The 67,801-nt window shown below is 45.4% G+C and overlaps 1 protein-coding gene across 1 annotated transcript; it reads right to left on the bottom strand.

The window, feature by feature from the left end:
* Nucleotides 1-39,802: 39,802 nt before the first annotated feature.
* Nucleotides 39,803-64,094, bottom strand: DHRS12 (dehydrogenase/reductase 12). Its single transcript, XM_082248369.1, has 10 exons — nucleotides 63,975-64,094; nucleotides 54,761-54,894; nucleotides 52,818-52,900; nucleotides 51,506-51,598; nucleotides 49,817-49,898; nucleotides 43,636-43,697; nucleotides 43,107-43,211; nucleotides 41,829-41,919; nucleotides 41,476-41,613; nucleotides 39,803-40,196 (listed from the first exon to the last, which is right to left on the bottom strand). Exons 1-10 carry the CDS (start codon nucleotides 64,028-64,030, stop codon nucleotides 40,072-40,074), a joined length of 969 nt encoding a protein of 322 aa, XP_082104495.1. The 5' UTR covers nucleotides 64,031-64,094; the 3' UTR covers nucleotides 39,803-40,071.
* Nucleotides 64,095-67,801: the final 3,707 nt, after the last annotated feature.

Below are 67,801 nucleotides of genomic sequence, written 5' to 3'. Positions count from 1 at the left end.
ATACAGAGCTACCCTCTCCTCCAGCCATGCCACCCGAAGACCTTTAACATGCGGGGAGACCCGAAGGGCCTCTGCCACAGGCTCCATGGCGATGGCAAAAAGGGCCGGGGAGAGAGGGCAGCCCTGCCGCGTACCCCGAGACAGCCGAAACACTGAGGACAGTCGTCCCCCGAGGCGGATGGCAGCCTCGGGGGAGGCATAGATGGTCTGCAGCCATCGAATAAACAGGAGCGGGAAACCCATCCTCCGGAGCACCTCCCACAGGAAGAGCCACTCCACGGAGTCGAACGCCTTCTCGATGTCGAGAGAGGCGACGACTCGGGAGCCAGAGTTGGTATGATTGGCCTGCAAATTCGTAAAAAGCCTACGGAGGTTGATGTCTGTGGATCGGTGGGCCATGAAACCGGTATGGTCCTGGTCGACAATGGAGGGGAGCAAGGGTTGAAGCCTAGCCGCCAGTATCTTCGTGAGGATTTTCAGATCATTGTTAAGCAGGGCAATCGGCCGGTAGGAGGCGCACAATTTAGGGTCTTTAGGTGATTTATGTATCAGGATTATGTGGGCCTGCGCCATGGAGGGGGGGAGAGCCCCCTCCGCCAGACAGTCGTTAAAGAGTGCGGCCAGTAGTGGGGCCAGCAGATCCAGGTGGGCCCGATAAAATTCTATCGGAAGCCCATCCGGGCCCGGAGCCTTCCCCCTGGGGATAGAGCGGACCGCCACTTTCACTTCCTCCTCCGTGATCGGCCGGACCAGACCGGACCGTTCATGATCAGACAACCATCCCAGAGCAATCGGATCGAGAAGAGGGCACAGGTCCCCTGGCAGGGGACTCGGCGGAAGGGTAGTGGTGTACAAGCGGGAATAAAAGTCTCTGAATTCTGCCAGAATCGCCTCGGGAGAGGAGAGGGCCTCCCCCCGCCGAGGAGATGAGCTCGGGCACCAGCGTTAAGGGGGTATCCTGTTGAGAGAGTTGGGCCAACAAGCGAGCATTCCGGTCCCCCTGCTCAAAACAACACTGCCGTGAGCGATATAGGGACAGCCTGGTGAGTTCCGAGAGATGGAGCTGGAGGTCCTGACGGGAGGCCTGGAGCCCCTCAAAGTTCGCTGCCGAGGGGTCCTGCCCATAGCGGACCGAGGCCCTCTCCGCCGCCTCCTCCAGCACCACCGTGTCAGCTGTCAACCGGCTGCGCACCGCCTTAATGGACGAGATATAGTGACCCCTAGTGAATGCTTTGAACGCATCCCACACCACAGCAGGGGAGGACGTGCCAGCATTTATGCGCCAATATTCCCACAACACAGGAGGGGCTTGTTGTGAGACGTCCGGCTGATCTATCCAGTGAGCTCCCAGGCGCCACGTAGAGCCATCGCGAGTCAGTCCAGATCGCAACTGTAGCAGCAAGGGACTGTGATCAGACAGGCCACTCGGGAGATATGCCACCCCCTCCACCTCAGACAGGACTGACGGGCTGGCAAAGGCAAGGTCAATCCTAGAGGAGGTCTTGTGCGTAGCAGAGAAGCAGGAGTACTCCCTCTGCTCAGGGTGCTTCCAGCGCCAGGCCTCCCGGACCCCAGCCCCCTCCGCCCAGTCAAGCAGGTCACGAGAGAATACCTTGGGCGGAACCGGCCTGTCCAGGTCGGGGGAGAGGATGGCATTGAAGTCCCCGACAATCACCAATTTGGCAGGGGCGTAGAGGGAAACCTTATCTAACACATCATATAGTACTTCGGCCCTAAAAGGCGGGGGTACATAAATCCCCACCACAACATACCGCTGCCTCCACAAGGTGAGCACCAGCACGACATACCTGCCCATGGGGTCTGTGTGAACCGCCTCAACCTCATGGGGCAAGGACTTGCGCACCAAGACCGACACCCCCCTAGCATAGGAGGAGTAGGATGCATGAAAGGCCCTTTGGACCCAGGGCTTCTTGAGGGCCTGTAGCTTGCCGCCTACCAGATGTGTCTCCTGTAGCACAAGAATCGAGGGACTGTGGGATTTAACATACTGAAATAATTGTGCCCGCTTAAATTTGTTGTTCAGACCACGGACATTCCACGAAAGGATGGAGAAGCTAGAGGATTTAAGTGACGCCATATCTAGGCATAATAGGCATAAGAGGGCCAACCCGCACACATGCTGGGAGACCCATCTGGTGAGCAACAGCATAGCAGAAAGAAATGCACCAACTAGCAAAACGCGTAACCGAAAAACAAAAAAAGAAAAAACAAGCATGTACATTAAAACATACAACAGTTACCCTAGAGCCGAAACGGCTCACCCTATCGTTCCCCGGGCACCCCATAAAACACAGGGGTGACGGGGGGACGATCTCGACCCAAAAACAGAAAAAATATAGAAGACCGCTAGCCGTGCAGCCTGCCGAGCAGTCTCTCCAGGGGGGGAGAAATCAAAGAGGTACGATGCCCAGACCTCTTTCCGGGCCGGGAAAGCACAGTCTGAACAGTGCAGAGGGAAAAAAAAAAGAAGTCAGCAGACAATGTGATATCAGCAGCACAAGGAGGGGGGCAGCTCCAGTAAGCAGGGACATCCATCCGGGGGGAGAAGGCAACAGAGGGGGGGAAGAGCAGCGGGGCAGGAAGATGTGGATCAGAGATGGGGGGAAGACCGACAGGCAGTCCAGGTGAGGCAAAGTCAGCAATGAGATGGTCCAGGCAAACAAAAAAGAAAAAGGCTCAGAGAGGGGGGGGGGAAGCACTAAGAAGAAAAAGGGCCTTCGGCTGCAGGGGGAGAGGTGCAGGCAATACTTGCGACAGTGCGGAGATTCTCAAGCAGCCGAGCGGTCATCCACGTCAGCGAACATCCAGCCAAGCAGCCGCCGCCTCTGGGGTGTCAAAAAACCGAGCCTGGTCACCGTCTATGACACGCAGGCGACTGGGATAGAGGAGGCTATACTTCAGGCCCCTGTCTCTTAGCCGCTTCCTGATGTCGGTGAACTGGCGTCTCTTGCCCTGAACTTCTGGCGAGTAGTCAGGGAAAAACATCAGCCTGGTGTTTTCAGAGCAGACCTCCTGTTTGGCCCTGGCCGCAGCAAGGATTTGGTCCTGATGCCTGTAATTGAGAAGGCGGAGGAGGAAGGGCCTGGGGGGGTGCCCGGAACTGGGGGTATCGGGGGGACCCTGTGTGCCCGCTCCACCACAAACGTCGGCAGCATGTCAGGGAGGCCTAGCAGCGAAGGGAGGAACGCTTCAGCTTATTCCTCCGGTTTGGAGCCCTCCACCCGCTCCGGCAGGCCCAGGATGCAGACGTTGTTGCGACGGAGACGGTTTTCGGTGTCTACCGCCTTATCTTGCAGTGCCCTAACCTGAAGCTGAAGGGCTCGGAGCTCCGTGGAGTCAACACGAGTGGAGTCTTCCAGCTGGGATATCCTCTCCTCCGCCTCCGTCACGCGAGAGCGGAACTTATCAAGATCGTGGCGGATCAGGCTTATGTCAGTGGCAAGATAGTCCATTTTAGCAGTGAGGGTGTCCTTACAGGCCTTGATTGCTTCCAGAATGTCGGCTGGGGAAGGATCCGGTGGGCCGTCTCGAGCAGGCTGAGCTTCAGCAGACATCTTCTTCGGACATCTTCTTCGGAGGAGGCCTCGTGTCCAAGATGGCCGCCGCGGGACCCGAAGGACGGGACGAACTCCGGGATTTGGCGGACCGCAGCTTCCCCGGTGAGAACGGAGGAATCTGCGAAGTGCCGCCCCGCCTTCAAGACCCCAGGGTGAGTTTTTAGGGGTATAGATGTAAGGGATGGATGCCGATGGAACAGATAGGATTATTGCAGGAGCGGAGCTAGAGCCCTGTGCGTCCGTGCAGTCTCACATCCCGGCCACGCCCCCCAGCTGTACGATGTTTCTTAGTGGACTGCTGCCATAGTGCTGCTGAAGGGGGTTTCCGACAAAGGGATGCCCTCTTGCCAACCAGGGTGTTCCAGAGGAGAGAGGTTGAGATCCATACAGAATCTCTCCAGTTCTTCTGGAAAGCGAAGGGTGGAAGAGCAACCATCGCTAGTGAGACAGGCTGGAAATCCTCATCGATATTATGGCAAAGCTTTTCTGTGAGGGGATGCAAGGCTTGATGTTGGTCCAGTGTCTCTCTGGCTAGGTCAGGAAAAAAAAGGATAAAACAGCCCCATCACATTTGTAGTAGTGTAACCTACAAATCACATCTCTGGGGGTTTCAGAGGAGAGGTTTCGTGGGTAAAAAGCATGATGGACTCTGTCCACCTTAATAGGATCATCAACAGGATTACCCAGTAATTTGTTGAAATTTGTGGGTAGCAGGTCATCTTTTGTCGCCTCAGATAGACACCAGATTCTTATATTATTGCTCCGGTTTCTGTTTTCCTGGTCTTCGATTTTGTACATGGCCATCCTGTGGGTGATTGCCAGACGCTTGGAATGATGCTGGAGAATTTCGAATGTCACGAATACACCAATCGAGGCGTTTTTCAGATTCCTCAACCTGCAACAGAACCTGGGATAAATCCGATCGGACGGCCGACACTTCCTTCTTAATAGCCTTTTCCAGGCTCTGGAGCATCGAGGCCAATTCCGATTTGGTGGGTAATCCACTGACGGGAGCTGCCACTTCAGATCTCTTTGGCGAGCTTCCATCTCTATCAGGGCAGTATGAAGAGGCCAGGGAGCTGCGCCGCAATGGGGCTCTGTATCTTGGGGCGGAGCCACCACCACAAGATGAGCAGCCTAGCTCTCCCGCTTTCCTACAAATCCTCGGGCTCAGTCGCCAAGAACCTCTTAATGGACTCCAAAGAGGGGGTTTTCACCAACAGGGACTTTCCTGTGCGTTTCCCCATTGAGAGATTAATGAATATTGGTAAGGTGAAGGTGCTGGCAGGTCAAAAAGTAGATGCCTCTGGAGGAGCTCACCGAGAAAGCGTCCTCACAACTCCATGCAGAAACCACGCCCCCTGTTTTACTGTATTTTATACTATACTGTAATGTTTTATTGTTACTGTGTTTTATTGTTAACCATTGTTTGCTTTGCAGGTATGGCATTCAGCTGCAGCACTGATTTGTTTATTCTGACAGCAACCGGGTTTGCTCTCACAATACGTAAATCAGTGACTACAGTGCTGTAGGAGGAGATTTCACCAGTTAAAAATACAGTGAGTGAAAAAAGTATTTGATCCCCTGCTGATTTTGTATGTTTGCTGACAAAGAAATGATCAGTCTATATTTTAATGGTAGGTTTATTTTAACAGTGAGATACAGAATATCAACAAAATAATCCAGAAATATGCATTTCAAAAAAGTTATAAATTGATTTGCATTTTGATGAGTGAAAAAAATATTTAATCCCCTATCAATCAGCAAGGTTTCTGGCTGCCAGGTGTCTACTATACAGGTAACAAGATGAGATTAAAAGCACTCTCTTAAAGGGAATGCTCCTATTTTCGGTTTGTTACCTATATAAAAGACACCTGTCCACAGAATCAATAAATTGGATTCAAATCTCTCCTCTATGGCGAAGTCCAAAGAGCTGTACAAGGATGTCAGGGACAAGATTGTAGGCCTACACAGGGCTAGAATGGGCTACAAGACCATCACCAAAAGAATTTTCAATCTTCCTAAGTCTGGGACTCCATGCAAAGTCTCACCTCATGGAGTTTCAATGATCATGAGAGCAGTGAAGAGTCAGCCCAGAACTACACAGGAGAATCTTGGTAATGATCTCAAGGCAGCTGGTACCATAGTCATCAAGAAAACAATTGGTAACACATTACACCATGAAGGACTGAAATCCTGCAGTGCCCGCAAGGTCCCCCTGCTGTACAGGCTCGTCTGAAGTTTGCTAATGAACATCTGAATAATTTAGAGAACTGGGTGAAAGTGTTGTGGTCAGATGAGACCAAAATCAAGCTCTTTGGGATCTACTCAATGCACCGTATTTGGAGAAGGAGGAGTGTTGCCTATGACCCCAAAAATATCCCCACTGTCAAACATGGAGGTGAAAACATTATGCTTTGGGGGTGTTTTTCTGGTAAGGGGACATGACAACTTCATTGCATCAAAGGGACGATGGACGGAGCCATGTATCGTCAAATCTTGGGTGAGAACCTCCTTCCCTCAGCCAGAGCATTGAAAATGGGTCCTGGATGGGTACTCCAGCATGACAATGACCCAAAACACATGGCCAAGACAACAAAGGAGTGGCTCAAGAAGAAACACATTAAAGTGGTTGTATACCCCCATTATGTTTGTACCTATAGGTACTGTATATATCTCCTAAACTTGCACCGTTTAGGAGATCCTTACATTGCATGCAGCCAATGACATAATTGGCGCATGCGCTCTGAAGGAACGGCCGCTCATGCTGTTTCTTCAGAGCACTGTGCCATGACTGGCGGCTCCTGCCCACATGGGGGGGGGGTGTGACATCACGTGGTCCTGGCCAGTAGCACAGCCAGAGTCCGCAGAACCGGAAGGAAGACGTTGCATACTAGCAGATTATGCATTTACTTTGCAGGTAAGCAAAAAGAAAACCACATTTCTAGGCTTTACTTCCTCTTTAACCACTTAAGCCACAGAGGATTTGGCTGTTCAAAGACCAGGGCCTATTTTGTGATTTGGCACTGCGTGACTTTAATGGACAATTGCGCGGTCGTGCGATGCTGTACCTAAACTAAATTGATGTCCTTTTTTCCCACAAACAGAGCTTTCTCTTGGTGGTATTTGACCACCTGTGCGATTTTTATTTTTTGCGCTATAAACAAAAAAAGAGCGACAATTTTGAAAAAATAATATTTCTCAAATTTTTTATATGAAATTCTCCCCAAAAAATGTAAAAATCAAATTATTTTAACATTTTAGGCCAATTTGTTTTCTGCTACATATTTTGGTAAAAAAAAATCGCAATTAGCGTATTTTGATTGGTTTGTGCAAAAGTTATTGCATTTACTAACTAAGGGAAAGATTTATGTCATTTTTATTGTTTTTTTTTTTTTAACTAGTAATGGCGGCAATCTGCAATTTTTTTTTTTTTTTGCCGGACTGCGACATTGTGGCAGACAGATCAGACCCTTGACTGACATTTTTGACACTTTTGGGGGTACCAGTGACATTTACTACAGTAATCAGTACTATAAATATGCACTGTCACTGTCAAAATGACACTGGCAGGGAAGGGGTGAACTTTATTGGTGATCAGTGGGTTAAATGTATCCCTAGGGGCGTGTTTCTAACTGTGGGGGGGGGCGTGGCTAGTGATGTAACCACAGAGACATACGATCCTACATAGCAGGATCATACAGTCTCTGCAGTTACATCAGGGAGAATGACAGATGGCTGTGTTTACATCAGCCGTCTGCCTTTCTCCCTCTCCAGCGGGAGATCGCGATTGGCCGGCGGCCATCGGAGCCACCAGTCACTCGCACGGGGATGCCCCTGAACGAGCGGGGGCACGCCGCTGGCGGCGCGCGCTCGCCCCCTACAGGCTCCTGAGCGAGCGATGTAGATCTACGTTGGATTGCCCAGGAGTGGCTGACTGCCGCAGTAAATATACTGACGGCGGTCGGCAAGTGGTTAAGATTCTGGAGTGTCCTAGCAGTCTCCAGACCTTAATCCCATAGAAGATATGTGGAGGTAGCTGAAGGTTCGAGTTACCAAACGTCAGCCTCAAATCCTTAATGACTTGGAGAGGAAGTGCAAAGAGGAGTGAGACAAAATCCCTCCTGAGATGTGTGCAAACGTGGTAGCAAACTACAAGAAACGTCTGACCTCTGTAATTGCCAAATGGGTTTCGCTACCAAGTACTAAGTCATGTTTTGCAAAGGGGTCAAATATGTTTTTTGTTTTTTTTGTTATTCTGTCTCTCACTGGTAAATAAAAATAATAGACTGATCATTTCTTTTTCAGTGGGCAAACGTACAAAATCAGCAGAGGATCAAATACTTTTTTCCCTCACTGTACAGTGCCTTGCAAAAGTATTCACCCCCTTTTTCGTGTTCTGTTGCCTCACAACCTGGAATTAACATAGATTGTTTGAGGATTTGCATCATTTAATTTACAGAACATGCCCACAACTTTGAGCCCCCATTCACACTAGGGCGACTCACGAGGCGACTTGTGTCGCCCCAGGTCGCCCCAGGTCGCTTGACATGACCAAACCAATGTAAATGAATCAGTGCCGTCTTAATTGCCGCTATTAAGGTCGCTCCGACTTCAGAAAAGGGTCCTGTACTACTTTCAGGCGACCAGTGATCCGACCTGTCCCATATACTTCAATGGGAGTCGCCTCCTTATCTTAATTGAAGCGACCTGTAATCCGACTTGTCATCCGACTTTGCTAAAAAATGGTAGTGAACAAGAAAAGAGCATAATTTTCTTGCAGGCATTAGCGGTCATTTTTTTAGGCAGGCATGTCATTTTTTGGATTTCGTTTCTGGGGGGTCTAAAAAGTGTCCCTGTCAAGTTTCAGCTCTGTAGCATGTCCAGAACCCCTAAAAAAAAATCATTTTTCTTTTAATTTTTTGTAGTGTCTTTACCAGCTGTCTTTTATTCTTGCTGGCATTCATCAGCGGTCATTTTTTTAGGCAGGCATGTCATTTTTTGGATTTCGTTTCTGGGGGGTCTAAAAAGTGTCCCTGTCAAGTTTCAGCTCTGTAGCATGTCCAGAACCCCTAAAAAAAATCATTTTTCTTTTAATTTTTTGTAGTGTCTTTACCAGCTGTCTTTTATTCTTGCTGGCATTCATGAGTGGTCATTTTTTTAGGCAGGCATGTCATTTTTTGGATTTCGTTTCTGGGGGGTCTAAAAAGTGTCTCTGTCAAGTTTCAGCTCTGTAGCATGTCCAGAACCCCTAAAAAAAAATAATTTTTCTTTTAATTTTTTGTAGTGTCTTACCAGCTGTCTTTTTTTCTTGCAGGCATTTAGCGGGCATTTTTTTTAGGCAGGCATGTCATTTTTTGGATTTCGTTTCTGGGGGGTCTAAAAAGTGTCCCTGTCAAGTTTCAGCTCTGTAGCATGTCCAGAACCCCTAAAAAAAAACATTTTTCTTTTAATTTTTTGTAGTGTTTTACCAGCTGTCTTTTATTCTTGCAGGCATTTAGCGGGCATTTTTTTAGGCAGGCATGTCATTTTTTTGTATTTAGTGTCTGGGGGGTCTAAAAAGTGTACCTGTCAATTTTCAGCTCTGTAGCATGTCCAGAACCCCTAAAAAACATCATTTTTACTATATTTTCAGGGATACGGCTTCTCTGCGGCTGGCTTTTTTTCTTGCAGGCATTTAGCGGGCATTTTTTTAGGCAGGCATGTCATTTTCTGGATTTAGTGTCTGGGGGGTCAAAAAAGTGTCCCTGTCAAGTTTCAGCTATGTAGCATGTCCAGAACCCCTAAAAAAAATCATTTTTCTTTTAATTTTTTGTAGTGTTTTACCAGCTGTCTTTTATTCTTGCAGGCATTTAGCGGGCATTTTTTTAGGCAGGCATGTCATTTTTTTGTATTTAGTGTCTGGGGGGTCTAAAAAGTGTACCTGTCAATTTTCAGCTCTGTAGCATGTCCAGAACCCCTAAAAAACATCATTTTTACTATATTTTCAGGGATACGGCTTCTCTGCGGCTGGCTTTTTTTCTTGCAGGCATTTAGCGGGCATTTTTTTAGGCAGGCATGTCATTTTCTGGATTTAGTGTCTGGGGGGTCAAAAAAGTGTCCCTGTCAAGTTTCAGCTATGTAGCATGTCCAGAACCCCTAAAAAAAATCATTTTTCTTTTAATTTTTTGTAGTGTTTTACCAGCTGTCTTTTATTCTTGCAGGCATTTAGCGGGCATTTTTTTAGGCAGGCATGTCATTTTTTTGTATTTAGTGTCTGGGGGGTCTAAAAAGTGTACCTGTCAATTTTCAGCTCTGTAGCATGTCCAGAACCCCTAAAAAACAGCATTTTTACTATATTTTCAGGGATACGGCTTCTCTGCGGCTGGCTTTTTTTCTTGCAGGCATTTAGCGGGCATTTTTTTAGGCAGGCATATCATTTTCTGGATTTAGTGTCTGGGGGGTCAAAAAAGTGTCCCTGTCAAGTTTCAGCTATGTAGCATGTCCAGAACCCCTAAAAAAAAATCATTTTTCTTATAATTTTTTGTAGTGTCTTACCAGCTGTCTTTTTTTCTTGCAGGCATTTAGCGGGCATTTTTTTAGGCAGGCATGTCATTTTTTTGTATTTAGTGTCTGGGGGGTCTAAGTGTACCTGTCAATTTTCAGCTCTGTGATTGGCCAAATAAAAAGTTGCCTCGCGATTAGGTCGCGTCAAAGTCGCGCTAAGTCGCGCCAAAGTCGCGTCAAAGTCGCGCCAAAGTCGCGTCAAAATCGCGTCAAAGTCGCGCTGGAAGCGACGCTACTTTAGTGGTAGCGGCAGTGTGAACCAGCACTGAAGGTGTTTTTTTTGTTTGTTTTTTTGTTTGTTTTTTATTGTGAAGCAAATAACAAATAGGAAAAAATGACAGAAAAAAAGTCAATACTTTGTAGAGCCACCTTTTGCGGCAATCACAGCTCCAAGTAGCTTTGGATAAGTCTTTATAAGCTTGCCACATCTTACCACTGGGATTTTTGCCCATTCCTCCTTGCAAAACTGCTCCAGCTCCTTCAAGTTGGACAGTTTGCGCTTGTTAACAGCAATCTTTAAGTCTGACCACAGATTTTCTATTGGATTGAGGTCTGCGCTTTGACTAGGCCATTCCAACACATTTACATGTTTCTCCTTAAACCACTCAAGTGTTACTTTAGCACTGTGTTTGAGGTCATTGTCCTGCTGGAAGGTGAACCTCCGTTCTATCCTCAAATCACGCACAGAATGGTACAGGTTTTGCTCAAGAATATCCCTGTATTTAGCACCATCCACATTTTCCTCAATTCTGACCGGTTTCCCAGTCCCGGCTGCTGAAAAACATCCCCACAGCATGATGCTGCCACCACCTTGTTTCACTGTGGGGATGGTGTTCTTTAGGTGATGTGTTGGGTTTGCGCCAGACATAGCGTTTTCTTTGGCCGAGAAGTTAAATTTTAGTCTCATCAGATGAGAGCACCTTCCTCCATACATTTTGGGAGCCATTTTGTTTTTTGCTGAAAGTAATGGCTTTGTTCTGACCACTCTGCCATAAAGCCCAACTCTATGGAGCGTACGGCTTATTGTCGTCCTATGTAAAGCTACTCCAGTCTCTGCTGTGGAACTCTGCAGCTCCTCCAGGGTTACCCTAGGTCTCTGTGCTGCCTCTCTGATTAATGCCCTCCTTGCCCGGTCCATAAGTTTTGTCAGGTTTGCTGTTGTGCCATGTTCTTTCCATTGGGTTATGATAGATTTGATGGTGCTCCTGGGGATCATCAAAGATTTGGAAATGTTTTTATAACCTAACCCTGACTTTGACTTCTCAACAACATTGTCCCTTACTTGTTTGGAGAGCTCCTTGGTCTTAATGGCAGTGTTTGGTTAGAGGTGCCTCTTGCTTAGGTGTTGCAGCCTCTGGGGCCTTTCAAAAAAGGTGTGTATATGTATTGACACAGGTGGACATCATTTCACTAATTATGTGACTTCTGAAGGTAAGTGGTTGCACCAGAGCTTTTTATGGGCTTCATAACAAAGGGGGTGAATACATACGCACATGCCAATTTTCTGTTTTCTATTTCTAAAAAATTGTTTTATGTATATATTCTTCTCATTTCACTTCACCAACTTAGACTATTGTGTTCTGATCCATCACATAAAATTCAGATTAACAAAAAATTTAACTTAAGGTGGTATTCTAATGGTAGGCATACCACACACTTTTTCTGGTAGAGATTTCTTCATCCACATCAATCGATGTGAATGGAGGAATTTGTTAGGTTCTCTTTTTTCGTTCAGCCCACAGGGCAATATATGCCCAACAAGGACCAGCAATCTACTGGTATGTTTTTGGACTTTGAGTGGTTATACCGGAATGATGCCTGCTGGTTTAGGCATCAGCTTGGTATAGTTTTTTCAGCCGGCAGTCAGCTTTCATGCAAAAGTAATCCTAGCAGTTACATAGCCGCTAAACTGCTTTCTCTATCGTTCATCGACAGACACAGCTCCTTATCTTCATGACTCATAAGCCCCGTACACACGTACGGATCGTCCGCCGACAGAACGTCCTACAAATGTTCGCGGCTGGCGTGTTTGTTGTTTGTCTGTTGAAAAGTGCTCAAAACTTGCCCAGGACATTTGTGTGCCGACAGAAAATGACGTCACTACGTTCCACGCACGTTCGCCGCTACAAAAGAGGAAGTGAGTGTTTGGCCGTGACCCTTCTGGGCATCTCGCGCTGATTTCGGTAGCATTTGTTTGGTTGACGACATTTCGCTATTTTCCGAGACATCGTTCGAGAATTTATTATGGCGACCGTGAATTCGTCCGTTGCTGTCGTTAGTGTTGGAGTTTTGGCTCTGAGACGACGTACGAGCAATAGGAAGAAGAAGCGGACCTCCTGGACGAAAAATTGGTTGCTTAACCGTGATCAATTTTCTCATATGTCCTTGCTGAGGGAGCTCCAGGAAAATAATCCTGATGACTTCAGGAATTATTTGAGGATGACGGATCCCATCTTTTACCGTCTTCTTGCCCTGGTGTCCCCCTATATTCTGAAGCAGGATACTTGTATGCGGCTTGCAATTACTCCTGAGCAAAGGTTAATTGCGACGTTGAGGTATCTTGCAACAGGGAGAAGCCTGCAGGATCTGAAGTTCTCCACAGGCATCTCCCCCCAAGCACTTGGAGTCATCATCCCTGAGACCTGCTCTGCCATCATCAAGGTCTTGCAGAAGGATTATATCAAGGTATGTTTGATTTTTTACATTACATTACATGTATTAGTCGTTTCACCCGAATTATGATGTTTTTGGATGTACAGCAATTGATACAGGCCATTATTTGTAAACTACCCTCTGTCCGCATGCACATAGTAGTAAAGATGTAGATTATCTTTAACCATTTGTAAAATTACCCACTAACCACCCCACCATTCTCTCCTATGTGTCCCTAAACGCATTGCCTGTTAACAGTATGTCGAATTTTTCAAATTTTATTGCTTTCCCTCAAACAATTATTCCTTGGCCAATGTTTTATTACCTAGTTTATGATTTATCTAAAATACATCAGTCCATCCATTCCCACCTATGATTGTTTATGTTTATGTAATGATGTTAAAACCTTCACTGACCACAAGCCCTTATTGATGTATAAATGCCCAGTTTTACTTACCCATCCCCCACCCACATGCTAAATCTCAAAGTCAGCATATACCAAAGCTCAAGCTCAGAGGTCTTCAAACTATGGCCCTCCAGTTGTTCACGAACTACAATTTCCATCATGCCTAGTCATGTCTGTGAATGTCAGAGAATTACAAGGCCTCATGGGATGTGTAGTTCTGCAACAGCTGGAGGGCCGTAGTTTGTAAATCTCAGCTCTAGCTGGTGAGTATAATGGGCCATACACACTATAAGATTGTCAGAACAATTTATCCTTCCGATTTACCAAAACCAAATAATATGAGGTCCAACAAACACTTTCAAATCCTATGCAATCTGGTAGGCCCTTGCACTACATAGAAAAGGTAAATCTGCACGAAAAATTCTTCAGAGAATCTTATAGTGTGTATGGCCCTTTACAATATAAGAACAATAGGAGGTTGAAAATAAATGTATGTAGATGTTACATCCCCAAATCCAAACCTTTGCCTTCCTGTTGTTTATTTTTTTAACAAGTTGCATAAGCATTTAACAGACAACTGTGTGTGTAATTAATAATGTGATGTGCTCAAGCACTAATTATTTTATTTTTATTTTTTCCCCACAGTTTCCTTCAAACGCAGAGCAATGGCTGGAGATTTCTGATCAATTTCTGGAGAAGTGGAATTTTCCCAATTGTGGGGGTGCTATTGATGGGAAGCACGTCCGCATTGTCCCCCCTCCGAATTCCGGCACATTTTTTTATAATTATAAAGGTTTTTTTTAGTATAGTCATGCTAGCCATAGTTAATGCAAACTATGAGTTTATTTTTTTGGATATTGGCAAAAATGGCCGCAATTCGGATGGGGGAGTTATTGATCAGACGGAGTTCGCTCGTCGTCTAAAGAACGGCACTCTGAACCTGCCATCCAGGGAGCAAACTGTTGAGGGTATGAGCTTTGTGTTTATCGCAGATGAGGCTTTTGCGCTTGGGGAGCATCTCATGAAGCCCTACCCTCAGAGGAACCTCACCCCAGACCAAAGGATTTACAACTACCGGTTGTCCAGAGCTCGCAGAGTTGTGGAGAATGCCTTCGGGATAATGGCCAACCGGTTCCGGATATTCCTGACGTCCATAAACCTGGCACTGTACAAAGTGGATAATGTGGTCTTGTGTTGCTGCATTTTGCACAACTTCCTACGCAGGAATGCACAAAATTATGTATTGCAGCAACTGGATATTGACCCTGCTATGCCAGGTACAAGTGGAGAGGCCCAACCTTCTAACCAAGTGGAGTCCATGACGTCAATGGAAGTTGGACGGTCAGCATTGGCATCACACAGGGCCCGTCAGATCCGCCAGGAATATCTGGACTATTTCGTGGGGAGAGGAGCTGTGTCCTGGCAGCAATCACTGTCACACACACATTAATCTTGTTAAAGATTTGACACACAAGATAAATGTCAGAGATATCTTATTTTTCAACACATTAAACCAAAATTGCAATGATTTTGTATTGTGGATTCTAATCATTTGGGCACATATGCCAAACACAATTATTTGGGTTAATCATGTGTTATATATGTGTGACTTTGGAAGGGTTAATACATTCATCAGTGTGTTTCTTTACTGTAGTCTCTCACCAGCTGATCCAAAGTGATGATGGCCATGTGTTATTTTTGAGCCAGTGGTGTAAATACAAGGGCCTTCTGCACCCCACAAAATTTACACAAACCCTGTCACATTGAGAACTAGGTCACACCCAAGGTTCATCTAATGTCACCTTACATTGGTGGTTCTTGTCCAGAAGTTGCCCATACTATATATTTAATATAATACATTAGGGTATTAACAACGTACCTACACCTGTTATGTTGTGTTCATTTATGACATCCTTCTCACTGCCCACCAATGTTAGGATATGTCAGTGTTATGTGAAACTTGATCATTGTTCATCTCAAAGTGTAATATATATAAGTAATGGAAAGTGAACTAGAGCAACGAACAAGCAATACACTATAGATTACACTGATCTCCCTACACTGATTTCTACTGCCAATATCAATGCCATATTGAATCCTAGGACTGCTAGTACCTTGAGTGTTGAGTCACACTTATGCGATGCGGGAAGTCTGCGACTTTGCATCCTTCCTGCATCGCATAAGGGTGACCCGCCACTTACTTTTTCCACAGGATTGTATTACACAAGTCTGAAGAACTGTGCCATCCAATCCTGATACATCAGAAATAAAGGGTCATGTGCGACTTGTGTGCGTGTTCAGTGTGAATGTAGCCATACAAAGTGTATGTCTCAATTCGCACTGCACTCACATGATGCATTTATTCAGCTGCATCAGGATAGGATTGCACAGGCGTTCCCACTTGTATGATCCGATCCTGTATGAAATGTCAGATCGCACTGTGATATGCGTATAAACGGTTGGGATCTTTAACATTTCATTGACACCTCCAGCAACTCGCATATGGCAGTGTCCAAAATGCTTTCATTAACATGTAAATATGGGAATAGGACAGCCATCATACATGTAATGCTTCTTTACACAGCTTTAGATCTCGACCCCCCAACGAAAGTCAAATAAAGAATGGAACACACATTGTTGAATGTACAAAATTTTTTTTAAGAAACATTCACAGGGTTAGGGTTAGGGTGTTTTCAAGTTTTTTTCCCAAACGTGGGTACACTCTTAACAACTGAGTGCCATCAAGATATCATAAAAGATTACAAAACATTTGTAATAAAAGGAACCAATAAAAACATAAAAAATGTATTTAAAACTTTTTAAAATTTGGCAATCATGTCGACAAAATCGCGCATTTTTGATTGCAATGCCGTTGCTGTTTCCTTGATTTGCTCGAGGTCTGAGCAACATTGGAGTGCCTCACGTGTTAATTTTGCTAAAGTGCAAGTAGGTAAATCATGATCTGTAAAAAAATATACAACTGAGTCAATGTGAATCACCTACATGAGGTCATAATAGAGAAACATTTGGTGTCCAGGTTATTTTTAATTACTCTCGAGTTAATACCTACCCTGTTCTTATGCTCTTTTGCCCTAGGCTCTTCTTCTTCCTCCTGTCCTCCTCTGATCCTGTTGCTGATGATTCTGCTGGTCTCCTGAGCTTACTATATATTCATTAGGGGTGTGAACGCATGATGACGTCATTGTGAGGGCATGGTCGTAATGTATATATATTAAGCTACAGAGAACAGAGACGGGCAAAATGCACGGCAACAGCATTGGAGGAGGACAGGAGGAAGAAGAAGAGCCTAGGGCAAAAGAGCAGACAACATAAGAGCAGAAGATTGGACAGCAGAAGAGTGGAGAGGAGCAGATCCAAAGAGCAGAGTGGAGAAGACCGGATGAAGATATGTAAGAACATTTCATAAACGTCTCCTGTCGTTATTCACATACACTTCCATTTATGTGGTTAATGTGTAGGGGTACTATGTACCCCATACCCATTCACACAGTGATTGGTGTCCGGGATCTGGGGGCCACCCTTTGTTGAAGGTTGCTTCCAAAGTCCTAGGAACCCCCTGGCCGCATGACCCCCCAAAACCACCAGACAGGGTTGTGGGGATGAGGCCCTTGTCCTCCTCTACATGGGAGCAAGGTGCTTTTGGGTGTGCGGTGCAGAGGCCCCCTGGCCCAAAGCAACAAAACCCCCCCATGTTGAGGGCATGTGTCCTGCTGTGGTCCAGGGGGTGTTTGGTCCGCTTGCTCGTTCTCTTTCCTGGCCTGACAAGCTGCATGCTTGGATAAGGGTCTGGTAGGGGTTTTGGGGGTAACCCACGCTGTCTTTTTGTTGTGGGCATACCCTCAAACTCAATACCACACACAAAAGGCCGGGTTGTGAACTTGGGGGGACACCCACGGTGGGTTATTCAATTTTTTGGTGTAGTTCCCCCTCAAAAATCTTCACAACGCAAGTGGCCCCGCAAGTCAGAGCATCCTGATCCGACTTACGGTGCGACTTCCATTCAAATAAAGAGGCTCCCATAGGGAACTAGTGTTGTCAATTGGAGGCTAAAAATAACACTGATAAAAATCATTCTGAAAAAACCTACGTGGGCACACAACTGGCTCTCTGACACTTGGTCCGGGATCCTCAACATTTTGGGAAGTGGCTTCCACGCTGCTTGGCAAGTTGCCAGGAGATCTGGGTTCTGAGCTGGCTGGGGATGCCACATCCTGGCATGATGCAACATCTGCAATGTAAATTTGTAAGGGAATACAAGAATATAAGGTTAAACAATCATTGCAAATACACATATTTCTATGATCCCACTACACAAAAATCTGTGACTACCAACCTTCTTGTTGTTCTGGTGTCTGGTCACTTGTTGGCTCCACCAGAATAACCTCAGGCATAATGTCTTCATCTACATAATACAAAACATTGGCCATATCATAAAAGTCACAAGAGGTACATTTGTTAGGACATGGTGCCCTGCTTGATAGCTCTTTTAGTAACAAATATGAAGACATGTACATGGTTATCTACAAAAAATATGGTACATTAATGTTTGACAGTGCATAGGAACCAATTACCTTTAGTCGAATCTGTGCCACCATCTGGGCCCATGTCCTCCTCTTCTTCCGCAACTGCAGATGGAGCTGCCAAACCTCTCCTCCTCCTTTCCCATTGTTTGGCACGGAGTTTACGTTTTTCTCCTATTTAAAGGTTTGAATAATAATCTGTGATTAATAGGAATGTTTGCTGAGAAGATTCGTGCAGGAAAGAACGTTCGTTGCAACACAATACATATATTTTTAACTATGGCTTTCTGACTTTTAATGTCATATACTAAAACATCAACAATAGATCGATCTAATCACGACATGATAACTAAAATGAGTAATCTAACTTTTTACATAGACATTATAATCTAGACATGTTAATACAACATACACCAAATTATAAAAAACATATTGCATGATTAAAAAAATAAATAAAAAATAAAACTTACTTTTTTTCAAAATCCGATGGATTTGGGAAAGCTGATCCTGCTCACGGTGTTTCAGGTCGGACCACCGTTTACGAATCTGATCTTTCGATCGCTCCACACCGATTTTTTTTTTGCAAACAGGCCACCACCTTATCCATGATGCCATCTTTCCTGGCATTGGGCCGGTCGTAATTAGCCAACTTGCCATCATAGTCCATTTTTTCTAAAATGGAGACCATCTCCACCATTTCTGGCTTTGTCATGGGTGTAGCCCTTGATTTTCGGGTGGCCCAATCACTTCGGCCCACACTAATTGAGCTCCCAGATTGTTGAGACATGGTTCGTAATTAAAAAACGATTGTTCCACTGCTTCAGGTGTGAGTGCCGCATGTAGGCCTGATCTTCGGCACGTACACACCCCTGCACAAGCCCGCCACTGGAGGAGGAGTTGACGCCTGCGCTGTATTTAAAGGACGCCGGATCGTTCGGCCGACGATTCGCTAGCGGACATATCGAGGGTTGGAGCACGATCGAGCGGCGAATCACGACTTTTCCCCACAAACAAAGGTACGACTATTTTAATAGAAAGTGTGTGTTTTGGGCCCTATACAGCTTTTATTAGGAATATCTTTATTATGTGCCAAAATACATGCTATTTTAATATGTTTTGTGTTGTGTTGTGTCTTGCAGGCATATACTGTTCTGCAATATGGTGGACAATTACACCACCCACAACTTTCTCATCAGTTTCATTGATGAGTACAGGCAACTGCCGTGTTTGTGGCAAGTGAAGTCCGCGGATTATAAAAATAAAAAACTAAAACAACAGGCCATGGAACATTTGGTGGCCTTCTACAAGCCCGTCTGTCCTGGGGCAAATTTTGATTATGTAAGGCGAAAAATAAACAGTATTCGCAGTGCCTACAGGCGGGAGGTAAAAAAAATAAAAGATTCACCCAGTCTGGAGCAGGTGCACAGAAGAGACATGTACCACGGCTGTGGTACTATGATAACATGCGATTCCTGTCCGACACCTTGGAATCGAGGCCATCCATATCAACACTGCCTTCTACTTCGGCAGAGGGCTCAGTGTCGGTTGATCCAAGCCAGGATGAGGATTTCCTGGAGGAGAGTTTTACTCAGGTATGGCATTTCACAATATATTGTCTGCTAAAATGTAATCATGTAACAAAATTATAAGGTAAACCATAATTGACCCTTTATGTAAACGGGCATAGCAAGGGGTTGGCATGACAGGCAACCGCCAGGGGCGCAGGCCAAGGGGGGTGGGTCACAAAAACATTGGCATTGGTTTATTGTTTTTTTGAACAATCCACTCAGCCTGCACACCCCAGAACCCCCAGTTTGCAGGCGGATTCATGCAGGTGTAAAACATTGAGAGCTGCTTCATGCAGGTGTAAAACATTGAGAGCAGCTGAGCCAAAAAACCAGGAGACTGAGACTGCCTCTTGCTGCATCCCCAGCACACCTCCGGTCTTACAAACAGTGCTGCATCCCCAGCACACCTCTGGTCCTAACAAACACTGCTGGAGCCTCAGCATTCCTCTGGCTCAACCTTTTTTAATACAAAACTAACAGCTCCTGCAAATGATCTATCCATCCTTGCTTCCATGTCTCTGGTCTCTCACTCTGGGTCAGCAAGGCAGGTGGCTCCCTTATTCCTGTTTACCTGCACCGCTTCACCCTCAATGCCCTACATCAAGCACTCTGCAAGTTCAGGCCCCTCTCTCTCTCTGCAACCCCCCTCCTCTCTCTCTCACACCCCCTCTTTCTCTCCCTCTCTCTAGCTCTCAACCCTCTCTTTCTTGTTTTTCACACCTGAGACAATGATTGCCCACTAGAGAGCTCTACACTGGGCAAACAAGGGGCAAATGAGAAACTTTTAATGACCTTTAATTTTTTTTTGGGGGGTGGGTTACATTTTTACATTGATCTTGGGGGGGGGGGGGTTGTTGCCAAATACAGCTCCTCAACAAGGGCACTGGAGACCCTAGATACGCCACTGTATGTAAAGTCTGCTATTTGTTCACAATAATATAACAAACATGCATTTTTATATACACTATAACATTCTAATCAATTGTTCATTTCATCAACAGGGAAGTGTCACTGAGGAGGAGCCAGGTTGCAGCCAGGAGCCTGGGGAGCCTGTGGAGCCTGAGGAGCCTGAGGAGCCTGTGGAACTATTTCCACCACCACCTCCTCCTGCCAAACGGAGGCAAAAGAGGAAACACATCGACGACATCACCGATGAATTTATCCAGGAGGCCACCATAGCCCTCCGTAGGAAACCGGAGGCCAATGAGTCCTTCGGCAACATGACTGCCAAAATTTTGGATAAGGTGGACCTCAGGCAGTGTCAGTATGCCAGAAAAATTATTCTTGATGTGCTGCAAAAGGCTGAAAACGGGATCCTTAATGAGCACAGCCATGCATGCCAGGAGCACCCGTGCCCTCCACCTCCACCTCCACAACACCCACCACCTCGCCAAATGCCACATGGCCAGTGGCAATATGGCCAGCAGGATCCAAACCTGCCCTCATGGCAACCTGATTTCAGTTACCAGCAAATTTAATTTTTGTAACCCCCTATTATTTATTTTACCCCTGTTTGCCAGTTTCTATTTTAATTTTGTCCAAATGGACCTTTTTTATGTTTAGTTTATTATACGGAAAGTATTAATGTTTTCATGTTTTTTTTTCTGAGATACAAAAAATAAAGAAAATTGAAAATAAAAAATGGCCTATCTGAATTTGTTAACATGTTTAATATTGTGCATAACCTGAAAAATATGTTTTAGACATTAATTCAGACAAGAATAAAGGGTCATATCAATAGTTAGATCTTTGCTGTTTAAAAAATAATAATGGTGAAGAGTTCAAATTATTTAATTATACATTTTGATAGAACAGATAGAATAGACAAACATTATCTTCATCATAACAGAACACATGCCTTTTTATTAGAAAAGTATGGCATTATGAGCAGCATCTTCCTTCTTCTCACATTTATCAAGATGAGCATGTGCTCCGCATTTCACCTATTTCTTGGACTGCCGCGAGCCGAAAGTTCTTTCTGAATAAAATGTTGAGTTTACTAGAGAAAATTCTTCCGGGAACTCATTTGGTTTGATCATGCGTGTTGGGATTTGTAGCTGTGTGTCGGCAGAATTCTGTACTGACAGGCGAACAATCGTCCGTTCTGGTGTCCGCAGACAAAAATTTTCATGTTTGCAAGAAAGACTCTTGTCCGCGGATTGTGCGCAGACAGCTGTCGGAGGCACCATACTAACACGCGTACAATCGGCAGATCTTTCGTTCCCGCCGACGTTTGTATGACGACGATCCGTACGTGTGTACGGGGCTATAGGGTTATGCTTCTCCTTCTAGGAATAGGCACTAGGCAGCAAAAATAAATGTAACCATGCCTATGCGAGCTGTCCCTGCAGGCATAACCCCTCAGACTCTATCATGAAACAGTTTTTGTCTGCCTAGTGTTAGGAATAGGACCTAGCTCCCTGCTGGGACTTCGGTCTTAGCTGTAACAGGGAAAGTTTTGTGATTTTTTTAACTAGTTAGTTCCTGAGGACCAAGATCCAGAGGAGCTACAAGCAACAGCCGGCTGCGGTTTCGCACTGGATAATCTAGATCCTTAAGGTCTCACAGCCTGGCCAGCGAGCATGAGCAGGTTATAGTCCAGAACTAGGCCTCGCCACGACAGTGCCCCGATGGATGGGGATGTGCCTGGTAATGGACAGTCTTGTTGGGACGCATTGACCTGGAACTTCCTGAGTCGCAGCTTCCCCTTGGCTGACAGCACCCCCTTCCCAGGTGGGAGGTGATCTGTTTCAGAGTGGCGCCCACCTGGTACCGTGGTATGGTAAGTAAAATTGTCCCCCCAAACTCCCTTGGCGGTTGCGTGGCGGGCGTGGGCCCCTCCCTGGAATGGTCAAACCTTAGGGGCTCCCCCGGTTCCCTGGCACCCCGGAGGACTAATCTGGTGTACCCCTTGGCATTCCCCTACCCCTAGCAGGTTTTAGCTTGCAAGAGGGGGGGCGGTAATAATGCATCCGTTATGGTGCTTACTTGAGGGGGGTGGATTGTGCTGGGTGGGTCTCTGGTAAGGGACCTTTAGATGCCTATTGTTCTGGGACCCCTTTGGGGGGGTCCAGGAGACCGCATGGTGCGCCGTGGGGGCAGCCATTTTGCTGTGGTTCACGAACTGATCCAATTAGGATACAAGATCAAATTCTGGTCTCGTCTGTCGGTCAGGTTCTGCCCGTCCTCATCTTCAATTATCCCCAGTCCGGTTAAGGGACTTGCGCGGGGTGGTACACGACTTGCTGTCGCTAAGAGTGATTATGCTGGTTCCCGCTCAGGAGCGTTTTCAGGGGTTTTATTCAAACCTGTTCACCATGCCCAGAAAAGAAGGCAAGGTGCGTCCCATTCTGGATCTCAAGGCCCTGAACCGATTTTTGCGGGTACAGAGGTTTCGAATGGAGTTCATCCACATGGTAGTAGCGTCTCTGCATCAGGCAGATTTTTTTAGCCTCCATAGATATCAAGGACGCATATCTACATATATAAAACTCAAAAAATCCTGCGCTAATAATAAGTGAAACAAGTGAGCAAAAAGGAATAAATATGAAAGCAGCTGAAAACACTTGACCAATAGTAAGATCAACAATATAAAGCAAAAATAGTGCAGTGCTATCTAGTATGGTGTTAACCCATAAATCAAAGTGAAATATTAAATGACATAAATAACACAGTGAACAAAAAGTCCTTAAAATGTGTTCCAAAAATTAATAGCGAGTGGTGATAAAAAGTCCCAGAGAGGTGTTGATAGACCCGAAGACTTGGAATCAAAAGGTAAAGGCAGGGGTACACCCGTGGGATGTAAGTAGCAAAATGGCAGCTTACCAGAAGATCAGGCCTCCAACTTAATGGAATGGCCACATGCGCTAAAGCAATGATTCCAAATGGATCACCTCCTCCAGAGACCAGGTATCCAGGTGAATTCCTCTATATCACATAGGAACTCCACACATGGTATCCTTTTTTTTCTTTGTGCTTGTTTGTAGTCATAGGGGTGGCGCCATGTGAGATCAAGTTCTCATGGAACACTACGGAGTTGACAGGGATAAAGGAGTGGATGCTGCGCCTGCACAGACACATAGGACAGAAGCACATATCCTGACCATATCCTATAGCCAAGTTTCAGCTTTGGCTATATATTTTCAACGCCAGTTAGCCATGCATGTCCTAATCCGGACTTTTATCCAGGAAGTGAGCCATATGACCCCTCCGAGGCAATCCCAGTTACCTTCGTGGGATCTAAATCTGGTGTTATGGGTTCTTCAAAAGCCTCCTTTTGAGAAAAAATGTGGGAGATTTTGCTGCTTTCTTTGTTTTAGAAGGTTGCCTTCTTGGTGGCAATCACTTCTGCCCGCAGGGTATCTGAATTGGCGGCGTTGTCTTACTGCTCACCTTATCTGGTGGTATACGGGGATAAGGTGGTACTTCAACCTAATCAGTCATTCCTTCCTAGGGTGGTTTCTGATTTTCATCTGAATGAAGACATTGTGTTGCATTCACTTTGCCCTAAACCTTAGCATCCTAAGGAGTATGGCTTGCATTCTTTGGATGTGGTTTGGGCAATGATGGTTTATTTAGAGACCACTGAGTCCTTTAGAAAAATCAGATGCTCTTTTTGGCCTTACTGATGGACCTCGTAAGGGATTGGCTGCGTCTGCTGCGACCATTTCCAGATGTATCAGGCAGACGGGCCTATTCACTGAGGGGTCAGGTTCCTCCTTTCCCAGTGAAGGCTCATTCTACGAGAGTGCTGAGTGCCTCTTGAGCTTTTCCCGTCAGGTCGGTGCTACAAGTTTGCAAGGCGGCAACTTGGTCGTCTGTGCATATGTTCACAGAATTCTACCAGGTAGATGTGTTGGCATCCGTGGATGCTTCTTTTCACGCAAGGTTTTTGTAGGCTGCAGTTTAAAATAGAACTCTGTTTAGTTTCTCTCGGAGGGTTAAATTTTTTTCTGGGTGAGCTCCAGTTGTTCCTGCTTGAGCTACATTTTACCTGGTTGGCTAAGTTTAGCTATTGGGGACTTACGTTTTTGTTTCTGCGTTGTTTCCCACACCTCATGATTATACTGCTTTGGGACATCCCTATGAGTCATAAAGATAAGGAGCTGCATCTGTCGAACGATAGAGAAAACTGGATTTTTGTAAGAACTTACCGTAAAATCCTTTTCTCTGAAGTTCGACAAACGCAGCACCCGCCCCTCTACTTCTGAAGTATGGAGTTTTTTGTCTTCTAAACACTGTTTGCAACTAAACTGTTTGATGATAGCAGGGTCTGAGGGGTTATGCCTGCAGGGACAGCCCCCATAGGCGTGGTTAAGGGAAAGATCAAGTCTCTTTTGTATGTAACTGCGCTTAAAGTTTGTCATGGATAGATCCTCTTTCTTCTCCTCTTCCAGCTCTAATGTATCATAAATTAATTTTAGGAGCTCCTCAGTCTCATCGGAAGGAAAAAGGAATTTCTGAACTTGACTGTCTTTCTCTTCCTCGAGTTTCCCCTTCTCAGGACTAAATTCTCCGCTAGATCCTTCTCCCATCTCCTCCAGCACCCCTGGATCCCCCTTTCCTGCAGGGGTGGGAATGGGAGTTGCTGAGCTAGAACCGGAAGTACTAGGTATAGCAGTATCCAGCGGTCCTGAATCTTGAAGAGAGTTTCTGAAGGATTCAAACATTTTAAAAATTTCAGTCTGCATGGTATCTAGAAACTTCTTGAACATAGAGCTACTTTCTTTCTTGGCTAAGGCATCTTTGCATTCTTGGCATAACCTTTTTTTTTTCCATGAGGATGACAAGTTGTGTTTACACGAGGCACTTCTCTTTTTAGGAATCTCTGCTTCATTCTTGTCTTCGTGCCTCTTCCCCTGGGGAGACACAAACGAAAAAATAAAAAAGGAGCAGATTTAGAGAGTTGCCAGGTGTAAGGAAAAAAAAAAAAGAAGGAAAAAAGAACAACTGTGTCTGACCCCCCCGACCTCTCCAAAAAACAAATAAGTAACTAAAAGACCCCACTCAGTGCCCCCTCCACCGAGTGGCAGGTAAAGATAAGATAATGCACAGTCATCACTTTCTTACCTTAGGGCTTGGATCCTCGTGCATCCCCCGATCCTCTTCCGTTGCAGCAGCCACCTCCATGATGCACATGCAGGGAACAATCAGGGAGATCAGCGCGGGGTCCTTTACCCACTTACGGACCGCCCGCCGCAGTTCTGACGTTAAATACCGGGGTTATGGCAGCAGATTGCTGCCATAACCCCCGTATTTCTTTACAGTGCGGGGGGTCCTCTTTCACATAAAAGCGATCCAAGCGGTGGATTCGCTTTTATGGGTGGTGGGAGAGGTGCCCCTCCTGCCACCACCTGGTTGTTTTCTCCGTTTACCGGAGCCGTCTGTAGCGGGGAAAATGATCTGGTCCTTTCCCCTTCTAGGCGGGAAGTTGAGTGAGGGCAAGCTGGCCCCCACTCGACTATGGCCTTGGAGGACCAGAGCGATGTCATATGCCACTTCCTCCTAACGGACTTAAAGGGTCAATTTTTTTTCATGATGTGAGATCTGAGGTTTTTTTTGACCGCAGATCTCACATTAAAGAGAACCTGTCCTGCTCATTTCTATAACAAGGGATGTTTACATTCCTTGTAATGGGAATAAAAGGGATCAAAAAATGTTTTTAAAAAGGACAGTGTAAAAATAAAAAGTAAAATAAAAAAATGTAAAGCCCCCCCCCCCCCCGTCGTCAGTCCGAGCTCACGCGCAGGAGCGAACGCACATGTAAATGGTGTTCAAACCACACATGTGAGGTATTACTGCGATTGTTAGAGTGAGAGCAATAATTCTAGCCCTAGAACTCCTCTGTAACTCTAAACTGGTACCCTGTAGAAGTTTTTAAAGCGTCGCCTCTGGAGATTTTTTTAGTACCAATTTTTTTTCACCCTTCCACGAGCGAGCGCAATTTTGAAGCATGACATGTTGGGTATCTATTTACTCTGTGTAATCATTTCTTTCACATTATATAAAAAAAAAAAAATTGGGCCAATTTTAGAGTATTTTTTTTAATCAAAAAGGTGTATTTTTTTTTTTCAAATACGGTGTGACAAAGTATTGCAATAATTTCCATTTTATTCTCTAGGGTCTCTGCTTAAAAAAATAAAAATAAAATATATAGTGCAAAAAAAAAAAATGTTTGTCTTACTGTAAAATTATTTTCTCTGATGTTTACTGACTGACACCGCTCCAGCATCTTCTTGACCATTGGGTTATGCTGACCCCTACAGGAGTAGGACACTAGGCAGGAAAAAGCTTTACCCCACCTAGTGGCAATCAGTTTTTTTGCAAGCAGTGTCAGAAGAAATATAACCCAACTCAATAGAGGGGTGGGTGCTGTGTCCGTCAATGAACATCAGAGAAAAGGATTTTACGGTAAGACAAAAATCCAATTTCTCTAGCGCTCATTGACAGACGTAGTCCTCGGTGATACAGCACCTTCGGGTTATGTTGCCTCCACAGGAGCAGGACTAGACAGGAAATTAAAAAGCTCTGGCCACACCCTAGGGGCAGTCCCAGAGGGTATATCCTCTCTCTCTCTGCCTCAGCAAATCAGTTATTTTCTGTCTAGTTAGGAGTAAGGACCTAGATACCTTGCTGGGATCTTAGGTCCTGGCAAGATTTTTTTTTTCTTAAAAGATTTTTTTAGACCGCTTTTTTTCTCCAGTGTTCCTGTGAGATCTTCAGGCAAGAAAGCTGAACTGGGCGACGGGCTGGATGTTGAGATCCGGTGGTCACCCCAGTTCAGCCTACGAGCGCGTGCAGGCCATAGCTCCGCGCTGGGTCGGCCGCGACAAAGTCCCATTAAAGGACTGACCCCGCGAGTTAAACGTCTCGCTGAAACGCCAAAGACCATGAGTCACGGCGTCCATATCGGTCGACAGCCCTCCCGCCCCGGTGGAGAGGGGTACTGTCAGGAGTTGGCGCCCGCCTGGTTCCGGTATGGTGAGTAGTATGTTCCCCCTTTTCCCCTGACGGGTCTTGTGGTGAACGCGGGCCCCTCTCTGTATGGTAAGATAGAGTCCCTCTCTATCCTATAAATGACACAGATCCTCCTACTTTGAGTGTGATTTTATGTGCAAAAAGCCAGGAGGCTTGGTTTGGGAGCTAACAATCTAATTGTATACATGTTAAAGAGATTATAATCTGTGGCATTCTGGGAATCTTACGGTGATAAGAATAAGCTACCTACCAGTCAGAAGCCACGGACATGTAGACTGCCTTCCTAATCGGATCTCCAGCTATTAGCAGGCCTCCCGAATGGCCATGCGGTCCGCCAGGGCCGGTACCGCCAACCACGCCAAATCCCCATGCAGAGAGAGTGTTGTGTGCCCTGCAGCACACCGCTATTCAGTACAGGCCGCCGCCATTTTTTTTTGCTGGATCGCACGAGCCGCCATTTTGGCGTAGCCTCGTGTCTCCAGCATGGGGGCGGCCATGTTTGAGGTGATCCAAACACCTCGCGGAGCTAGGGGAGGCGCCGGAAGGCGTGCAGAGGGGCGGAGCCGCCTCCTTTCTTCCTGGGCAGCCAGCCAAAAGACTTCCTGTTTGTCAAGACAGCGCTGTAACCTGTTGCAGTTAAACTCTGAGCATCAAGTGGTGAGCCTGGGGGTCTATCTCTCTCTCTCTCGATCGATAGGGATCCCTAGCAGGTAACACTAAGGGGCTTTTTGTGGCGCTGGGGGTCTGAAAAAAAAAAAAAAAAGTTTTTTATTTTTGAATTATATTATCCAGGAAGTGACTGGAATTATCATGGACCCTGCCACACATATTCCCCCACCTGTTTCCCTCGAGGGGGCCACGGGACCCGCCGGTGCACAGAGTGTAGAGTCATTTACAGCAATTTTGGAGTCTATGGTGGCTCGGGTGGAGGCGGCCTGTCAGGGACAGGGGTCAAGGAAGCGACCCCCGCCTACCCCTATACTATCTGACACCTCTGACTCAGATTCAGAGATGGTCACTGCAGTTGCAGGTTCCTCTGCAAGGGCTGTTGTCTCAGGTAAAGCCCCCTCAGACAGTGAGGAGGACGTTTCTTCTCCCGCTATAATTCAGGAAGAAGCATTGGTGGACGCACTAGTTGTGGCAGTGCAGGAAACCTTAAAACTTGAGGCTTTACTGGCAGAGGCAACTGAAACAGAGATTCCTTTTGGTACTAATAAGCCCATCAAAACGGTGAAGGTTTTTCCTGTACCCAAGTGTTTCGGTAATCAGATTAAAGGAGAATGGGAGCATTCTAAACGTACCTTTACTATTTCCAAGCGTATTGCTAGACGCTATCCGTTTGAGGAATCCCTCATTAAGAAATGGACGGTACCACCAGTGGTGGATCCACCTATTTCCAGGCTGAATAAAGCCACGGTTATCCCAGTGGAGGACACTTCGTCCTTTAAGGATCCGGTGGATCGAAAGATGGAAGCAGAGTCCCGCACCATCTTCTCTCTGATAGGGTCAGCATTTAGACCAGTAATTGTTATTGGTCTAGTTTCCCAGACACTTACGGAATGGGCGAGATTGGTACGCCAAGACCTTAGGGGAAAAGATATTCCCCAGGAGACATCTGATTTGATGGAACAGATTATACAAGGGCTACAGTTTATCTGTGACGCAGCCTTGGACACTACTCCCTTATTAGGGCATGCATCTATGTCAGCGGTGATCCTCAGACGTGTGCTGTGGTTAAAATGCTGGTCAGCTGACCTAGGTTCCAAAAAGACCTTGACAAATCTCCCTTTTCAGGGGAATCGTCTATTTGGGGCCAACCTAGATGAAATCATTAAGGATGCCACTGGGGGCAAGAGCACTTTTTTTCCACAGGCTGCTAAAGCTAAGGGACCTCGCAACAAGCGAGGACCTTTCTTTACCGCCCATAAAGGGCGCCCGGCTGGTACAAGCGGGAAAGGCAAGACTCCTCCAGGAGGGTTCAAGAAGGGCTGGTCGGACAAGCAGAGGACCAACCCAGCCAAACCCGAAGCAAAGGAGTACACAGCCTGAAGGTGCGCCCCCACTCGGTTTCAGGGTGGGGGGACGTTTTCACCGGTATTCAGGACATTAGATCGAGCATCAACCACTACTACCGGTGCGATTCTTCCATTTCCAACATTTAAATACTACAGGAAGCGGTAGTTACCGTTCCCTGAATAGATCTTTTCCTTTACCTTTTCCTAAGATTAGTCCCTATACCTCACAGGAATCGGATCTGGTTGACCAGATAGGCCAAGTAGCCTCTAGTCGGGTGACTTCGGTCCCTGAGGTTCAACCAGAAAAGATCACCCTTCCTGATAACAATCAGGTATCTGATAAATGTGTGTGAACAGAAAACGACCAGACTTTCTCGGATGGTCGGGGCCAGATACCTCTAGGGACGCCTGGTTCAGATTCTATCAGCGCCAGTGGTCCTAGAAATTCTAGGCTGGCCTCCTCAAGCCGGCCTGACCGACTTGGACATGCTAGTCGCAGACGTTCCGTGGGAACTTCGTCTCAGGGAGTGTCTGTGGTCTCAAGGACCAATTTACCATCATGCTTTACAGTCGCTGGTTTTAATGGCCTGGCCATTGAGACCCAAGTACTGAAGGACAGAGGTTTGTCTACTTCAGTCATTCCTACCCTTATTAAAGCAAGGAAAGCGACTTCCAGCAAGGTCTATTATCACACATGGAAGACTTATATTGCGTGGTGCGAATCTTTAGGATTTCCTCCACGTACCTATTCGGTGACTCGAATATTGGCCTTTTTGCAACAAGGGGTTGAGCAGAAGCTAGCCTTGAGCACCATCAAGGGTCAAGTTTCAGCATTAGCAATCTTCTTTCAGAAGCCTTTAGCTACCAAGTCCTTGGTGCGGAATTTCATCCAGGGGGTGCGGCGCCTGGCTCCACCAGTCCGCGCGCCCTTACCGCCCTGGGATTTTAATTTGGTTTTGTCGGTTCTACAGAAACCTCCCTTTGAAAACATCAGGGAGATTCCCTTGCTTACTTTATCCCAGAAGGTGGCCTTCTTGGTGGCTATTACTTCTGCTCGCAGGGTGTCAGAACTGGCTGCATTATCATGCCAGTCCCCATACCTAGTGATTCATAGGGATAAGGTAGTACTTCATCCTAAGCCATCTTTTCTTCCTAAGGTGGTTTCAGATTTTCATCTGAATGAAGATATTGTACTACCTTCCTTGTGTCCTCAGCCCAAGCATCATCGGGAACATGCGTTGCATTCCTTAGATGTGGTTCGGGCAATCAGGGTATACCTGAAAGCTACGGAATCATTCCGTAAGACGGATTCACTTTTTGTGATCACGGATGGCCCCAGAAAGGGTTTGCCTGCATCTGCCGCGACCATTGCCAAATGGATTAGACAAACAGTGGTACAGGCTTATTCTATTAAGGGTCAGAGTCCTCCGTTCCCTGTTAGGGCGCACTCCACTCGAGCGCTCAGTACTTCCTGGGCCTTTCGCCATCAGGCGTCAGTGGTCCAGGTATGTAAGGCGGCCACCTGGTCGTCGGTACATACCTTTACAAAATTCTATAAAATTGATGTGACGGCATCGGCGGATGCCTCATTTGGCCGCAAGGTTTTGCAGGCCGCAATTTGAGGAGACCGGTGGTCTACCTCGAGGGTTTTTTCTGTTTGAAAAAAAAAAAAAAAAAAATGTTTTTTCTCTTTTTTGTTGAGTCTCATCATTAAGGATGAGCATTGTAAACTTCTAGTTGGCACCGGTTGGGCCTTCTAGATTGGGATTTGATTTTCATTTTCCCACCCCTCATTTGTGATACTGCTCTGGGACGTCCCGAAGGTGCTGTATCACCGAGGACTACGTCTGTCAATGAGCGCTAGAGAAAAATGGATTTTTGTAAGATCTTACCGTAAAATCCTTTTCTCTTAGCTCATTGACAGACGTAGTCCCCGCCCCTCTGTTTTTTTAGTTGGGTTGGGTTAAAATCTCTAAAGACTGCTTTTTCACATAACTGATTTGCTGAGGCAGAGAGAGAGAGGATATACCCTCTGGGACTGCCCCTAGGGTGTGGCCAGAGCTTTTTAATTTCCTGTCTAGTCCTGCTCCTGTGGAGGCAACATAACCCGAAGGTGCTGTATCACCGAGGACTACGTCTGTCAATGAGCTAAGAGAAAAGGATTTTACGGTAAGATCTTACAAAAATCCATTTTTTCTCTTTCGTTCATTAACGGACATAGCTCCAGAATCTACTTGACCATTGAGACGTGTCAAAACATGAGGGGTGGGAAAAAACTAGAGATTGATTATAGGCAACCGATATGGACTTACCCTGATATATCGGAATTGGCTTTTTATTTACCGATAGCTCAGGGAAAGTGCTTGTACCGGGGTGATGCCTGCAACTAGAGGCATCACCCCGGTACCGGTGTCCATAGCCATCGGTCGGCTGTCTTGTAATGACAACCAATGTGGCTGAGAAGCCACGCGGCTGTCATTCCAAGGAGCAGGAGGGGACGTCGCGCACCCCCCCCCTCCCACGGCTCGACCGGGTCTCCCATCCCACCGGGAATCCTACCTTCACTGCTGCTGTCTGACCCGGGATGACCTCACTTCCGGGTACTGGTGGCGCTGGATTCAAAAAACTTACAGCATTCAAAACAGCCAAACTTGGCGTTTTGAATGCTTAAGTGCAGAGGAGGGGTTTGGGGTCTTTTAGACCCCCAGATCCCTCCACCACAGTATCTGAAGACGAACAAAAAAAAAAAATGTAATGTCCGAAAATATCGGCCGCTACCGATACCCGATGACAAAATATCGGTATCGGCGGTAAAAAAAAAAATATCGGTCGATCACTAGAAAAAAAACACAGCAGAAATAAAATTCCCAAAGGCTAAACCTAGCCAACCAGGTAACACTGAGCTCAACTGAAACATACACCCTCAAAGAGGGCTAGTCCTCTCAAACAGCAGCCAGCAAAACCTTACAGCCAAAGCAGCATCCGCAGATGCCAGCACTTCCAATTTGTAAAAATTGTGTGAAAGTAGGGATGCACCGAAATGAAAATTTTGGGCCGAAACCGAAAATGCAGGATGCCTTTGGCCGAAAACCGAAACCGAAAATGACTTTTTCCCCCAAATAATTTTAACAGATAGAAGAGGGGCATACACCAGAAAACAGGCAGCGACGTACACCTGTCGCTGCCACCCTGTCACAGTATATGTACTGTGACGGGTTGGCAAGAGGTTCATTTAATTACCAATGGTATTTGTATTATGCAGCATGAGGGGTTAATGTATTGCCGCTGCTGGTCACTGATGCATTAGTGACCAACCAGTGGCAGTTAATTAACCCCTTTGTGCTGCATTAGTATCAGTGTTAATTACCACTGGTTGCACTAATGCAGCACAAAGTGGTTAATTAACTGCCACTGGTTGGTCACTAATGCATCAGTGACAATACATTAACCCCTCATGCTGCATAATACCAATTCCATATGTAAGCTGCCTCAGTTAACCCCCCCCCCCCCCCACTGCCTCAGCATCCCTCCATATCCCAAGGATGAAATCTCCTTACTCTCACTCTGCTCCTTTTTTTTTTCAGCATAATGATCAAACAAATAAAAAAAAGCAGTCAATGTATGGGTTGCATAAGTGCTCAATGGAACTTGGAAGAACAGAAGGGGGGGGGCAGATAGGGGAGACAAGGGAGGGAGATGGGGACAGTTATGTGTAATGAAAAGTGTAAATGCAGTGCTCAGTGCTCACTCATTCAAGGTCCGAGGGTGAGGCAGAGGCTGGATGGCTCAGGTATCATTCATGAGGCTTGGAATGTGTACGTAGCTGCTGCTGTTCTTCATATTTCCCGCCCACATCCCCCTCTCTGTCCTGCACATACGCCGAGATAGGAGAGTGGGCGGGCCCGGGCAGACACAGAAACCTGGGGTGGGAGGGGGGAGGAGGATGAGCTGCATGCCTTTCTCCTCTCCTGTCCGTGTCTGGGAGGGGTGAGTACTGCTCGCTGCTGGGCTGTGTGATAGACGAGGTGTCACAGACGCTCCGCACAGCTGCAGACACGGCCCCTAATTGAACAGACTGATTCTCCTATCCTACGGACGGGAGAATCAGGGACTTTTCAAACCTGCGCTGCGCCCTCCTCTTTCCTCACGGCGGCCATTAATTTCGGCACTTTTAAACTATTTTCGGCCGAAATGGGATAGGCTCATTTTCGGCCGAAAATTTCGGTGGCCGAAATTTCAGTGCATCTCTATGTGAAAGTGTGCACAGACGACCAGTGGCCACCTCGCAAACTTGCATCACTGACACCTGATGGCGGAAGGCCCAGGAGGCACTAATAGAATGCGCCTTAACAGGGAAAGGAGAACCTGACCCTTGATTGAATAGGCCTGCACCACCGTCTGTCTGATCCAGCTGGAAATGGTCGCGGCAAACACTGCCAAACCCTTGCGAGGTCCATCCATAAGGACAAATAGCGAGTCAGATTTCCTAAATGACTCGGTAGCCGCCAGGTACACCCTGAACAACCAAACCACAGCCATAGAATGCAAGACAAACTCTTTAGGATGCAAAGGCATGGTAAATCTTCCTAGAAGTAGATTTACTAGCCTGCAGAATCATGGGAATCACAGATTCAGACAACCCTCTATCCTTCAGCACCAGGCTTCTGACAGCCAAGCAGTTAAGCCAGCGACTGTAAAGCAAGATGGAAGGATTGGCCCTTGGGCCAACAGATCTCCTCTAAAGAGGAAGTCTCCAAGGAGCATTGGCGATCAAAACGTATCAGATCTGAGTACCAAGACTGGTGAGGTCAGTCTGGAGCCACTAGGATGACCGTAATCCCTTCTGCCTCGAACCTACGCAGGAATCTTGGCAGAAGTTCTAGAAGAGGAAAGACGTATAGCAGACGATACTGGCCCCAAAAGGAGCCACCAGTGTGTCTGTGGCGTCGGCCAGAGGATCCCGAGACTATGCCACAAACCCAAGTACCTTCCTGTTGAGACGAGAGACCAATAGGACCACCTCGGGAGTTCCCCACCAGAGACACAACTGATGAAACACCTCCGAAGGCCCTCCAGCTGTTTAGGAACTACAATCCCAGTCATGCCTAGTTATGTCTGTGAATGTCAGAGATTTACAATGCCTCATGGGAATTGTAGTTCCTGAACAGCTGGAGGGCCATAGTTTGGACACCCCTGGTCTTGAGACTGTGCATTCTTGCCCCACATGGCAAGAATCTCTCTTTGCAGAGAGCACGTGAGGAACTGTGCAAACAGAACCTGCCTTGAAGGTAGACACCATCAGCCCCAGCACCCCGTATGCCAGTCCAGAAAGATGACCGACTGCTGGACAACAGGAGCCAAATTCATCCTGCAGATTTTGGAGCTTGTCCCATAGGAGGAACAGCCTGGCTAAGGCCCAGTCCAGAACCGATCCAGATAGTCCAAATAGGTGGACGGAACCAGAGCCAATAGTTTAATTTTCAGCCAAACTCCAGCAAAGTCTGCACAGTAATCTCCCAGTTGTCCGTCAGAGCAGTCGGAGACTCTGCTCGCAGAAGAAGATCATCCAGGTACTCCAGTATCGCAATCCCCCGCAGGGGGAACACACCGGGGCCAACACTTTGTGAAGACCCAAGGAGCCGAGGCAAGACCTCTTGATAATGCTACTCGCCCACAGCAAGAGGAGGAGGACTCCTCCTCTTGCTGTGGGCGATGACCGAAAGAGGGCGGATGACCAACATTTCAGAATATGAAAGCAAGCGTCCTTGATATTGATAGAGGCCAGAAGATCCCTCTGATGTAGGAATGCCACTACTGTACAAATGGACTCCATTCGGAACATCTGTACCCCCACTAGCGGTTCAGAGCTTTGGAGGTCCAATATTGGGATGTACCTCACTTTCCTTCCTGGGACCTGTAAACATGTTTGAATAAAACCCATGAAAAAAAAAAAAAAATTCAGATTCTGAGATCGGAACAATGACCCTTTGCAGTAGCAAGTCTTGCATCGCCCTGAAGAGGCCTCACAGGAGGTCTTAAATTAATGTAGGTAGGAAGGAAAGAACCTTTCTGGAGGATAAGCCCGAAACTCAATCTTGTAGCCAGACCAAATCAGCTCATGGATCCACTTGTCTTGAATCAGGGTGGTCCACAAGTCTTGAAGGACCCGCTCTCGGCTTACCAGACCAGGTCCTATTTGAACCTCCGGAGGAGGTCCTTACAGTTACAGACTTAGATCCCTTGTCTTGAAAACCTGCTTAAGGATATCATCCAGGGAGGATCCGAACAGGTGATCCCGCACAAAGGGAAGGTCAGATAAGGCCTTCTTGGAAGTCTGGTCCACAGACCAGCATTTCAGCCATATCATGCGCCGAAGGACCACTGCTGTCACGGACAGCCTAGAGACTAAGGGAGCCACATCCAGAGAGACCTCACAGACAAAATGCAACCCCTGGACTAACTGGTCGGCCAGCTCTGCAAAGATAGGGAGAAGCTGTTCCCCCTCCAGATCCTGGCTCAAAAGCTTTGCCCACTCCGTTAAAGTCTGGGACACCAATGCCATGGCAAACACCACCCTAAGGACCGAACTGGCCACAGTAAACCTGGTGGACTAAAGTCTCAGGCTCTCCTGTCAAAAGGGTCTTTAAAAAACTGGAGACTCCTCCACCGGAATTAGGGTGGATTTATTCAACCCGGAGACCTGAGAGTCCACCAAAGGTGGAACTGCTTAATTATTCAACAGAGACTCCTCAAGAGATACCATCTATCGAAATACCTAGGCACTGCCATATAGCATTTAGGACAACGCCACTGACTCACGACAATTTTGTCACAGTAGGCGGGACAATATGACGTTTTAGAGGATCTGTGGGCACCAAGGGGACTGGCACCTCTGACGCAGCAGCAGCTGCCCCCCCCCCCCCCATGTTTAAAATTTCCGCACTGATACAATCAGTGCATCCACCAGTGCCTTTTCATGCGCATATGCGGTAAAGAGAACGATCCTCACTATCAGAGCACTCGAAGTGCATGGACGCAAACCCAGTAGGGTCGCTATATAAAAAAAGCTCACCCAGAAAACATAAGCAGGGGAGGCTGCCAACCTCAGTCCCACAAAAGGACCACCTATTAGAACCAGCAAAAAAGCAAGAGGGTCGCCCTCCATAGAGGACATAGCCCCCTTGAGGTGGGGGGGGGGCGTTAGCAGCTCTGTCAGCTCCAGCAGCTCGGACAGCCTAAATTTTTGGCCCGATCCGGCTGCGCACCCGTGTATGATAAAAAATCCGCTCCCCCAGCCCAACCACCGCCACAGGGAGCCTAAAGGACATCCCTACCCCAGTCACCAACCCCGAGGAGGCAGGGAACCTGTTCAAAAACACCCCCGTTGTGCAACCCGGTCAGCAGCAACCACCCCCCCCTTCTGGAGCATGTGGCAAAGCCAGCTCCTACCGCACCTGGGGAGGAAGGGGGGTGGGGTTGGGGGCCAAAAGACCCACAGTGAGTATTTTGAGGGGCTGAGGAGGATGGAGGGGAACCTGGGGGTCCGACCATCCCAGGGGAGGGGCGCACATTTCCCCCCCCCCCCCCCCAGAAAGACCACAAAGGGAGGGGGGGGGGGACACTACCTAATCGCACCATGGACCACCGCACCATCTTGGAATGGGGGTACTGTGGGCCAGAGGTGCGCCGTGACTTAGGTTGTGACCAGGCCTGAGCGTCTTTGCAAGACTTTTTATTCGTTGGCCAGCCCCGTCCAGTGGGGCTATGTCGCGGCCGACCTAGGGCGGAGCCGAGATCGGATCACGCTTGCTGGCTGGACTGGGGAGACCGTAAGGATCTAGAAAATCCAGTGCGTCGCCCAGTCCGGCAGTAGTTCTCACAGGAACAGAACAGAAGGAAAAGAAAAAATGCTAGGACCGGAGATTCCAGCAGGAAACTAGGTCCCCACTCCTGACTAGGCAGAAAAAAAAAAAAAACTGAGTGCCTATAGCAGGAAGTGGGAGTAAATCCCTTGGGACTACCCCATAGGCATGGTAAAGCTTTTTCCTACCTAGTGTCCTACTCCTGTAGGGGGCAGCATAACCCAATGGTCGAGAAGATTCTGGAGCAGTGTCTGTCAAATGAATGAGAGATACTGATTTTAACTTGTAAACAAGTGTCAGAAATAGGCCTGGTCCTTAAGTGGGTAAATAAGCTGGTAACACCCAGCTCAGCCCATGTCCTCCTCTGTGGATCCTGGCCTGGCATGTGTGGATCGGAATGCCCAGGCAGTGCGCATCCCCCCTCCATCCTGCTGGGGCATCCTGGACTCCATTCCAACTTCTGCCCCATCCAATATGGCCACCAGGCCTCCCCACCACATCACTTCTGCCAGAAGTAGATCACTATCCGGACCAGAAGTGACATCAGCACTCCACTCCCAGCCCCCAAACCACCAGGAAGCCATGCCTGGCTTTACAGTAATGCATGGAGGGAAGCTACTGGTAAGTGCACTGCGCTAAATCCACAGGGGAGAGGGTTAGACTCCTAAAATGGCTGCCCTCAGGACTTGCCAAAAAACACAGGGGAAAGAGGGTCCCCTAGCCTCCCCTGGGCAACACCCCCAGGGGAGCCCAAGCTAATCCTTCCATTTACCCAGGAACACTGCCCTAGGGGAAACAGATATTAGCCCAGGAGGCCCCTGCCACCTAGCACAAAGGCCTGACAGATTATAAGAAAACAAATCCATGATTCTGTCTGGCCGGAGGAAACACAATAACTTAGGGACCATGCATAGGGCCTGTCTTTTTATACTAAATGTGGATTTGTGTTTCCTGTGCTAGGTGGGACGAGCCACTCTCTCATGGGTCAAGGCTGTTCGGGAAGAGGACTTGGGAAATGCATATTTTTCTTGTTTGCGAACTGCATTGAGAAGTACAGTGTTACGTGAACTGTATTCCAGGATTTGCTTGTCTTCAGAAAACATGCAATAAATTTAAGACTTTACAAAAAGTCTCAGAAATCTTTCATTAAGGTCTTCATGTTATATAGTTTGAATACCAGGTCAGATATATTATTTATCATTGTAAAAACGTATTTTTTTCAGGCCTTCCCATCTCTACTCACAAATCAATGATAAGAGGAAATTGCAGAACTTATTTTCCTGAAGCCTCACTAAACAAGACTGAATGGTTGTCATCACTATTGCACTTAGTAATTTGCTTGTTGTATGGTTTTACTGAATAAGCCCTATGATATGAATAAGATGAACCTAGATAGACAAATATCTGATGTACAGCAACAAAAAGGTGACAAAATGCTCTAGATAAAGCAAGATTTATTTTTTTTTCCCCCATTGTCCAGGTGTGAACAAAGTTAGCACTAAAGTCAGATGTAAGAGCCCTGAGGAGTTTTCCATAAGACAAAATGTAATGTACAAGGGTGGTAACCCATAGCAACTCATCAAGTTTCAGAGTAAACATCAAATCTTTTGATGTGCTGATCTTCACGCTACCATAGTAACTAAACCAGAAATGCTGACAACTTTTTATAGATGGAAGACCACATGGTGCGTGTTAGTACTTATCAAAAAAAGATTCAGTGTAATTCTCATTTCAATGGCAACTCATTTCAGGTACTGAGGTCAGCTGCTTTTTTTGACAAAACTGATAGGCACATCATTCACTAGTTTCCTTCTAGCTTTACAGTCATGGGAGACAAAATGAACAGGAAAGAATATAGTTGCGGCCATTGTTGACACTGAACACATCTGAATGCAGGGATCTTCATCATGGTTCAGAGTCTTCTAGGGCAGACATAGCTATTACCTCAGGTGACCTGCTTCCACCTTAAATTTTGATAAAAAGCCTAAATTTGTGGTCACTTTGACCCGGCTCCAGGCCAGTCCATGTTTTCACCCCATAAACATCTAGCGATTTGCGAGTGGAATTGCCACATTTCAAATGTCACTGCAATGCTGGCAAAACACAGCACTTCTTTTTGGGTGACAAGCTTTGTGCATCATGCTTTGGTGTCAATAAAAAAAATTAATGGTACACAAATATAGGTGCTGAGATTTGCCAGCATTGCAGTGCAAATCAGAACTGCAGCGATTCTGCCAGCGATCCCAAATTGCTAGATGTGAACGGGGTCTAGGACGCTACTAGGTGCTGGTTTGGCTTGATTATTGCCAGCATGCATATGTAAGTGAAAGGATAACCACAGGGATGGCCAAAAATATTTATTTTAATATGGCAAAGTGGGACATTCATAAGCATGAAACCCCCTATCCAACCACATATGTAAGTAGTCTGATCAATTAAAGGACCTCTCCCATCATAACAGTCATCACTAATGTAAGTGATGCATTTGATTCCTGAACAATTTGCTGACACATTTCTACAGACTAGTCCTTCCTAAATACCAGTCATGAATGGCGCTTCAGTATAAAAATAACGCCATCACTGATCATATTCACAGCTGATTGCAGACTCAAAGTCCCATCATCCTAGCTATTGTCATAGCTTTCCTTGAATTATACACCAAGTTTCCTTGAGGAAGAACACTGCTGTCTCACCACAGATATATCCTAAGAAACATTTTCTTTGTTAATACACAGGAGCCATTAAATATTAATAAAGTAAATGTAAACAATTAGATTGTAGGCACTATTAAACCTGAATATCAGTGCACCAACAAGTACATTAGGATATACAGTAATGTTACTGATCATTTAGTAACCTCTCCTCTTTTCCTGGGAGAGCTCACAGCATCAAAAGCCAGACACTGTCCTAAACATTAGAATGTTTGCTACAGCTTGGATGATGGAGCAAATTTCAGTGCCATGTCTTGTAGAATCTGAAGAAACTTCTCTTCATCGTCTGTGGAGGAGTGTGTGCTGGCCAGGGGTAAATGGGTAGAAACAGGTTTACGATCTGAAAGAAAGAAAAAATAATTATATAAAATTACACACATACACATGTATCAATACATACACACACATGGCATTGAGCTTTACATAAGGCATACAATGTTCACGTTTTTTGCAACGCTCTTGTTACATAGTTACATAGTTAGTGAGGCTGAAAAAAGACACAAGTCCATCCAGTTCAACCTATGATACCTATGATGTGTGTGTGTGTTTGCTTTTAACCGTACATTGTATACCCCTGTATGTTGTGGTCTTTAAGGTGTCCATCCAATAGTTTTTTGAAACTATCAAGGCTCCCCGCTGATACGACTGCTTGCGGAAGAGAATTCCACATCCTTACCGCTCTTTCAGTGAAGAACCCCTTACGCACTTTAAGGTTAAACCGCCTTTCCTCAAGTTTTAGTGAGTGGCCACGTGTCTTATTGTATTCCCTTACTCTGAATAGTTTGTTCCTTATGCTAGGGTCGCCAGTACAGTATTTGTACATTGATATCATATCCCCCCTCAATCGTCTCTTCTCCAGAGAGAATAAGTTCAGTGCTTGTAGTCTTTCCTCATAGCTGATGTCCTCCATTCCCCTAATTATTTTTGTTGCCCTTCTCTGGACTTTCTCCAGTTCCAGCACATCCTTCCTGAGGACCGGTGCCCAGAACTGGACAGCATACTCCAGATGTGGCCGGACCAGAGTTTTGTAGAGTGGAAGAATAATCTCTTTATTTCTGGAGTGAATCCCCTTTTTTATACAACCCAGTATTGACTGATGTGACTGTGTAAATGATGGGTCAGGCTCATCACATGGTTTTCCAATATGGAGAAAAAGTAGAAAATTACCCTATGTTCTGGGCCAGTCTGATGTGAACTACTTGAGTCTCCATTGCCGTTTTGCCTATCGGTGCTGGGAGCACAGCCCCGCCCCCCCTCTATCGTTTGAAAAAACACCAGGAATCTGGCTCTGGCTGAAACTGCTGCCTATTGCCAACCTGGATTCAACTCTATACAATGTTTTATCACACTATGTGTCAATTTAAAAAAAAAAAAAAAATTATTATATATATATATATATATATATATATATATATATATATATATATATATATATATATATATATATATAATTTAAAGCTAAAACAATTTGTGTATTCTCTGGGTACTTTAAAAGTCAATTTACTTTTTGTATTGCACATTCTTTTGTTATACGATGGGACATGGAACCCTTTTATCTCACTTATCCACCATTTCTTAAGACAGAAAATCCAAGCCTCCACAGAAAGCAATGATCCTACCTTGGAAGAAGAGTCCACTTGGATGTTTGACTGCAGCAGGAGATATGGCGAGCCACACCGCTGTGTCTGCTCCTTGTTCTTCAGTGCGCAATCTGTTTTTCATTTTTTCATAGAAGTCTGGCATTGATGACCTTACAGCTAAATAAAAAAAATTCCAGTCAGATATATCTTGAAGAAAATGCATGTAAAAGAACAGGGATTTACTGTATGACTGTCCGTGTTAGTGACAAATAGAGTTATATAGAGTGTATACAGTTATATAGAGTGTATACGCATCAAGAAGGCAGATAAGAGTCTCCAAACCTATGTCTGCCCCAATTATTCCAAATAAAAGTTACATATCAGTTATTTACCTGGTGTGTCTGCCCAGCCTGGGTGCATGACAGAAAAGTGAATCTTGGGGTATGCTTTGGCCCAATGTTCAGTCAAGATCACTTGCTGCCTCTGTAGTAAAGATAAAAAAGTGAATAAAACCTCAGTTTGTATATTAGATAGTATAGAGAAGAATAATTCAAATGCATGTTAATTCACTATTTGCATTGATGTCATTTTCAGCACTTTTACGAAACGTCATCATTACATCTGCCAAGTGTAGCTGCACAATGGGCTGTAGAAAGGGTGACCTGGGCAGCTAAAGCTTTAAGTATATAAAAAAAAGTAAGTACAAACCATACTGATCCACTATTAACATTGAATTAGGTAGGCCCCGGACCCCATTTACTACATCCCAGAAGCCCAACGGCAGAGAATTCTGAAGCACCCCCCCCCCCCCAGCATAAATTCCTCCTGCAAGTTAGAATTCCCCCCCCCCCCCCCCCCATACAAATATGCAAAAATTCCCCATCCTCACAGTCCAAATCCCCCTTCAAGCAAATATCTTTACCCCACCTTTCAGCTCAAATCCTCCCCCCATAAAAAAAAAAAAAAAAAAAAAAAAATCACCCCTACTAGCACACATCCTCCTTCCTTCCAAATCCCCACTCCTAGCACACATACGTCTCCCCCCCTCCCCCATTTCTCTTCCTTGCACAACCCCACCTCCTTCCCCCTTTTCCAGCACAAACACCCCCCCCCCCCAATCTTCCAGGAGTAGTGAAGAGGTGTGGGCTCTCTGTGCCCCCCAATGAACATTATACCCACGCCTGCTGCAAGTCTAGGCAGAAGTGTCAGTGAGGAGAGAGCAGCACGCTGCTTCATACAGCAGATAACACCGGATACTGTTCGATCGGACAGCACACGGCTTGATTACCAGTCCCCTACCACCTCCAAGGATGGCTCATCTCCTAGGAAATGTGGGTAGGTGGCAGGTAAACAAGCTGTGTACCATGCAATCTAAGAGGATCCTATGTAATCTGCTGTATGGAGGGGTGCTCCACTAGGAGAGCACATAAAGCCCACACCTCCTCCCCTCTTGCTTACAAATCTCTTGTCCAGATTTGAAGTGTGGGTACAATGTTCACAGGGCGAGGGGGCACAACTGAAATGCCACAGTCCACCCCAGCACCCCCCCCGCCCCTAGATCTTGCCATGTACAGACGGGCGTCCTAGACCCCCTCTAGGAAGGGCACCTGTAGGCACATGCATTACACTACACTTCATAACTATTGCCAGATGTATCAACAGGAACAGACCTTATTCTGTGCGTACACCATTGTTCCATCAAATGTGCCCTTTTCAAACTGCAAGTCAGACACGTCCAGTTTTTGAACCAGCATACCACCCGAAGAGACAGTCACCTGGAATATAATAACATTGACACGGCTGACACACTGCCAATTCCTGTACTCACTGCTGCCTATGCCAAGCCTAAGATCCATTCCACACACTGGAGGATAAAGAATTTCCCTGGAGGCTTGTGGAAACATGCATTATAGGAGATCAAAACGTAACCTTGCTCTCTAATAAAGACAATCACATATTGGTTATCCCCTTTGCTTCTGGGTAATAGAATAATTTATGCATGATAAGAGCAGAGTGAAGGAGTGCGGACACTATAACTGTAAGATGTGTCGCTGTACCCGAATGCAAAAGTGATGAGGCCCTCCTGAACATGAAATTAAAAAAAAAAAAAAAAAAAAAAAGGCAGTATAGACAGAAACCTGTCGGGAAGGTCCGCTTTTACGCACAGACACACAAAAGATAAATTGCCACAATACTTACCACCCTGGCACCCTCTTCATTCTCTAGTACAGGCAACAACGCTCTAGTGAGAATATAGGTACCTGAGGGAAGGAAGAAATTTTAGTTTTGATTTTCAGCTTGAGTGTTGCACATAAGTCACTTTCATGCCATGCATGCTCATAGGTTTTGCAGTAGGCACTGAAAGCAAACACTATTCTAAATTGGTATATAAGCTCTACATCCTCCATCCAGCACACGAGCACACACACACATGCATTTATCATAAGACAGTTATGTCTTATAATAAATGCCAATGCATAGAAAGGGTCTACCCTAGACCTGGTTCCAAAGATTGTACATACATAAACATTAGTAATGTTCTGTCAGGCCAGGCAGACAACAAGCTTCCAGCATTCTCTGCTACATAAATGTATAGGTTAACTACCTTAGCCAAGTATAGTAATAGTCACTTCAGAATGTCATTTTGACCCTCTAATACTGGGCCTTAGGTGGACATGTAGGGCCTAAGGGTTTTATTGCACATGATCTTGCTGGCCTTCTGGTGCAAGAAGGATAATGCCAGCCTTCAGTACTTCTAAATAGTAAATTGCCAGTCTCCAGACAACCACCAATGTATATTGCCATCTCCAGCAGGATTGCACAACAAACCTCATGTCTATAAGCTTACCACTTGACCGCCTGCCTTTTTTTTTTTTTTTTTGCTGACTGGAGAAGTAAGAGAACTTGCCCCAATCACTATAGCTCAATCCTTCGATCAGCAATGTAGGTAGCACCTGTCTGTTTGCTTTTGATCCTTTTGGGTAGGATGAAGAAGAGCAGCACAAACAGCAGGCCAAGATAAGATACCTAGGGGTGCACTTCAAGGTTCAATTCACAAATATGTTATTACATACAGTGCACATTCAAAGAATCACATACACAGCAGCTTCTGAGTGCCATGAATATGCAGGATTCCATTTGCTGCAGTTAATTTATAGGATATCCGATATGGACTGTAAACAGTAATAAAAAGGAGGCTTTCAATAGAAGATGCTCCGGAGGGTTGCTGAGCACTGATGTGACTAGACTGTCACATCACATAGAGTGGGAGGGCAGGTCATAGTACTGGAGCACAGAAGCAGCCATATAGTTTATAGCTAATTGTATGTAAACCCTAATAAACTTCTCATTTAATCTATTTTGGCCTAGTTTTACCATTGAGCCTGGGTTCAGACATATGCGATACAGGAACCAGTGCGATTCTAGTGCGGGTTCCCGCATCGCATCTCCCCCTCAGGCAGTTCACACTGCCCTTGGTGAACTGCTGCAGGTGTCAATAAAAAGTTAATGACACCCAAAGATCGGTTCACAGATCACCGTGTGAACTGTGAATTCAGGCAGGAATCAGATTGCATGGGTGTGACCCGATTCCAGTGCGGGGAAAACAAAAAAAAGAAGTTCCTGCACATTTTTTGTGCAAATCCAATACAACTGCATGGCTGAATTCGCATTTGCACAGACATCGCATGTGATATGCACAGCAATGCGGTGCGAATCACATGCAATGTCTGACATCGCATATGTCTGAACCCCGGCTGAAAGGGTTTTGTTATATCAATGTCTGATAAGTGAAAAAAAAATAATAAAGCCTGTTGATCCTGCCAGAAATCAATCCATTGAGCTGAGTGTTAACTATGCCCAGTTCACCTGTAATGGCCTACACTACACCACCCCACATATTATGAACATTAGGAGTTCTGTAGTTTTAACCAGGAGCACACAGTATAGGGTGGTAACACTGCTTCTCCATGATACAGTACAGCGAGTGAGTGTGGTCACCTTAGGACAGGAAATGTGTTAGCAGGATCACCAGGTGAACATTAAAAAAAAAAAAAAATAATACTTGAAAACAGAAAACTAATGTAGTCACCACATCATACCACAATAGACTACATTTTCTTGGAACTGAAAAGAACACTTGAGAAATTTGCACAAAATGGACAGCAATATAGTTTGTGACTACATGCAAAGAGGAACATCGGATCCCACAAGGTCTAAGGCACATGTGGCCCATGCTCACAGGGCTTTTTTCTTCAGCCTGAAATGTGGTGGAACTCTGTTTTGCCACCTTAGACTCTTACCCTCCGTTCCCTGCTCACCACCGTCACTTGAAAAAACACAGAAGCTTTCTGTGTTTACAGGGACAGCTTTTTGTCTCGGGCGGTTCTCACAGATAGAGATGCAGGTGCAGTGTGGGATGGGGCATCATGTGGTAAGCTGCACTGTGACCTCCCATCGGTGTCCGGGTGCACTGATGATGACCAATGAGCTCTCTGCAAGTGAGAGAGAGGCTGAGCCGCCTACACTGCCCGGAGGTGCCCCCCCAAACTGCACTCTGTACATAGCACCCCCTGAACCCTGCACTCTGTATCTAGTGCACTCTTCAACCCTGCACTATGTACACAACCCACCCCTGAACCCTGCACTGGGTACACACCACACCCCTGAACTCTGCACTATGACAAATTTGCATTGAATCTATGAGCCAAAAAAGAAATACATTTAGGAGCCAGTTTTTTTTTTTTTTTTTTAACTAACAAAGCTTTATTTTTAACAACAAAACTCCTTCTCTTACGTAGCCCTGATGCGTTTCTTTACAGATGCACGAACAAAGGTTTACACACAGAGAATATACAAAAAGGTATGTGAAAAAAAAAAAAAAAAAAAACTTTAGCTCTGCTGCGGGTAAGCAGCAGAACTAGTTGTTGGTTTTAGGCACTTTCACCCCCTTCCTGCCCAGGTCAATTTTCAGCTTTCAGCACGGTCACACTTTGAATGACAATTGCCCAGTCGCACAACACTACCCAAAATAAATCTAACTTTTTTTTTTTTTCTTTGAGACAGATGGAGCTTTCTTTTGGTAGTATTTAATTACCAGTGGGGTTTTTATTTTTTGCTAAACAAACCAAGCCCAAAATTTTGAAAAAAAAAAAATCGTAATTTCCGTTAGCAAATTTTGCAAATAAGTCAATTTTTCCTTCTTCACTGATGTGCACTGATAGCCGGGATTGGGAACCAGGGCACCAATTATCAGCGTAAAATGTGCCTGTCAGAATTACAAGCTACCGGCTCTCCTTTCCTCGCACTGTGACAGCACGTCAGAAAAGTACTGCCGACAACCAGCAAGTCTGTTTGCAATTTGATCATCTGTAATTGGACACAGCTGATCACATGGTAAAAGGGCCGCTGTGATTATCCCTTTACCTCGACCTCTGATCAGCTGTATCCAAAGGACACAGAAATCACAGAGTCCGCCTCAGTGGCACAGGGTTGTGGGAGGACAATAGATGTCCTTCCAGAAGTAGCCGACTTGTGCCTGGGAATTGGCCTGACAAAAGCCTAGGCACCAGGTCCCCATTGTAACTAGAAATTGCATCCAGGCGCCTGGGCTTTTGTCAGGCAAATTTGGGATTTTTTGAGCTCTGTTATAGGGCGCCCCTTAAACTGCCCTCTGTAAATTGTGCATCCCAGAACACTGCACGTAACACACTATCGCCATTTATTGCCCCATTAAAGATCCTCTCACTGTGCAATTTGGCCACACCCACTGTTTAATGCGGTTGGGGGGGGTGGGGGTCATGGATGAGTTCCTGCACCTATTCTCTGAGAAAAAAAGCCCTGGATATATTATATATATATATATATATATATATATATATATATATATATATATATATATATATATATATATATATATATATATAGTCTTACGGATACAAAAGTGAACCTTTGGGCAACCAGAATGCAGCCCTCAATAAAATGGAGTTTGACACGCCTGGTCTAAGGATTCAAAACAAACTTTTTTTTTTTCGCATGCAGTGCCACTCATGTTGCTGATTACATCTGTATCTCTTTGTGGTTTCACATATAAATTGCATGTTGCTTATTATCAGTTCATATTGCCTAAAGAAAAGGCCAGGATGCTTCAAAAGCTGCATTACAATCTATGCAGACCTGAAATGTTTTTTCCAGGCCTTCATTAAACCCGGGAAAAAAAAAACAAAAAAAAAAAACGAACATTTCTGTATTCACTTAACACGGTCAGATTCTGCCATTTGTCTGCACAGAAAACATCCTCCCACGTATTTGTCTATAATGGTTCATTTCTGTAGTACATTGCCAGGAAATTACAGTGCACCAAGGAATTGAATTGAATTACATCAGGCTTATTGCCTGTAATATTTATCATTCTACATGTATAATGAAAGATTTTGTGTGCTCATTTAATTAGACAGTTCAACAAGGAGATGCACAAAGTACAGTAACCCAAAACAACCAATCAGATTTCAGAATACTGAAGTCAGATTAGGGACAATGCAACCAATCAGATTTTAGAACACTAACATCGAATCAGTAGGACGTATTTTGGAATAACTCATTTTCCACTTGGTAAAGTGAAATAAATTCTGACACTAAACAAGATTTTTTATCATCACAACCACCAAATGAATTTGCTATGAATCCAAGAAGCCTCCGGGAGTAGCAGGTTGATTTCTGGGTTAACCCCGTTCATTAGATTGTTCAGTGTCTGGCATTCTGCCACTAATTCACTGAAACCACAGCCATCTAACAATGAATTATTCATCTGCACAATATTCTGCAGTGGGAAGAAGAGAATTTGCCGCCTATCTTGTGCCTTACTAATATATAGTGTTCTGTTTTATTTTGAGATGTTTTTATGCATTGCTGCCATGCAGTGACACAAAATAATGCAAAATCGCCAATACAAGAGGCTAAAGACCTGTGTCGACAGGCTTCGGTTTGCATCAGATTGATTCTATTACCATATAGTCAATGGGAAGACAAAAACAGCATGAAACAGGTTGGCATGGTTTTGAAAGACTAAATGTGCTCATCAATGAGCACAGAATGATCTCAGAAGCCTCTTAATGAACCTAAAGCCATGCTGCACTAGCCTATTGTCACAAGCCCATTACCCACCAATGCAGGCCTTTAATGCTCTTTCTGCCATGCACATCTGTTGTACAGACCAGACAGGAAGGGGTTTTACACAAACAGCCACCAGGAGTGTGTGTATATCGGAGAAGCCAACTCCTGTCAGATGGAACCAAATGGGTGGCTGCTCAGCCACCCGAGCGCTTCCAAATACCCCCAGTAAAGGCTGCCCCCCCCCCCTCTTTTTTGGTCCCCTATGTGATGGAAAAATAAATAAAAAAACACAACTACCCTTCAGGGACGCCTACGCACAAATACGTACATTTGCAATACACATTACATATCTCCGTGCACACTGGATTGGGAGCAATAATTCTAGCACCAGAGCCCCCGGGGAACTCTAAACCAATGACCTGTAGGGGCTTCTATAGCATTGCTTATGGAAAAACATAGCTTACTATATTTTGTCTTGTTTGTTTCATGGGCACACAAATTTTAAAGGTTTGACATGTTGAGTATCTAAATTATTTAGCACAACCTCATCTTCTACATTTTACAAATAAATGGCTAATGTATTGCATTTGTGTGCCCCAACAAAACCTTTAGTGTATTTTTTACCAAGCTTGCATTTCCTAGGGACTTTAATATCTTATTAGATAAATAAATTGGAACTACCACTATTGTATTCTATAGAGTGTCTGCTTTCAGAAAATTATATTATGTTTTGGGATTTTTTGTAATCTTCAGGGCTAAAATTAAAAAAAAAGAAAGAAAAAAAAAAAAAAAAAAAAGGGAGTGCAAAAAATGCAGTCTGTTTACCGTGGATAGGGGAAGGGGAAGGGGAATTGAATGTTCAGTGGGGCCGTAAGGGAGAAATCTAGCCATGTATAGCTAGCCTTACTCTGCTTGCTACTAAGGTGAACCAGTTACTTTGCTTGCTAATGGGAAAGCACATACACACCTAAAAAGGTTCGGTGAAGGCCAAATCCTATGAAAAAAAAAAAATGTATGTAAAAACTTACATACTTTTGGATACATATTTTGCAGTCATTGTCAGACTCCAATCACCTGACAATCATGCAGATGAATGTTTGCCGCAGTAGTTACATAAGAGGTTTTTGTCCAAAAATCAATTTCACCTTTTCTTTATTAACACAAGGACTAATACAAAAAAAAATAACAACCAATCATAATTCATATTTCACTAATCTGAGTTATTAGCATTCAGGCATACAAGCATCATTTAAGAGAAGGAATTGCCTACCCAGGACATTTGTTGCAAAGTTCTTCTCTATTCCATCTTCTGTTAATTCCCTTTTATTCACCATGCAGCCAGCATTGTTTATCTAGAAAGAATAAATTGCTTATGCTTTATAAAATATTCACACCTAAAAGATGTTTGGTGCAGTTATATCATAAATCCTATCAGCCCTCTTCTACTTCTTATTCTCACCCATCCTCAGTCCAGCAGGAGATGACTAGATCGGGTCCATGCAAGTGCCCTGCACTCCCCATTCATTTCTACAAAGTAGGAACTTGAAACTCCAAAGAAATGAATAGAGAGTGCCTTTGACAAGCGGCTGTGTGATCTAGTCAGCAATATCTCACTGATCAGGAGGAAGAGAGAGAGAGGGGGGGGGGGGGGGGGGGTTCTAAGGACCAATATAAGCGATACATTTAAAACAAGGCTAGGGAGTGGATTTAATAAAAATACAGAGTGCAAAATATAGTGCAGCTGTGCATAGAAGCCAATTAGCTTCTTACTTCAGCTTATTCAATTAAAGCGGAGTTCCACCCTGGAATTCCTTTTTTTTTTTTTAAAAATACCCCCAGGACAGTCAGGGCTAGTGCATTCCACAATGGCTAGCCTCTGATCTGTCCCGGGTTGCACTTACCTGTTAGGACAAATACTTGCCTTGAAAAAGTCTTGTCCAGCGCTGCAATCTCAGGTGTGGGCAGCTTGAAGCCAGCGCGATCCTTTCGGCGACCTCTTCCTTCTTGTTCGGTCCCACGATGCCCTGCGCCGGCCCCGCCGTCACTTCCGGGCGCGCGCGTCATCCCTCCACAGCTTCTGGGCATGCCCAGAAGCTGTTTAGAAGGGAATGACGCGTGCGCCCCGGAACTGACGTCGGGGCCGGTGCAGGCGCAATGATTCCTGGGAGCGATGACGTTCAGCTCCCAGGAATCATTGCAAAGCCAGGAAGTGACGACGGGCCGCGGCCGAGGAAGAAGGAAGTAAGGTAAGTATATTTTCTTTTCTACGAGGTAAGTAAAAAAAAAAAAATGCGATTATCCATTTGTTTTTCAGGTGACCCGGAGCGAGAAGATGGAGGCAAGTATAAAATTAGGGTGGAACTCCACTTTAAGCTTTGACAGAAAAAAAAAAAACACACTAGAAGCCGGATGGTTTCTATGCATGGGAGTGAACTTTTACTACTGTTATTTTAGTGAATTTTGGGAGGACACAAAGAAACAAAAACAGAGAAGGGTCGGGTAATGGCAGGAAAAAGCCCAAATGGCCCATATATACCGTATTTTCCGGCGTATAAGACTACCCCCCTAATTTTCAAGTTAAAACCTAGGTTTTGGGCTATACTCGGCGTATAAGACTACCCCCCTTCCGAAGCAAGGCAACACCATTGAAAAACATCAGATTTCTCATAGATCTCCAAGGTACCCCAAGTACTGTAATATATGTAATCTCTCATAATACTTAGGTTACCTTGGAGATATTATACTCGGCGTACAAGATGACCCCCCATTTTTGGGGGATTTTTTGAGGTTCAAAAGTAGTCTTATACGCCAGAAAATACTGTATTATAAATTTTTTGTGCTACATATGTTTTTTTTTTTTAAATATTTTCCTGACATACACTTTAGCCACTATTATTTTGGGGGCAAGAGATTAATGGGATGACAAAAGACAAAAAACAAAAAAAAAACAAACACATACCAGTACATGGAGTCTGTTCTCAGTCTTAAACTTCTCAGCAAATTCCCAGATTTCTTTTGGATTAGACATATCCAACAGATGTACTAAAACACTCTGAAAAAAAAAAAAACACATAAGATCCGAGGGCCTAATTACCAGTTTAGTTTTAGTGTGAACCAAACTTTTCTTCATTGTTCTGGATAAGACCGAGAAGTGTTACCAAATCTGTAATGTTTTGCTGCTGTCTGTTGGCCTGCAAGAAGTCCCCTCTCTCTTTCTTCCTCTATGATCACAAGGACAGGAAGGCAGAGGAAATCTCTCTAACGGGTACACATACAGCAGTAACAACCTGAGAGGTAGGCTGAAGTGACAATTTGATAAATGAGTATTATTGTATTTTGTGTGGAAATTGTATGGAGAGAAATGGTCCAACCCATCACTGGCACCGTCCCAAGGAATCAATATTGGGTAAAAGGGCACACTTTTACCCATTATTGTATTTTGTATCAGTGAAGTGCAGATACAACAAAGCTATGAGGCTAGTTAAGCAAAACACATCAGTGTGAGTGGTACTAGAATTCCAAGTGATAATACAATAAACGGGTTACACAAGGTCAACAAAATCACAGAGGTAAGATAAGAGAAGACTTCACTCATCCACCCTGAACTTTCAGGTAAGGAAGGGCGCATACTGAAAACTGGAGGTGCATGTGCATTGGGAGGACACAGGAGGCATAGCTTGCCACTCTAAGCAGTGTGAGGCAGCATACGCACACCTAGGAGAGAATCGGATGGATAGAAGGTGATGTGGATATTAGCAGGCAAGTCTTTACACTGGCATTATGGGGGGGGGGGGGGGGGGGATAAAATATAGCCGTTAGTGTTACTTTAAGTAGCCAGACATCCTTTAGTCCCTATTGTTTGAAGGCCACACGCTTTAGCTGCAGATATGTGAAGAAGGTTCCAAATAGTGGAACCAACAAATTCTGGTTGGATCCGAGCAAAGCTCTTACACTGGTTTGTTTCATATGGCTTTTCCCCAGGAGTTTTAAGAATCTCAGCGACAAGGTTACTGAGCCACAAAGGTTGTTTAAGGAAAAGAGAATATGATCTGTAGGAAATGTTGCATGCATAATCGAAAACGATGGGATTTGGACAATGGGCAGATTTTTCGCAAAATTGGCAACAGCTTCATTAAAAGGTTTAAAATATTGCTTGCAAAGCCATGCATACATTATTATTATTATGAGGCTGGATCCATCAGTGATTTTTTTCAAACTGTGCTGCAACACAGATTATGAGGGTAATCATTTACAGTATACAATACCTTTACCTCATTCCCGCTGTTTGTAATGATCTCCTTTTGTGCTTCTTCTGCTCTTTCCTTGTTTCTGCATACTAGATGAACAGTACCACCTGCAAGAATTTAAAAAAAACACATCAGTAACAAAACCTTACTACTGATGGGCAAAATGTCAGATATTGTAATTTGTCTTCAAGAGCCTTCTTAGTGTTGCTGCAGATTTATCTCCCTTCCTTACTCTGATTTGGCCCTTTTCCTGCATCTTCCCTATTTTACCAGAACTAAAAATTCTAAAATGCAGAGTTTACTAGCCAAAACCCAATATATGTTACTCTTTAACCCTTTTGTTGCCAGAGCCATTTTTGCACAACAGGTAAAAAGAAAATTTTTAGGCCTGAAAATTACCTAAAGCCCCTAAAACCTTATATACCTTCTGAAAGCAAAGACCCTGTGCAATAAAATGATGGCAGTTGCAATTTTTTTAAATGTCACGTAATAATTGCAATACTGCTTATCAAATCTACATTTTCAATTAAATATGCAAATAATTTTAGTGCATGTATATACATACATCAAAATACCCACTTTTGTTTTTAGGAAAAAGAAAAAACACACAAACACACCACACATATGCAATGCCTTAAAACAGCACAAGCTCATGAAATTGTTGAAATGCTACAGTACCAATTAGCCTAGGTTCAAACTGAGGGTGGGTATGAAATTGCGCAAGTTCAGCTGAACGATTTCAAACCGGCATTTTAGGTCTGCCTTCGGGGGCAATTTGACAGACATCCGTGCGGTTTCATTGACAGTCAAATCGCCCAAATGTAAACGTGGGCTTAGGCAGGGATGTAAAGTCTTTACAGCGCATCAAAGAGTAAACTGTGACAGATGCCCCCAGAATTATTGGCTCACTCTGGTGTGCACCAAAATACATAAAATGTGTGGCACAGTCATTTTTTTTACGGCTGTGCACTTGGGAAAAGGGGAGGGGGAGAAAGCTTTAAAAATTTGTATTTGATTGTGTTTTATTTTATCAAAACTTTGTGATAGCATAGTGCAGGTGACAGAAACAGATATCTATTAGACATGAAATGTTACCCCTGAAGCCAACTCTCAGAGTTCACAATACTACCCCTGACAATACCACCTTTCTTTAGAAATAATTTAAGATTAGGAATGAGTTCAGGCATTCGGATACAACTCGAAACCCGTCTGCGCTATCGTGCCAGGAAGCGGTCAAAGCCAACATCCAATTATAGGTGGTGGAGGCATTCCCAACCCAACAGCGGCATGTGAACACTCCCCTTGCATACATGTAGCTGCTGGGCAGGGAATGATTCTGTCACCCAGGACTGGCTGTCATCCTTGACAGCTTGGTGGCAGAATAGCTCAGACAGGATTGTTCGAACCCGCCTGAGCTCTTCCCTATCCAGTATCACGGTCTACTTCCTGGACAGAGATGCTGTTTTATATGCTCCGTTCACACATAGGCATAATAAAATGCGGGAAAAATTGCCAGGATTCTGCCCACAATTTCAAAATGCGTGGTTAAAATGTCAAATTGCACATCAGCATGTTCAGGTGCTATTCATTTCAATGGTACCTGAAAACACAGTGAGATTCTGATGGGATTGTTGCGTGACACCCCAAAAAAGTTCCAGAACTTCTTTTGGGCAACACGTGTCGCGCAACAAAATGCAGGCAGAATCGCAGCACGTTTTTAGGTGCCATTGAAATGAATGACATCTGAACATGCTGATGTGTGATTTGACATTTTAAGAACACGCTTTAAAATCGCAGGCAGAATTGCGGCACCTTGATAAGAGAGATCAATCTCCTGCTACTGCACAAATGTCACAATGCACAGTCTGAATGATGACTGAAGAGGAATGATGACTGGAGAGAAAAGAATGAGAAAATACTTCCTCCTGCCCGCAGCAGACTAATGACAGGGTTCTTCTTAAACTTACCTCTTTTAGCTATGGCCAGAGCGGCTGCTTTTCCGATCCCACTATTTGCTCCAGTGATCATATAGGATTTTCCTTTAACATCAACTTGCAAATCTTCTGCCACAAAGTACTTGGCTGCAGCCTCATATCCACCTCTATAAAAGGCCATTGAAAAATACAATGAGATTCATAATTAGGGATCAATGTAAAAAACAAAAAAACCAACAGGATCGCTCAGTCAGAAGTAACAAATGGGTTTACAAACAAAGAACGCATGCCTTTTATTGCTGCGAATAGTAATTTTGCATTACATTATGGACATGGAATAAGGTCTATAATAACTGTTAAAATGCACAATGATGTAGTGCTTATAGAAGAAAAGTCCTTATAGTACTTAGCCCTGCTTGTATCAACCAACCACTAGTAACCACTTGTGTGAAAGAAGTTTGCTGCATGAAAATGCATTTCAAGGTGAATTCCTATTCCTTTCTATGTGGCTGGCTCACATCTATGCAATGCATAGGGAAACTATATGGGCCCATTCACACCTATGCATGCTATGCGAGTTGTACCGCACACAGGACAGTGCGGATACAACCCCAGACATATTTTGTAAATGTGCTTAGCCAATACAGGGCAAAGCAACATGCTAACTTATGACATCCCCACCAGTAGCACATACTCCCCTTCCTTTACTCTTCCACTTCCCCATTCAGCAACTGCATACAAAGAACAATACGATGTACTTTCCAGGTATGGAACAGCTGGAGCGTGCGACAGTGCTGATGCTTGGTGAATGGCTGCTAAGACACCAGGCACAGTCCCCTGACGGCTACGAGATAGTCTACACAAGGGGTCTGCTCTTCACTTCAAGCAGCCAAACTGAGCAGCAGGGGAGCAAAGTATGAGCACTGGTGGAGTCAGCATAAGGGCTCATTTACACTGGGACTCATCCTTCTGCGGTGCGCACAACTGTTTACTTTTTCCCCACCCCGGCAGCCCAAATAAAGTGAATGGACAAATATCAGCCATCCAGAACCCTCCACACAGCGGAGTTTGACAGATATGAAGGGACGGTTGCACAGACCTGGATGTACAGGCTCTTTCACTGCTGTATTAAAGCAGGTGTAAAACACAGCACACAGCGCACAGGACTCAGGTCCACCTCGCACACAGCGCACAGGACTCAGGTCCACCTCGCACACAGCGCACAGGACTCAGGACTCAGGTCCACCTCGCACACAGGACTCAGGTCCACCTCGCACACAGCGCACAGGACTCAGGTCCACCTCGCACACAGCGCACAGGACTCAGGTCCACCTCGCACACAGCGCACAGGACTCAGGTCCACCTCGCACACAGCGCACAGGACTCAGGTCCACCTCGCACACAGCGCACAGGACTCAGGTCCACCTCGCACACAGCGCACAGGACTCAGGTCCACCTCACACACAGCGCACAGGACTCAGGTCCACCTCGCACACAGCGCACAGGACTCAGGTCCACCTCGCACACAGCGCACAGGACTCAGGTCCACCTCGCACACAGCGCACAGGACTCAGGTCCACCTCGCACACAGCGCACAGGACTCAGGTCCACCTCGCACACAGCGCACAGGACTCAGGTCCACCTCGCACACAGCGCACAGGACTCAGGTCCACCTCGCACACAGCGCACAGGACTCAGGTCCACCTCGCACAGGACTCAGGTCCACCTCGCACACAGCGCACAGGACTCAGGTCCACCTCGCACACAGCGCACAGGACTCAGGTCCACCTCGCACACAGCGCACAGGACTCAGGTCCACCTCGCACACAGCGCACAGGACTCAGGTCCACCTCGCACACAGCGCACAGGACTCAGGTCCACCTCGCACACAGCGCACAGGACTCAGGTCCACCTCGCACACAGCGCACAGGACTCAGGTCCACCTCGCACACAGCGCACAGGACTCAGGTCCACCTCGCACACAGCGCACAGGACTCAGGTCCACCTCGCACACAGCGCACAGGACTCAGGTCCACCTCGCACACAGCGCACAGGACTCAGGTCCACCTCGCACAGGACTCAGGTCCACCTCGCACACAGCGCACAGGACTCACCATCTGTATTAGTCACTTATGACAGTTTTTCCAAACACCAGGCAATACTTGGAGAGCTCCCCTCTCCCTGCCCAGCAGCTGATGTGCATTTTTTCCAATGAGGCTATGAAGGGGGGGGGGGGTGTGGCAGGCGTGGTGGTGTCTTTTCCTTCCACTCAAGTGTCAGATTATACTCCGCTCTCTGCTGTGCAGTGTGTGACAACAGATCCCCCCCCCCATAATCTGAATAATACCATCTAAACTGTGTACTTTGGAAGAATGGAGGAGGAGAGAGGCTGCAGATAAACAAGTACAACTTTTACAGGAGGATTTGGATCACCTGAGGCCAGTCACTTTGCTGAGTATATGGAAAGGATCATTACCCCTTTAATGTAAGCCATGGTGCCCCAAACTCAGGAAGGAGAGGAGAATACATCACATAACCGTCCCACGTCAGTAGTGGCTTCTGACCACACAAATCCTGACACAGACCAACCTACAAACCTATATACAGTATATTTAATACATTTATGATTATTACACCAAACAACAAGCATATAAAATATCAAAGTCCCAGAAATGTTTGCACAATCCAGGGAGACCGATAATAGTATATAGGGCATTGTCCCATGACTCCCATTTTCCTTCTTAGCCACACTTTAGGAGGAGGGTTACTTATCTCCAGTTTTTACTGGTCTACACAGATTTAGCACCCTTCCCCTCATTATTACGATACGGTTATTACACTTGTTATTTAAAAAGATAGATTTGTTGCCGTTTCATAAGCAAGCACATTGCAGAGATGATTGTTAAACAGTAACTTTACTATGTAACATGAATATAATAGCAGATCCGCCCTCCGCAGTGTGACATTACACGTTACACAATCATTACAGTCACATTTCTTTCATAACAGCTCTGGATACAGAACATTAACATTCCATGAACTGGATACACAGCTCCTGTGGACTGCAGAATGTTTATTATTAAAAAAAATAAAAATAAAAGAAGGTCGTTATTCCTACTGAAAGAGCAATACCTAGGGATCTTTGAATTTTAAACCTTTAGGCGTTTCTAAACACATCAGAACCAAAAGATTAGGCTTGGCACACATTCCAGTAACACACGAGAACTCCTGTAGCTCTGGGTTGTGTTGGATAGACACTCACATCCATGCTTCACTTCCTAATGAACGACAACCAGTTTCTAAAATATAAAATGTCAAACCCACTCTATGCTTAGGTGTACGCCCAAATAAACAAACAACTTCTTTTGTGTATATTTATAAAATATTCAAACGTGTGAAAATCATGATTAAAGCGGTAGTATAATCCCCTTTTTAACTTTTACCTACATGTAAGCCTATAAGAGCTCAGAGCTCCTTGCCGGAAAGCGATCTCCCGCGCGTGCATCATCGCGGTTCCGGCCACTCACAGCGCCGGAGCCGCTGAGGGAACATGACAGCTTCCATAGCGATGTCCGGGCAAACGTGTGGGGGCTTCGTTCTAAGTATTTCATAAGGTGCTAGTATGTGATGCATACTAGCACATTATGCAATTGTCTTGCAGGGGTTTTATTTTTTTTTTGTACTCAGGGGACACTACCGCTTTTACTTTTACCCCCTTCCTGCCCAGGCCAATTTTCAGTGCTGTCACATTTTGAATGGCAATTGAACGGTCATGCAAAGCTGTACCCAAATGAAATGTATTTTTTTAACCAAAAAATGACTGAAAAATTAGAAAAAACATTTTTTTTTTATTTTTTGTCAGAAAATTTTGTAAATTTTTCTCCTTCACTGATGTGCGTTGATGAGGCTGCACTGAGGAGACGGTACTGAAGAGCACTGATGAGGAGGCACTAATATGCAGGCACTGAAAGGCATCACTGATGGGCACAGATTGGCACTGTTGGGGCTACACTGATAACCAGTGGCCCTGATTGTCTGTACAGGTCTCCCCTGAGAGGAGATGCCGCCGATCTGCACTCCGCACCCCGCACTATCATTGTAAAAGGAGAGCCCATAACCACCATTTCCTTGTTTACATGCGACCAGCTGATTGGACACAGCTGATCACATGAGTAAAGAGCCGTGTCATCTGCTCGTTACCGAGATCAGGGTCATGCCGTGTCCCAGTGACACGATAAGACGGGGGCGATGTCATATGACGTCTTCCCATAACAGAGCATAGACAGCGGGCAGGAGGTAGTTGAAGTGTATGTTACCCCACGTTTCATATCCCTGATAAGTGTAAGTTGTACCACATACTTGCATTACAAAGTATCCTGTTCTCTTAGTATTGCTTCCTTTGTCTGAAATTCCTGGTGGTCCTGCCAGTCCCCCCGCTTTCCTATTTCAAACTGATCACATGAGAGCCACATCCTTCCCAGCCTGGTCAGTTTTCTGGTTGTCCTGGGAGCACAGCCTGCCCGTCCTCCAATAACCAAGACTTGTGCTGACGCGCCTCCCTGCACAGCTCCTCCCAGTGTACTGCTTTCTCCGTGTACTTCCCTCCTGCAGTCTCCACCCCACAGCTCTCTAAGCCCTTTATGCAGCTAAGAACAGAGGTCATGTGATCACTTAAAAAAATATTATAAATACCTTTTTTGTTTTTCTATATACAAATTTTTTGCCTTGTATGTCTATTTTAACCACTTGCTGTCTGCTCACAGTACATTTTTTGTGGATGGGTGGCACAGCCAGGCTAGGCGACATATCTATGTGTTGCCTAGCACATGCACACTAGCACATTCCCGCGACACCAGAGGTGCAATCATGTGATTGCTATGACCAATCATAGCAATCACATATTATGTAAGAAAACTCATGAATTGCTTTCATTCATGAACAGCTTGCTTACTGTTGCTATCACATAGTATCTGGGCCAGCTGTGGCCAATCACAGCATGTTAAACAGTATGGAATGGAAAGCCATTCATAAACAGTTAACTATTGCTTAAAAGCAATAAGTGAAAACATTTTTAAAAAGCCCTGATCACCCCCAGAGCAGTAACGTGTCACTATAGTGAACTATTCTAATGAAAGTGGTTTTTAGATATGGTCACCAGTAAGAATCCCTGATCACCGCCACACCAATCAAATGATGGAGCTGTACTGCACTGGTGGCTGGATGTAAAAAAATAAATAAAAAAAAGGGAGGAGGGGGGAACCTCCGAGGAAGTGGGGAAGGGTACCTGCCAAAAACCGGAGGGGAGAGGAAGCAGATGAGCGGAAGTTCCACTTTTGGGTGGAACTCTGCTTTAAATTTCTTCATTTTTCAAAAAATTGTGACAAAAATAATTACAACATCAAAAAAAAAAACTCGCCACACTAAATACCTTGGGCTGTCCATGTTCCAAAAAGGGGGTCGCTTGGAGGGTATTTGTACTGTCCTGGCATTTTAGGGCCTCAAGAAATGAGATTGAGGCTACGTTCACATGTGGGCGTAGTGGATCGCGGGCAGAATCACCGCGATTCTGCCCGCCATCCAGAAATCATTGCATATTGCGGGGCGCCTGTGCAATGCCCGTGATTTGCAATGGCACCCTAAACGCTGTGCAATGTTCCTGGCATTTCCGCCTGCCAAATCGCGGTGATTCTTCCCGCAATCCGCTACGCCCACATGTTAATGTAGCCTGAGCAATCCTAAAGACGTACTAATGACCTATTTTTAAAATCTATATACCAGAGGTACGGAATTAAAATTCACAGAGGTTAGGTCAGTAAAATCTTCTTCCAGCAGAGGTCCGAATTTGCATGTTTGTGCTAGGAATCCGATCCTCCCCTCTACCATCCGCTCCACCTGGGCGTTTTTTTTGCTGGCATTTATCGGGCATTTTTTGGGCGTCTTTGGAGGCATGCCTGCCTCCAAAGACGCCCAAAAAATGCCCGATAAATGCCTGCAACAAAAACGCACAGGTGGAGAGGAGCCCCATCCCTGCTCTAATAATAATAAGAAATATTATCTTTTTTTTTCTGGTTCTGGACATGCTACAGAGCTGAAACTTCACAGGTACACTTTTTAGACCCCCCCAGACACTAAATCCAAAAAAAAAAAAAAAAAAAGTAATCCCTGCCTCCAAAAATGCCCGATAAACGCCTGCAACAAAAATGCCCAGGTGGAGAGAAGCCATATTCCTGTTCTACTAAAAATTCTAAGAAAAACGCTCTTTTTTTCTCGTTCAGGACCATTTTAATGGAAAGTCGGATCACAAGTCGCTTCAAATAAGATAAGGAGGCGACTCCCACTGAAGTCTATGGGACAAGTCGGATACAAGTCGCCTCAAAGTAGTACAGGACCCTTTTCAGAAGTCGGAGCGACTTCAGTAGTGCCAATTAAGACGGCACTCATTGATTAACATTGCTTTTGTTATGTCAAGCGACTTGGGGCGACTTGAGGGCACACAAGTCGCCTCAAAAGTTGCGTCAGTGTGAATGGACTCTAAAGTCGTTCTAAAGCCTAAACATTTTTTACCTTCATGCGATCCTTGTATGAAGGTAAAAATTGTTTAGGTATCAGTATCCCCCCCCCCCCCAACCCACCTTTGACTTAGCTGTGCTTTTATTGGATCCAGTGCTGTGCAGGTCTGCAGCTCTTCTTTCCCCTCATTTTCAGGTTTCACAGGCTTTACTGGGGCACCGGCGCTATTGGCTCCTGCTGTTGTAAATCAAAACCAGTGAAAAGGGAGCAGGGGGCGGGGCCAAGTCTGACTGCCTGTGTCAATGGAGCGAGCATGCACAAGTGCCCCCATGGAAGCGGCTTCCCAGGGGGGCACTGACAGAGGAGGGGCCAGAAGTGCTAGTGGAGGACCCAAGAAGAGAAGGTTCATGACCGCTCTGTGCAATTCCATTGCACGGAGTAGGTAAACATACATGTTTGTAAAAGGTAAAATAAAAAAATAAAAAAACACTTTAACCACTTGCCGACCAGCTGCCGCCTATATACGGCGGCAGGTTCCAGCGAATCACTGTACCTGTACAGCGGTTCACACAAGGGATCCTGGAGGCACACGCCTACTCACTAGCGGGGAAGCCGATGCACAGGGATTGCCGCCGGGAACCCACAATCGCTCCCCATGAAGAGAGAACGGTGGTCTGCAGTTGTAAACACAGCAGACCATTCTCTCAGGAATCAATGCAGAGCTCCTGTGTTCCTCCTATTTAGGAACACAGGTCTCTGTATTTATATCACAAGCCCATCCCCCCACAGTTAGAAAAAAACCCCTAGGCTCACCCTTAACCCTTTGATTGCCCCTGGGTTAACCCCTTCCCTGCCAGTGTCACTATTACAGTGCATATTTTTAGCACTGATTACTGTAGTAATGTCACGGTCATCCCAAAAAAAAAAAAGTGTCAAAAATGTCAGTTAAGCGTCCGATCTGTCAGCCGCAGTCCCGCAAAGAAAATAAAAAATAAAATCTCTGATCGCCGCCATTACTAGTAAAAAAAAAAAAATAAAAAAAAATGACATAAATTTTCCCCTAGTTTGTAGACGCGATAACTTTTGCGCAAACCAATCAAAATACGTCTATTGGGATTTTATTTTAACCAAAAATATGTAGCAGAATACAAATTGGCTTAAAATTATGAAAAAAAAATGTGATTTTTTTTTTTTTTTTTTTGGATTATTTTTGTTTACCAAGTTGCATTTACATGTGTTTGAGTGCAAAAAAATGCAGCATGCTGTCTTTTTCTTTTTAAATGCATTGCAAGGTCATAAACTAGGCTCCTTGGAATAAAATCATTTTTCGTTCATACTGCGTTTAAAAAAAAATGCAGCTGACTGCATCCGCTGTAAATGAGCCCAAGAGTGTATCTAAAGTCAAATCTGTTTATCGTTCTGGATGAAGTGTTGGGGGGGGGGGGGGGGGTTAGATCTCCTGTCTGTGTCTCTGTTGGAGAACCTTACCCTCCTGACTTGTCTTAATTACGGATGAGCTGTGGTGTGTCCAGGCCTGAGACCCAACCCACCTGAGCGATCCTGCTGGGAAGCTGTCAAGGTAGACAACCAATCATGGGTGGCAGAGGCATTCCCCACAGTGGCACAAATACAGGGCCCTTCCATAAATGTGGCTAAGGGGAAGGGAATCCCTCTGCTGCCTACACATGGCTCAGCTCATCTCGGGTCCTAATGACAATTGTTCTGGGATGGGACTCCAATAGAGGAATAGAGGGGAAATCTTCCCATGGGGACACAACATAGGAGGGTTCATTCACACCAGAACATGGTGCAGGAAACCCACGTCCTGTGTGCAATCTGCGATGTATATCAATATAATCCTACTGACACCCAAAACGCTGTGCGTTTGCCAGCAATGGATCGCATGATACCGCAGTACAATGTAATCCAGTTGCAGATTGTTTTTGAAATGTAGAGCATGCACTACATTCGGTGCGATCCAGTGCGCTTTTAGCTCAAATGATTAGGCAAAAAAAAATAATAATATTAATCACACTACTGAGGCTGCATTCAGAGCTCTGCGTTTTAAATTGCGGGCAGATTTTCCATAATTCTGCCTGCGATTTCAAAGCGCCAAGGTGTAAATGACAAATCGCAGAAAGCATATTTGAGATTCCATTCATTTAAACGGCACCTAAAACTGCAGTTCGGTTCTGTCCCGATTAATCGAACTGCAATCAGCATCGCGTTAAGCTTCTCGCCCAAAAAAAGTTCAGGCGCTATACTTTTGGACGACATGCGGGTTGCCGCACATGCAGCGCAGTTTTAGGTGCCATCCAAATGAAATGATGCGCTTTCTGCGATTTGTCATTCACACCTCAGCACAGAAATAGCGGGCAGAGTCGCTGCAAGTCTGCCTGCGATTCAAAACGCAGAAATGTGAACGCAGCCTTAGTTACATAGGAACTGCGGAGGAACATGGAGCGATTCAGTAGGGAACTGCCCTGAGAGGGGACAAACAGGGGACAAAGATAGCAAAATATGACAGGGGTTCTAACCCTTCCACAAACTGAGGTACAAGATCTACAATGCAGACAGTAGATGTGCAGAGAGGGGGGAGTAAGCATTGATTTGTAAATAAGGAAGAGGAAATCCTATCACCATGGTGACCAGTCTGTACTAGAAGAGCGCAGATAGGACCTGGTTGCCATGGGCAACGCCATTTGTGTATGATGGAGGGGGAGAACGGTGTACTTACTTGGTGTACTCCCGGAGCCCCTTCAGGAACCACACGGTGTTTCTGTATAGAGACATGTCTGTGCCTGGAATCCCCTTCCTCCTCCTCTACACACTGCTGTATACCGGCTCAGGACCCGCCCATCGGGGTCACATGACGTCACTCGGCTATGTAACCATTTCCCGCCTCCTGTGTGGAAGCCCTCAGAGCTGTGCACACGGTGTGCTGATTGTTGTGTAACAGCGATGTGCTGCCCTGTCATCCACACTCTGCACTCTACAATTATGGAACATTCCTGGGCGAGGGACAGTCCAATGTCTTCATTATAGACAGCACACTTTTCCGCTTTGTTTTTACAGATATACAATATTACAAAAATAAATAACATTGACATAGTTGCCAACATTTGAAAAAAATTTCCAGGGACACTTTGCAGCACAGCTATCAATTACTTACCACACCCACTTCCCTGAAGCTCCGCCCACTCCGCATAATTAATCTCCGCCTACTTATCAGATTATAGGGTCTACTTCATAAATAGAGAATTACAGGAAATTGAAAAGGGAATTGAAAACTTAAAGCGGAGTTCCACCCAAAAGTGGAACTTCCGCTTTAAATAGTCCTAACCCCCTGACATGCCACATTTGGCATGTCATTTTTTTGGGGGGGAAGCGGGTACCTAGTTTTGACAGGTACCCGCTCCCACTTCTGCTCGGAGCGCCGCGGCGCCCTGAGCGGAAGTTCTCCTCTGCCCCGGTTCACACTTATGCGATGCGGGAAGGCTGCGAATCCGCAGCCTGTTCCCGCATCGCAAACGCACCCCCGGCAGTTCACACTGCCATATGCGATACGCTGGGGGTGTCAATGTAATCTTAACGACACCCCCAGTTTGATCGCATATCGCAGTGCGATCGTGCAGTTCGCACAGGATCGGATCGCACAAGTGTGAACCGCTGTGCGATCCGATCCTGATGCGGCTTCCAAAAAGGGTCCCTGTGCGTGTTTGCTGCGGGTGCAGTGCGAATTTAGCCATACAAAGTGTATGGCTAAACTCGCACCGCACAGCCGATCGCATGTAATGAAGGAGCAGTGCGCTCCGACATTACATGTGATCGCCGCAGCCGCAGTAATGAGAACCGAGGCTCTCTCCCTCCCTCCCTGCAATCTTCTGGGACATGTCAGAGGTCCCAGAAGAATCCCGGCCAATCACGACTCATAGCGCAACTCACGCATGCGCAGTGCGTACCCGGCTGTGAAGCCGCAAACTGTCACAGCCGGGTGCCCACATCAGTGATGCCGGCGCCGCAGAGCAGAGAGGGAGAAGACGGTGCATCGCTGGACCGTGGGACAGGTGAGTGTGCGGTTAGGCTGGAACTCCACTTTAAGGCCAAAGTAGCAGAGTTGGAATAATTCTCCCATTCAGCTGCACTACTTCTGCCTAAAGTTTAAAATTCTCATCACAATTCCCTGCAATTCTAAAGTGTGAAATGTGCTCAGGTGTGACCATAGAAAAAATGGAATATGTAATTATAAATAAAGTGCAAGGTGTAAATAAGTATGATTATACTATCTGGTATAATTAGGTTTTATTGTACTTATTTACACCTGAGGCTCGGTTAACACTGATGCGATGCGGGAAGGCTGCGAATTCGCAGCCTTTTCCCGCATCGCACACGCACCCCCGGCAGTTCACACTGCCATATGCGATACGCTGGGGGTGTCAATGTAATCTTAACGACACCCCCAGTTTGATCGCATATCGCAGTGCGATCGTGCAGTTCGCACAGGATCGGATCGCACAAGTGTGAACCGCTGTGCGATCCGATCCTGATGCGGCAGCAAAAATGCCTCCTGTGCGTGTTTGCTGCGGGTGCGATGCGAATTTAGCCATACAAACTGTATGGCTAAACTCGCACCGCACAGCTGATCGCATGTAATGTCGGAGCAGTGCGCTCCGACATTACATGCGAACCCCGCACACGCACAAGTGTGAACCGGGGCTAATACTTTATTTAGATTTACATATTCCATTTTTTGTATGGTCACACCTGAGCACATTTCACACTTTATTCACCTGTCTTTGAATTCAGCCCTCTGTAGGGTGATAATTTTCATTTACATAAAACAATGTAGCATCCTTTCCTTCCTAACACATTACCCAGTCCATACCAGTATAGATTCTAACACATTACCCAGTCCATACCAGTATAGATCCTAACACATTACCCAGTCCATACCAGTATAGATTCTAACACATTACCCAGCCCATACCAGTATAGATCCTAACACATTACCCAGTCCATACCAGTATAGATCCTAACACATTACCCAGTCCATACCAGTATAGATCCTAACACATTACCCAGTCCATACCAGTATAGATTCTAACACATTACCCAGCCCATACCAGTATAGATCCTAACACATGACCCAGTCCATACTGGTATAGATCCTAACACATTACCCAGTCCATACCAGTATAGATTCTAACACATTACCCAGCCCATACCAGTATAGATCCTAACACATTACCCAGTCCATACCAGTATAGATCCTAACACATTACCCAGTCCATACCAATATAGATCCTAACACATTACCCAGTCCATACCGGTATAGATCCTAACACATTACCCAGTCCATACCGGTATAGATCCTAACACATTACCCAGTCCATACCAGTATAGAACCTAACACATTACCCAGTCCATACCGGTATAGATCCTAACACATTCCCCAGTCCATACCAGTATAGATCCTAACACATTACCCAGTCCATACCAGTATAGATCCTAACACATTACCCAGTCCATACCAGTATAGATCCTAACACATTACCCAGTCCATACCATCCTAACACATTACAGAGTCCATACCAGTATAGTCCATACCAGTATAGATCCTAACACATTACCCAGTCCATATTATCCTAACACATACCAAGTCCATACCAGTATAGATATCCAGCATGAGATTTTTCCCATTGAGGATTGAGGTCTGTTTTCATTTTTTTGAGCAATATATATATATGCACACACATACACGGATATGTACACACATTTATCTAGAGCTAGAAAACTATATATATATGTATCAATTAACAGGTGTATAAATTATATCTATAAAAAAACATTATTGATAGTAGTAATTAATGGAGTGTGAGGCCTCCAGCTTGTCGGAAAGGTGTTCTGCCTCCCCCTGCTGGCGGATTTTGGAAAGTGCACCATGCTGACACCCTGCCTTCGGTGACATGTTAAATTTGCGACAGGCGGGAAGAGTGAGCGGGCACAGAGAGAGAGAGACAACCTGCTGCCAGAACTACAACTCCTAGCTGGGGTGAGAGCGACACTGTGTGGCACAAAAAAAAAAACATTTTTTTTTTTAAATGATTTACATTGTCCCTGATTAACAGGGACAATGTAAAATACCAGTGACAAGCTCCTATTTGCCGGGATTGTCCCGGGAAAAACGAGACAGTTGGCAGGTATGTCTAAAAGAGGGTGCAGCTTATTACGCATGGGGCACAGCAGGGATGTAGTGTCTGCAGACACCAGCATCTTCTATTTCCAGAGAGGGGGAGGGGTGTGTGCTCCAAAAGTTATTTTGAGGGTCATTTTAACCCTTTACTGCTGGACATTTTTATTAATATTATTCCATTTTCCATTTTTTCCAATGTGCTAATTGCTAATTTCTGCCCTCAAAGCATTCCATAGTTTGTGAAATGATGAAGGCCCCAGTCATACCTCTGACATACACCTGTGTGGGAAGCACCCATTTTTTCAAGCTTTTTTTTTTTCTTGCCCAACAAGCATAGAGCAGTTCATTGATTTCATTGGGCTGTACTATGC

This window comes from Pelophylax lessonae, assembly GCF_965119305.1.
Source record: "Pelophylax lessonae genome assembly, chromosome: 2".
NCBI lineage: Eukaryota > Metazoa > Chordata > Amphibia > Anura > Ranidae > Pelophylax > Pelophylax lessonae.
This window is presented reverse-complemented; position numbering and strand designations above follow the sequence as displayed.

Coding starts and splice junctions, on each gene's coding strand:
- DHRS12 (XM_082248369.1), bottom strand. CDS start 64,030: ATGTCTCTATACAGAAACACCGTGTGGTTCCTGAAGGGGCTCCGGGAG. Junction 54,895..63,974: donor GGGCTCCGGGAGTACACCAA/GTAAGTACACCG, acceptor GGCCTTTTATAG/AGGTGGATATGAGGCTGCAG. Junction 41,920..43,106: donor TGGTGTACGCACAGAATAAG/GTCTGTTCCTGT, acceptor TCTTTACTACAG/AGGCAGCAAGTGATCTTGAC.